The sequence below is a fragment of the Lygodium microphyllum genome, chromosome 16 (assembly GCF_053477565.2).
Source record: "Lygodium microphyllum isolate KBCC chromosome 16, Lygodium_microphyllum_v1.1.10, whole genome shotgun sequence".
Classification (NCBI taxonomy): Eukaryota; Viridiplantae; Streptophyta; class Polypodiopsida; order Schizaeales; family Lygodiaceae; genus Lygodium; species Lygodium microphyllum.
The window spans coordinates 61711773-61783861 of NC_141150.1; the positions used below are offsets into that span (position 1 = coordinate 61711773).

General features: G+C 40.1%; 1 protein-coding gene across 1 annotated transcript; it reads left to right on the top strand.

Annotated features, from left to right (window-relative positions):
- Nucleotides 1-23677: 23677 nt before the first annotated feature.
- LOC148022902 (dirigent protein 2-like) lies at nt 23678-24289 on the top strand. The gene has a single exon (XM_087695272.1). It carries the CDS (start codon nt 23678-23680, stop codon nt 24287-24289), a length of 612 nt encoding a protein of 203 aa, XP_087551398.1.
- Nucleotides 24290-72089: the final 47800 nt, after the last annotated feature.

A 72089-nucleotide genomic window follows, 5' to 3' on the forward strand; every position in this document is an offset into this window, starting at 1 on the left:
GCAAGGTAGGTGCTTCTACTGTGGCTATTCCTAATCTTTTTGCACAAGCTGGTGAGATAAAGGAATGTGTACTGCCACAATCAATCAAGTTTTTGAAACCTTTATCTTGATAGTCCGACGGTGTCTGAATCACCGAGAACTGGCGATTCCGCCCTTTCTTATGAAGAGTGGCATGAACTGTCGCCCTTTCAACTCTGCTTCCATGGTCGGATCTTCTTCTTCTTTGCACATTTTCCTGTTGGCAACACAGGTGGTTCTTCCTCTGCCTCAGGTAGCGGCTCCTTGACCACGGCCAAATCCTTGGAAAGGTGCTTGGCGATGTCCTCCTCCAAGCTTGGGACATTGCCTCTTGAAATGAGCGGGCTCATTGCAGTGGAAACATCGGAGGTTTAGGCCATTGCTTTGAGTAGGGACAAAGGTATTGACATTATTAGTCCTTGCTTTCTTTCTTTGTCCCTGATTCTGACCTTGAACTCTCTTCATTTGAGGTCTAAATGCTCCTCTGTTCGGGTCATTAAAAGACCAAGTTTTATTACCCCTTGGCCTAACCTGCACCTCCTGAATTATAGGCGCAGCTCGAATGAGTGTGTCCTGAAGATCTGATGGGCGCATAGATTCGAGACGGATATTCACACTGGTGGATTTAAACCAGCACAAAATTTTGACACCTGCTGTGTCATGTCCATCTGTGGTGCATACTTAAGAAGTGAGAGGAATTTAGAGTAGTATGCGTCAAGAGTGAGTCCCAACTGTTTTAGCTGGTAGAACTCATTCATTTTCTGCGTGCGATACGCAGGTGGTAAGTATCTTCCCTGCACGGCTTTCTTCAGCTTCTCCCAGGTAACAGATCCTTCCGCGATCCCTTGATCTCTACACCATTGCTTCCATCAAAGCCTGGCTTCACCGATGAGCTTTAGCTTGGCGAGCATAGCCTGGTTGGCAGGTGCAGTACCGGCTGCTTCAAAGTAATCCTCCATGGATTCAATCCAAATTTCAGCATCTTCTTGGACTGATGCCAGGAGGCATATTCCACGGTGGATTCCGTGCCACAGTGGATTCCGTGAGGTTTTACGGTGGATTCCGTAAACTTAGATGATCGAGGCTCATACACAAAGAGGATTCTTTGTGCGAGAAGTTGATGGGGACACCTGTCATCTAAGTTTACGGAATCCACCGTAAAACCTCACGGAATCCACCATGGCACGGAATCCACCGTGGAATATGCCTCCTGGCATCATGGACGGACCTGGCTCTCTTGTAAAATTCGGGCAGCTTAATCTGCTTGAGAAGAAACTTCTTCTCCTGGATTACAACAGTACTTGATGTAGGAGGCGAACTGGGATTCTGTACCTGGGGTTGTGCCTAGATAAAGGTTTCTTAACATTATTACTCGATTACTCGTTATGATTTATATTTCATCTCCATTTTAGCTATCAATCAAGAATCCTAGCCACTTAACTTTTTATCAATTCTCATCGACAAAATAGACATTGATAAAAAGAAGTCTTATTACATTCATATGGGCATAGCTCTTTTTGAAGTACAACATTTCTTTGGATGATAGGGCAACTGTTTACATTTAGTTTGGGGAGAATAATGTTGTATTACATTTATCTACAGGTGCTGGATAATAGTATGGTTTCAGGTCATGGATCTTCAGGAATTGGTAAGTCATCGGAAGATCAGTGTATCCTTTTCTTTGGAACCCATTCTTCTCGTAGCATCCCAACACTTTGATCTTGTCGGGGGGGATTACACGGGTCACTTCCTCATATACATATGAGGTCAGCTCAACCCTCCGACCTCGAATATGTAAAGTTGAGTTTACCTGAGCCTCCAAAAAAATGAACAGCTTCACAACTTTCAGGTCTTCCAACCACTTGATCCTCTTTAGGTTGGTTTGAAGGTATGCAAACCGGTGGGTAGCTATGTAGTAGATTCCTAAGGCACCCGTCCATCTTCGTTCCACGTACAAAGGTGATGGATTATAGATACACTCCAGGATGTTCATCATCGCAACCCTTTGTTGATAATCCGGGGAATGCATCGTAGTCATAAACATGACTCGGAATACTAAGAACTTGTTCCATGCTTCATAATTCTGCAAGATAGCATCGAAAGTAAGGAAATGTTTGGAACATCAATATTTGCTTTACTTCATCTTATTCATATTTCTTAAAACAAATTCTTCGTTGGTTGGCTCTGATACCAACTGTAACGTGTCCACCTGTTATCATTAGGACACGTCTTAGCAGTCCATGGGGAAAGATGTCTAGAAAGCTCCGCCCGGCACTCCCATGGAGTGTCACGGGGTTTGCGATCTAGGACTTTCCACGTCTGCCACATAGCGAAAGTATTCTGGCCGTTCCCACTTAGGACCGACCTGAATCAGGGTTTTTCCTAATGGTCATTTCCTAAACGGCAACTAGTGTCAAACCCAAGCGAACTACTTTACGAAGAAACGCCAGGTCTGAAGCTGATTCACGCTGCACTTGGTTCAAGGAGAATGGGAAACGCGAGGGATGCAAGGCTCGACCTCTTTGCCATAAGGCATAGTCCCATTCTGTTCCCCTTAAACAGTGTAAATCAGGATTATTATAACTTAGACTTTAGGTCAGCACCCTTACTGTTCGTGTCCTTTGTAAACGATCTTCTTGCTGTTCATCGTGATTGAGAAAAGTTCCCGACCAACCGGGACCACCCATCCGTAGGACGAACCCATGGCCTCGTCCACCCCACTTTCCTTAGGTTATTTTAGTTATCTAATTACCTACCACATTTAGTTGGACATGCATCAAACAGCTTCCTTAATTAGTCCGTTAGGCATCGGTTCCTTCATGTAATCATAGCACTTGACATAGAAAAACAATGTCAAACAAGTTCCTTTTCAATAGCTTATCATATTATCTTTGAAATACATTTATAAAGTCCAGCCCGTAGGCTAATCCATAATCCGCCTGAAGGCTATCCAGTAATCCATAGGGATTACTAATCCAAGATTCCGCTTGTAGACTAGTATGCGGGCCTCGAGATCCGATCCTAAGTCACGTTGGCCTCTTGTGCAGGGCCCGAAAGGCGAGGGATTTACAACCAGAGCCCCCTCTGGCACCCAAGCGTCCTCTTGCTCCAAGTAGTGCTCAACGGAGAGACCTCTCGCGGCGGGTTTGGTCCACCTTCCCAACACGGTTAACAACCCCCTTGGTTAGGGTCACGCAGGCAGTCGAGGGTAACTGAAGCTTTCTCTCCCTTCAGGCTTTCAACCTGAAGCATTTAGATATCTTTTCATCCTTTAATTTTTTGAGCAAACAAAGAAAACAATGCTTTCTAAACTGTTACAAACACAATCATTTCGAGTGGTCGTTACTTTTGGCCAATTGCTAAGGAGTGAATCCTTCTTTTCGAATGCATCCAGCACTCGATCGGGGATCAATTGCGACTTGGCAAGATCCCTAAGGGTTTGTTTGTTAACCCTTATATCCTTGGGTTAGGGCCGTACCCTATTAACCCAACTTAATCAAAACCTTAAGTTCTATTAGCAGTAAATATGTTATTCCAATTTACTGATTAGTCTTTTGCTTCCAAGCAAATATCTAATCCCCGTATCTTGGTCACTTTACCCAAGAAAGGTACTATATCAGGATGATTATTTATCCTCTTGCAAGATAAAATTGTGTAAGAATCTGCCAATCTCATTCCGAGGAATTGGCCATTCCCTTGTGATCAAATCACAAGATCATGCGACTCTGCAGCTTGTTGCACAAGTGTCGCATCAAAACTATGGGACTATTTACCCATCAAATGGAGATTTATAATCATGATATCATGATTAGATATAACAATCCGTTCCTGATTCCATTAGGCCAACATTATCAGTCCTAGGGTTCCAAGTTCAAACCGAGTTTCATCTTTTTAGCGAGAGATCCTTAGGGTAAAAACCCTAGATCATTTCTTGCAAGTATATCCTACTGTCTCTACATTCCGTGAATGTGGGCAAGTCTTTAGGGTATAGGAGTTTCAGCTTTGGCAATAAGAGCGACTAGGTCACGTCCTCAACGTGTTAAATCCTAGTTAGCTCTTTGGGATATGTTGCATTGAATTAATCCTTCCTAAACGAGTTCCTCGCGATTTTTAGGTGTTTAGGTTTAAACCAATTTACTTGTCTATTCTTGAAGATATTTACGATACCATTTTCGTAACCACATGATGTATTGTCTATGTATGAGTAGTTTTACAATCCCTAACATTTTCGACTAAGATCAAAGCGTAAGTTAAGTTATGGCATAATTCCAATTGATCCTTTTATAACATGCATTTAAGATTCATGCTACTAAGCTTTAGGGTTTTATGTGAACCATGCAACTTTTGTATCTTCATTTCTAAATGATATATTCGTATGCTAAATGAGCATTGCACAACCTTTCGTAACTATTTACGTAGTTGATTGAGGTTTAAGCTAATTGACTAGAGTTTAATCTACTTCATGCAGTTCAAGAATCATTTCCATGCCTTGCAAATTCCTACGGATTATTGGCAACCTTCTTTAAAGAATCATTTCGAAGAAAAGATGTTCAATAATGCGACATGTGATTTATTCCTTCCATGCATAATCGAAGTATACTATCATTGTTTTGACTTGTAAAGATGGGCATTGGTTAGTCTAAATTCGTTACTTTGCAATGCTTAAAAACCACTTGCTAGGAATGCATAGAGATCTTATGCTCTTTTTTTTCATTCGTTGAATACAAATAACTGATTCCTTGATCGAAGTTTATTTACTTTAATTTAGTCAAAGTATTTCAATCGAAAAAAAGTGCATCCTAATTTTTGTAAATGAACCATGCACAATTGAAATATTACGACGTAAAACAAAACTAGTAAGAAAACCTGGACTTGTGGTGAAATATCCACATGGATATTAGGAGATGATCCTCCTGCGGTTGCGCCTTGTGCCTTCCTAGGAGCCATCTCGAATTCGACATTTTCGCCTTGGATGCAGATTTATGATCTTGGGCGTCTCCTTCACACGCGAAACTTCCTTTGTGATTTGGCTTCCTTGATTAATTTGTTCGTCTTTTGGGACCGGATTTAGAAGGCTTTATAGGTTTCCTCCTTAAACTTCAAGGAAGAAGGGTTGTAAAAGATTGCTTTGGGGAGGCAATTAAAAGGGGATTTTAAAAGATCCGGGGATATCAAGAATTCGCTTGAGAGGGCGATAGGGAAGGGGTTTTAGAACCTTGGCTAATGGAATGACAAAATAAACAGGGGGGAAAAGGGGCTTATTCTCAGGGGGGTTATATATAAACCATAGTTTCATTAAATCATAGTTTCGGTTCTACCAATGGAGATTATGATACATCGTATTTTAAATTTGCACCGTCCGTGACCCAATGTCGGCATTGTCTTTTTCCCGAGAATTTACACGGCTTCGTAATATATTTTCAGCAGAAATATTACACATTAGACCTGACTTGAGCTATTCAATTGGGTTGATTCGCTAGTTTATGCAATAGTAGCCAAGGAAACCTCATCTAGATGCTATGAGAAGGATCTTGAGATATATTAAGGGTACATTACCTTGTTCAATGAGCATGGTAAGCCTGTTGAGATTACAAGTTATAGTGATGTAGATTGGGTTGGCTGTGTGTATGATAGAAGATCAACCAATGGATAGCATTTGGTCTTGGAAGTAGCATGGTCAATTGGAGTAGTAAGAAACAAATTACTATCGCTCTTTCTCAAGTACGAAAGTAGAATACAGGGGTGCAACATTAGCTACATGTGAGGCTGCTTGATTGGTTAAGTTGAAGGATGACTTGGGGATTTATGTGGATAAACTAGTCAAGATATATTGTGATAACATGAGCAGTGTGCTCTTGGAAAGCAATCCAGTTTATCATGCTAGATCAAAGAACATAGAGGTACATTGTACTCTCGTGGAAGTTACTTTATGTATATCTTCTACATCACGTGCCTTCAAGGCCTATTTATGCATATCTATGAATTATTTGCTGAATAAAACATAATCCTTTTCTATTGAATCTGTAAATAATCCCTTTATATTATACCCTTATGTATATAAAAAATGTATAAAAATGGTATTTTAAAACTATCTTATTTTGAACCCGCGTGATGCATACATATTCATGAGTAACTTACCCGAGATGGTACTTGAGGTAGGATAGACCTCATTCATGTGAAGATGGAAGACCAAGTGGCAGACATCTTTACCAAATCACTTGGTAAAGATAAGTTCACTCATTTTAGATCGTTGCTTGGGATACATGATGTAACTTAAACTTGAGGGGGAGTGTTGACAGCTATGCAAGCTCTAAGTTGGGTTTACAAGCTAACTATAGTTAGAACGCATGGTCACTCTAGACATAGTTCAGTTGTACTTTGACTTAGTGTGTGTAATGAATAATGAAGACAAGAAGAGAGTATACCACTCTCTTTGAGCTTATGGTCCCTATGTCTATCTGTCTCTCTATCTGAACATAATCTTCATGAGATAGACCTTTTCAAGCCTAAAAGATAATATTTATATGTGGGTAATGTTGAAAAGTGCTCTTATCTGAGAAATAGAAGGCAAAGTGTTTTGAAACACAACTCTTGATTTTTTCTTCAAAGTGCCTAAAGTGTCAAAAGCCTTGAAAGGACATGCTTTCATTTGACTATTTACCTATTAAGAGTAAGCTACAACTTTTAGTAAAAATTCAAAGCTTTTGTCATGGGTTTTTACAAATGTGGTGCAACATAGACAAATGGCTTGGGCAAGCCATTTCTATGTATCCAAATTTTTCCTTTGAATTTTGGGATGGATCAAAATGTCGTAAGGTTTAGCACTTCTAGAATCCAGATGTTGAATACGAGCTACCTATGATTTTCCCAAAATCATTGTGCAATATTGTGTACTCCGCCTTTCCAAAGAAATAAAAAATACTTTAATAGGGATGGAATGAATCTAGCAAGAAATAAAAATTATATGCAATAAGTGTTGTACTAAGAATAAACACTATCAACGATTATGCAAGGTAAATATATTTCACAACTATCTCCAATAAATTGTTTTTTTGTTGGGGGATCCTCAAAACTTTACTATTCTTCTGCATTGGGAAGGGTTTCAAGCTTCTTAAAAAACTCCAAAAGATTGTTGTGCAATAGAAATTATGATCTTAAATGGGGGTAAAAGGTAGACTAGGGTTGGGATTCTTCCTATGCAATTTTCGCTACTAAGTAGCAGGAAGCTGATTCATAACTCAAGTTCTACCTTTGGAATCTTTTTGAGACCGTTGATAAAGAAGGTTCAACAACTCTTCATCGAGGGAGTATTTGAAAATCCACTTCAACAAATGCAATTTTGCAAGATATGTCCTATATTAATAATGGCCACATGTGACCACCTAGCCTAATGGAAACTTGAAATGTTTAAAAATGGAGAATAGTCTTTTTGTTGAAGGGATAAGCTCAAGATGTCCTAAATAATAATAACTCATCATTTCAAGGTCACTATGTTTTTTATGGAAATAGATATCAAGCTCGACATCCTTAATAAAAAAATAGCATAGAAGAATTGAAAGCAACAATTTTACAATCTAAGAGAGAATTCACACATGCTAAATGAGAAGATATACTCAAGAAAGAAAGATTATCAAGAGAGTTTGTATTGTGGAGATTGTATGATATGTATGACTTTAATTTTTTCTTTGGATTTGGTTTATGATTCAATGGATATCTTTTCATTGAATATATTCAAAAATACATAAGTGCTCTTATGCAAGGTACATCAAATGAGACAAAGAGAGATATAAATACTTGTGTTGAAGAAGTATCTACACTTGCTCCACAATCCATTCAATATGGTCATTGGCCATCCACTCCAAGAAATAATCATGATATTTTTAAGGCAGAGGAGAATCAAAAGTTTATCCAATGGCGTTTACCATATATCTTATTGTGAATCACTAACTTGCATATGGAAATTTATCACTTAACACGATATTGGGGAATTTGGGAATTTCTCATAAGTTTGGGATATGTGGTCAAATCTTTGGATTTGTCATAACTTGAACACTATAACTCCAAATCAAGCGCTCTATAGCTCAATAGATTCCATTTTTCAAGCGCTTTTCAATGATAGGTCACATCATATGGATTTGAGAAACTTATGCACCAAGTAGGGATCTTTTTTTATTTATAGGGTTTAAAGAAATATTGGATGATGTTTCTAGGCATGGAATGAATGATATCTACCCCAGTACATGGTAGTCCCTTTGAATTGATAACTTTTAAGCTCACCATGTAGCCAAATTCAACATTAAAAGGCGTTTCTAGAAGTCATTGTTTGATTCTAAATTAATATAAAATGGTTAGATATTAACATAAATAATTTTAATGGCATGGGTAATTTGTAAGGATACATTATTTTGTCAAAGAATCTAACAAATGGAAATTGAACCTTGCTATGGGTGAGTTGACCGGTTTGCACATTGCTTGGGATGAACTACTTGGCCTATGCCCGAGTGCAAGTTTTCTAGGTAAATTGGATCCCATGTAGTGTAAAACTGGGAGGATTCCATTAGTGCTATTTTAGGGGAAGATATTTAAACCACCTATTGTGAAGTCAAAACATCATCAAAACTCCATGGGGTAAACTAGATTGAGATGATTTGTACATGTAGTTTTGACTTGTATGTGTTGTGGCTTTGAAATGTATAGTATGATTTGGCTACACAAGCATCAAATCAAAATAATTTGCTTTAGAAAAAGGGATTTCAAAAGGCACGAAACATCTTTGATACACAAAGTATAAGTACATTATCACATAAATCTACGGGATAAATATTTAGCATGGAAGCATGGAAAAGTATCCTTACACACTTTATATCATTTATACATATTTTTGTAGATATTTATGGAGTGCATCCATTCAAGGCTGTATTCCTTTGTTGATTTTTCAATCAATTTTAGATGTATTTAAGAGCAAGTGAAGACACCCTAGGGACATCCAAGAAACAACACTTCCATGAGAGTAAAGACACAGCCAGAGGCGGACTTCCTATTGTCTACATGTCGTGTATAGTCAGAGTTAGTGTAACCCACAATTGTAGTATCATGGCCACCATAGCAAATACTCATATCTATGATGCCTTCTAGGTTCCTCATGATACCCTTCACACCATCCCAATGTCAGCAACCAAGTGTAAGAATATAGCATGCCACAACTCCCACACTACAAGTTCAACCACACATTTCTTATTACAAATTGTTTTGTATAGTACATGTTATTATATACCCATGATCCTTGTGTAGAGGGGATTGATAACTTTGATAGAGCTAGAAAGCTCCCCGATCGAAGCTCGCATTGGAGGGTTACAACCACTTTTGTGTGCAGTGGTCCTGTGGGATATGTTGCAATCCCCTTTTGTACAGCCATAGAAAATTGTTCACAACAAATTTTGAATATTTTTTTTGTAAAAATTTTTGCACACACTCGTAGAGGGCACTCTCCCCTAAATTTTGATTTAGAAAGTTCCCTGATTGAGCTCCCTAGCCAAAGTTAGCTCAGATTTTGTGACTAGGGGTCTATGTGGACGGTATGCCTTCAATGGTAGGGGACAAGGGTAAAAGAAATATTAGTTGACCAAGAATGTAGAGATTTGCTCCACACTTCACAGTGGCTTGATGCAAGGGATGCAGAAAGGCATAAGGACTTGATGGATAAAATGCACCAACAAAGAGACAATAGTATAAAACAAAGTAGTCATGGCTCATAGTACCAATTCGTTTTCTCACTCTTGGTATCCCCATATGAATGCATTGCATGCTACTCTATGGTGACAAGAAACTTTTTCGGATGAAAGCCACAATTAACTACTTGATCAACATAGTTAGTTCATGTCTAAGATGGACCGAGTGATGTCAACCATCTCAATCACCAACACAGAAGCCAAGTCAATCAATGACAAACTTGTAGCCCTTACGACTAAAGGTGCTCAAATGGCTACAATTCAAAGGACAGCTCAACATGATTAAGAGCATCAGCATGGGAATTCTCATCAAAATTATGAGTACCATGACCACTATCCATGGGTTCGATGCAGAAAGGCAGCAACATGTGCCTACTTATAGTTAGCATCATGCATATGATGATTGTGCATATTTTGAGCAGCAGTATGCATTTGATGACTATGTATGTTCTTATGAGCTACATTCTAGTCACATACATGGACAACCATCTAGACAACCTTATGTACATGGGCAACATCATGCCAATGGAGTGCTCAATATCATCAGCCACTTGATCATTACTATGAGAAGCATGTGCATCTTTATGTGCAACATGATACTTCTCACAAATGATGCCATGATGAGAGCATCTCACTGCAGCTTCATGAGCAAGTGCCCTATCAACCCAAGGCCCTTAACTTTAAATACCCAGTAGCCATGAATGTGGGGCTCATGGATATGCAATGCCCAAGGGTTGATACAATGATTGCAGTAGTGATTACAACCTCATCTGCTCCAGTTCTACATGGCATAGTGGCTCCTAATGAGTTTATGGACAAGTCCGTGCATGCTATCGTGTGGGTCATTGAGGATCTTGTGCCACCACTAGTGCTTGAAGATGACACCATAAATCACTTCTATGCTACATCGAATGCATTGGATCAAATTATCCTTTTGATCTCGATGATAGTACGGTGATCCATGCTTGCATGGGTGACACTTATGTTCTTGATGCTTATTATGTAGGTTATCTATTAAATCTCAAGGAAAAGAATGGTTTTAGAAAAGCCCTACCTCGATCAACATTTCACTAGTGTAGCCCTCCTTCTACTTCAAGGGTGCAATTTTGATTGAGGATTAGCTAACTTTGCCCTAACCTACATTGCAGACAACTTGCAAATAGCACACTATTTTAGAATAGTTTTTACCTTGCATTAATGAGAATAAAGTGTCACCTATATAGGCTGAAAATATGCTTCATGAGATTTTTTTTGACATGTCACATGACTCAATTGGAGCTACCTATAGGAAGTTATGACCAGTTTTCTCCAGTAAGCCAATCCTAGAAAACATGTTGTCCATTGTTTATTAGCCCCTAATTGTCAAGAATTGGTGGCCAAACTCACACATTATCAACTTGCACATTTTGTATGCATCACTTACACACTTTTATGCCCAAATTCCACATGAGATTGTACTTTCCCATACTTATATTCTCCTTTGCAATTCTGAACAGAGTAGTACTCAACAATCCCCCTTTCCCTGTGAGCCACACAAATAAGTCCTCTTTTTTGTTCTTGAGGGAATAAACCCTTGGGGTCAAGATGGAATGTAAAAGAGTGGGGATAGATTTCTAGGACATACTATCACTTGGAATTTGCACGGGGGTTCATGAAAGTCACTCGTTGCAGGGACACTTTGTGATGGGAGAATTCAATGAAACAAAACTTATCTAGAAGAATTTTTGAATGGGAAAAAAAATTCTTGATTAACAATATAGTCAAGTTAGAGGTTCATAGGACTTTCGGATTAGATCAAAAGAGTTACGGGAAAGACAAGGATAAATTCTCAATCTGAAAGAGAACGAGAAGAAGGTGAGATATCAGATTTTGTGGGAAAAATTTCAAGGAAGGCGAGGAGCATCAAGAAACTCTCGTAGAATTGATAATGAGAATTTCAAAGAGGGCAAGGACCTCATAGCTTGACTTGAAAGAAACTTTGTGGATCTTGATGAAGACCTTCAAAAGTTGGCAAGAAGCTTAAATCTGAACTCAAACCACCTTCATAAACAACTCACGACGGAAACTTGAATGTAGGTGAGGGGATGAAAGCTCGACCTCAAGCCTTCTCTCCCAAATTTGATGGTAAGATCTTGAAGAGGGTGAGGGATACAAGATCCACCTCTAGCCTCTCTCACTTCATTTGATGGCCCTTCAATGAGGCGAGGAGCTCAAGCTCACATTCAAGCCAATCTTCATACATGACTCACGACAAAAACTTCAATGTAGTCGAGGGGCTTATAATTGGACCTCAAGCCATCTCTCTCGAATTTCATGACAATCTTCGAAGAAGACGAGGGATACAACCTCTAGCCTCTCTCACTTGATTTGATGGCGTCCCAAGCTCTCCTAGTCCTCCTTTTATAGTTTTTCCTCCTCTTTCTCTCACGTTATGCTTTTAGATTTTTTATAAAAGCCTAAGGATTTTAAAGCCTTAGATTTTCCTTAAGGCTAAAACTCAAGTGTAAAAGGCCATAATCAAATAGCTTTTCCACCTAATTTATGTCGTCGGCTCTCATTATCCCAGCCCTTAATCAACACAATCTTAGAATGGTCATTGACTGAATTTCTTGGTTTTGCAATTTGGCCAATTGCAATAGGCCATAATTCACCAAGTACATGAAACAAAGAGCCTTTTCCAGCCCGATTACTTGTAAGCATTTCCATAGCAGCTTGCCATGCGAGCATCCCATGACATAGTGCTGCGGCCCCTAATTGTGACCACCACGTCCCTACTATCGCATCTCAACCCAATGCCATGCTGTATTATGATAACAACTCCTTTTTGCCACCATCACTTGGCTTGCCACCACACATGCGTGCCATCCTTCTTCTCATCAGGTCGAATTGCATGCGCACCGTCACCAGGCAGTTGATGTGCTACAAGATCGCCACCAGTTGAATGGGCACTGATATGCTAGAACATTCCGGCCATCAAATAATTTTCACTCACTAACCACAGCCTTGATCGCTTTGGTCGCACCATGCATATGATCTTATTCTTGATGCAACCATCATTGTTGATTCAATAGCTAATGATGTAACTACTACTGTTGTTGCATAGATAACTGCATCTATTGATTGTGCATCATAAAGACTAAAGAAAGATTTTGTAATAAAGTCTTCATCCCATCAGTTGGAAGAAACGATCGATGATGTAGGTGGATTAGTCGAAGAGTATCCCATCTCAATGATCACAAGCGACTCTTTCATGTTGGGTTTACTAGATGTCACATGGAATTTGTGTGAGGGTTCGTGAAAGTTCCTCGCGGTAGGGACGCTTTGTGATGGGAGAATTCAATGAAGTAAAACTTATCTAGAAGAATTTTTGAATGAGAAAAAAAATTCTTGATTAACAATATAGGCAAGTTACAGGTTCATAAGACTTTTGGATTAGATCAAAAGAGTTATGGGAAAGACAAGGATGAATTTTCAATCTCAAAGAGAAAGAGAAGAAGGTTGGATGTTAGATTTTATGGGAAACATTTCAAGGAAGGCGAGGAGCATCATGCGCGAACTCAAGCCACTCTTGTAGAATTCATGATGATAATTTCGAAGAGGGCAAGGAGCTCATAGCTCGACTTGAAAGCCACTCTGCGGATCTTGATGATGACCTTCAAAAGTAGGTGAGAAGCTTAAAGCTCAACTCAAACCACCTTCATAAATGACTTGCAACAATGTAGGCGAGGGGCTTAAAGCTCGACCTCAAGCCTTCTCGCTTGAATTTGATGGTAAGATCTTTGAACAGGGCGAGGGATACAAGCTCCACCTCTAGCCTCTCTCACTTGATTTGATGGCCCTTCAATGAGGCAAGGAGCTCAAGCTCAAAATCATCATAAACAACTCGTGCGACGGAAACTTTAGTGTAAGCAAGGGGCTTAAAGCTCGACCTCAAGCCTTCTCTTCCGAACTCGATGACAATCTTCGAAGACGGCGAGGGATACAAGCTCCACCTTTAGCCTCTCTCACTTGATTTGATGGCCTCCCAAGCTCTCCTAGTCCCTCCTTTTATAGTTTTTCCTCCTCTTCCTCTCACATTGTGCTTTTAGCTTTTTTATAAAACCCTAAGGCTTTTGAAGCCTTAGATTTTCCTTAAGGCTAGAACTCAAGTGTAAAAAGCCATAATCAAATAGCTTTTCCACCTGATTTATGCCCCCAGCTCTCATCATCCCAGCCCTTAATCAGCACCATCTTAGGATGATCGTTGTCTGAATTGCTTGGTTTTGCAATTCATCCAATTGGAATAGACCATAATTCACCAAGTACACGAATAGAAAAGCTTTTGCCAGCCCCATTACTTGTAAGAATTGCTGCAATAGTTCCTGCCCAACAATACTTTACTGCCCAATAGCTTGCCATGCCAGCATCCCGCGTCATAGTGCTGCAGTCCCCGCTTGTGACCACCACGTCCCTACTATAGCATCTCAGCCCAATGCCACACTGTATCATGATCACAGCTCAATTTTTTCCACCATCACTTGGAATGCCACCACACATGCGTGCCATCCTTCTCATTAGGTCGAATTGCATGCGTGCCATCACCAGGTGGTTGATGTGCTCTGAGATCACCACCAATTGAATGGGCACTGATGTCTTCATTCTTAACAACATCATTGTCTTCCCCAAGCTCCTCCTTTCATCCAACGAAGGTGCCAACATATCATACTGAGGCATACATTTCTCCTCAAACTGGAATATGGATTCCCCATCTGTTCTCTCTTGGATGCTCCCAACAAGATCCTTTTCCTCAAATATATGAGAATGTATACATGCTCCTGCTTTAGATTCTCTAGAAGTGTCTCAATTGCTGCCATGGTTTGGAATTTCCACACCTTTAAAGTAGACTTCCTTCATTCCTAAATATATTCGATTCTTCTCATCATCAGTCTTCAACACTGTTGTATGAAATTTATCATTAGTGTCATAATGTACTTCCAATTTTTTGATATATTTACTTAATATTTCTAAGATGTGACACAACCAACAATGGCATGATTATCAATAGAAATAAATATTCCAAATGATTCCACTCGTCAAACCACACCAGCTTAGATGGTGATCGAGATAAACAATAGGCAAAGAGTTAAGGGTAGTTGGTCGAACTTTGATCTGGTGAAAGATAGAATGACGATGTCTTTGGAGGAGTCTTGCCCAGGAAGGTAATCTATTTGGCCTAATTCGACCATATTATGAATCTTCCCTAGTAGGCCAACAAATATTTCCTTTATAATCGGGCTGTTAATGCCCTCTCAGACCCCTGTCTCACGGGTGTGATCCCCGTGAGACCCCCTAGCCAAGGGCTGCTTGCCTTCGGGTCCCAAAATAGGGGTCCATGGTGATAACTTTCATATCCAGTAGCTCAATGCATTGTTCTTTGAGTTGTTACTAGCATAGTTAGTCTATTCAACCCAAAGACTAGATTCATAAAGATAACATTTTTGTCATCTAATCACATAGACCACATCTAACATACAAGTCAAGACCCAACCAATGTCTATGCTCACACATGGCGTGTGCTCATAATACGGGCCTTATAGCTTATAGTAGCATGGATCGTATGTAGCACCTTACGAGGGTGGCGTATTAAGTATATCCTCGGCCCAACACCGAGTCTCTAAAGATGAACTCAAAGGAGATCCTTTGTAAGAGATTTGATAAAGATATCTACTTCATTCTCCTCTATTGGATAGTAGATGAGCTCTACTATCCCATCCTCAATCAAATCATGGATATAGTGATACTAGATCTCAATGTGTTTGGTGTGTGCATGAAAAACTAGATTTTTGGCAATGGCGATACAACTTTGATTGTCACATCTTAGCACTATTAGATCTTTATCCTGTACTCCATATATCATAGGATTCTCCTTAACCATACTGCTTCACATGTGGCAAAGCAAGCTACGTTGTACTTTGCTTTGGTAGAAGACAATGCCACAATTGATTGCTTCTTAATGATCCAAGAGAAGATTCCAAAATCTTAAGAGAAATAAAAATTGATTTTCTAGAATCATTATCACCTACCCAATTTGAGATACAATTCCCCATAAGAGCACTTCCAAATTTATATGTGATGCCATAGTCAAGAGTTCCTTTCAAGTATTTGAATATCCGCATTCCAGCTTTCCAATGACTTTCTCATGGTTTGTTTGAGAACCTACTCAAAATACCAATAGCAAAACTAACATCTGGCTTCGTATTACACAAGTAGATGAGGCTGCTAATGAACCTCATATACCTGCCCATGTCTGCTAGTGTTGATGTATCCTTGATGGATAACTTCACATTGATGTCCATAGGTGTAGCTATGTCCTTACACTCGGTAATGCCAAATGCTTTTAAGATCTCCTATGTATACTTTCTTTGAAATGTGAATACAAGCTCTTGCTAGAATTCAATCTCTAAACAATAGTGCAACAAGCCCAAGTTGTCATTTCAAACTCAAATCTCAAAGCCTTTCGAGTCTGATGGATCATATCTTCATAATCACTTGTAATAAGAAGGTTTTCCGCATATAGAACAATCACTATAGGCTTTTCACCATCCTTGTAAACATACAAGCTAAGATCTAAGGTACAACTTTTGAAATTCAAGCCTAAAAATAATTTATCCATCCATTGGTACCATGCTTTAGGGAATTTTTTTAGCCCATACAATATCTTCTTCAACTTATAAACTTTGCTCTCAAAATGGCGGGACCTAAAACCCTAGTGGATGAGCCATATACACCTCCTCCTTGAGGTCTCCATTCAAAAATATTGATTTAACATCCATTTTGTAAACTAGACACTAGTTATGAGCGCCTCCTACAAGTACTATATGACTAGTGGTCATTCTAGCAATTGGAGCAAATGATTCTTAAAAATCAAATCCTTCAACTTGTGAAAATCCTTATGCAACTAATCTACCTTTGTACTTTTCTAAGCTACCATCAATCTTGTACTTTACCTTCTAGACCTACTTGATGCCAATAATCTTCCTCTTTTTTGGTCGATCCACTAGCTCCCAAGTATCTTTCTTCATTATGCTATCATACTTAGCTTACATAGCTACTCTCCATACTAGATCAACAAGTGCTTCTTCCAAGTCTTTTGGCTACTTTACTTCTCTCATAATCTCAACCAACAAGGCCATATTGACTATGTGAGTATAAGCCTTTCTTTGCTCCTCTATTCTTAGAGGCCTCCTTGATCCATTTGTCTTTTCCTCAATTGTGATAGGTATAAGTTGGTGAACTTCTTCCTCATCATCCAAAGATGATGCTTCCTTCTCCTTGAGAGTATGGACAGCTCTTGGGATAGGTTCATAGTGGACTACTTCAATTGGATGATAAAGTGGAAGAAATTCTCCTCCTCCATTGCATGTGGTTGCTCCTTGAATACTACATCATGGCTTGCTATGATCTTCTTTGCCTCTTGTTTATACCATTTGTAAGCCTTTTTTCATTACTATAATCCAAGAAGATATATTTTATGGTTTTTGGATTTAACTTTTTTCTTATCCTTTGAAACATATGCATAACATTCACATCCAAAAGTTCAAAAATATGAGATAGATGATTTCTTACTAGAATAGGCCTCATGAGGAGTTTTGTCCTTAAGAGCCTTTATATAACTCCGATTGAGAATATAGATTGCAGTATTAACAACTTCAACTCCCTTTCCCTTAAGCATGCACCTTGCTATTTCCATAATGGTGCAAATTTGGTGTTTAAAATCGCCATTCGATTGAGGTGTATATGGCATCATCAATTGATGCTAAAATTCCTTGCCTCTTACAAAAGTCTTCATTGAACTCACCACTGCCATCTGTTCTAAACTTTTTCACACTTTGTTTCATTATCAACAAGATTTACTCATTCTTTAAACTTACCAAAAGCTTGAGCCTTATCGTGAAGGAATTACACCCACATCTTCGTACTGTTGTAGTTGTTAATGATCAACATAAAATAAAAAGATCCTCCCAAGTCCTGTGTAGGCATTTTACTACACAAGTTAGTATGTACCAACTCTAGAGGAGCCGTGGGTTTTTATGTGTAAATGCATTTGTGTGTTGCTTATGTTGGAGCTATATATAGCTTACTCTATCTAGACTAAGTCTCACCCATATGTATGTATCGATTGTGATCAATATGAAATAGTCTTTGGGAGTATACATGATGTGTCTCTTCTGTCCCTCTCTCTCTCATCTCTCTATATTTCACAGCTATCATGATTGACTACAACCAATACCTTGAAGAAGACAATCAAGAAGTATACCTATGTAGTGTCTCTTTAATTCTTGATTCATGTTCTTTTCATGCTTAAATTTGATGTATTGTGTATGTTATGAGTATCTTATGTTATGAATTTTAAGCATCGAAGAAGTTTACTTGATTATCGTTTAGATTGTAAATATGTTAAATTGTAGATATGCCTTGCTTGGACACCCTAAAAGTTTCTATTTGGAAAACTCTTAAGGAAATGTCTTTCTCAAGAACCAAATTTTGTGATGTGCTAGGACTCACATGCTTTCTTCCTAGCAAATCCATGCTCAATTTGGAGTTCTATGTCAAGAGTTATATCAGCTTAGGTAAATTGGACTTGAAACATGAAAATAAACAAGAGAACCGCTTTTCCTATATACTTCTACGACACAGCTTTCATCACGATTACTCACTTTTGAACTTCCACTAAAATTAACCAAATCATTATCTATTCTCTTAGCCAAAAAGTAAAGTGATAACGTTTTGATCGTTGCTCATATTTATCATCTGCTTTGGGCCGATTTATTCTTGTACATGTTTAATCTATTTTGGATTGCTTTACTCTTGCCCATGCAGTTTTGTCTATTTTAGACGGCTTTATTCTTGCCCTTGTTTCATCTATCATGTGCCACTTTATTTTAGCATATGATTTTTGAATAAAACATCTTTCTTTACAATAAAGCTTCTGCTGCATACGACTTGTTGTCCTCCACTTTCATCATCGTTTAGCACATGATGTGCAAATTTTATCATCTCATATTATACATATTCTCTCAGCTAGATATGTTAAATTTTATGATCGTCAATGGATTTCCTTCTAGACTACGTTCTACCCCTCACTTTAAAGGACAAGGATTCCTTAGATGGAAAGTAAAGATGTTGCTAATTCTTGAAGGCGATATCTTGCATGATATTGTTCTTGGTAATTATGAATGTCTACCTCAACTAATTGATCCGGCTCATGATAACACCCTTGTAATTGAAAGACCTATCTTTGAATAATGGCAAAATTCTTATAATAAGTGGGTTGGATGTAAAACAATAGCTCGTTAGTATATTTTTTCTGCTCTTCAAAAATCTCTTATGCTGGATGTATGTGATCTTTCAATCTCACAAGCTATATGGGAGTTTTAATAGCGAAATTTGAGAAGAAATCTATTACGTCGGATAGAATCTGTAATATAAATAACCAGATATTAATCCATAATACATAATGAATCACAAAAAAACTAATAATTGAAAATAGGAAATATGTATGACTTATGGGCTATCATGCACATGTAATCTATCGATGAGTGCAATGAGACCATGTCTCTCTACATATTATATCTCCAAACATGTATTGTTGCTATTTATGATTGAGTGCTCCAAGAAAAATAAAGTAGCATTGCTAGAAATGAGGTTATTAGTACATGTAGTATACAAAATAAGAAAGTGGTCGGAACTAAAATAAAACTTACAAAATCCTCCAAATAAGTTTATTCTACCACTCCTGAGATGATGCACGCCATCCATGCTCTCATTGCCTGTCACTATTGACATCATCGTCCTGGAGAGTCCATGGCCTCCTTGGTGAGTCTATGCCAATCCTTTCTATCCAATCAGTAAGGCTTTGTAGCACCACTCTTGATTGCTTTGCACGCATCTCATCATCTATGCGACATGTATGTACGCATACAATACATCTTACATCTTGTGGAAAATCGATGTACCACTATAGGTATAGGAACTCCTCATGAAAGGATGCTGCCAATATATAGTCCTTTCTTCCCTTTGGTATATTTTTTCAAGGGTGTAGAATATTGTGCCTAAATATTTTTGGCACAACTCTCTCATGCATGCCATCGCCCTTTGTCTCTCATCATTTGTGAGCATATCATAGGTTTTCTCATCCTCTAGGTATCCGTATCCTAGTGGGGTACATCTAAAGTGCGCCCTCTCTTACCTACAACTATGTTTCTAGGGATAACCAGGAGACCCATGTTCATTTAGCATATCTATAAGGGTGGTATCTCTCAGAATAGGACCCATAGGGCTACCACACCTAGGGACGACTAAGCAAAATTTAGAGTCAAGGCAGTAGGTGTTCCTACAGGTATAGCAACCTTGGAGGTGATAAGTGTCCACTCAATTGACGAGATGGAAACAATGTATCAATGTCTCCACAACACCCACTTGAGCCACCCTCTCTAGAATCAGTACAGAAGTAGGGAGTATAAATTAGTTATGGAGTCACAACATCTACATCTCTATAGCATCCCCCATGGAACCACCCCTACAATGACAAGGAGAGAAAGTTTGTGACTCTCCAAGGCATCTACCCCAACCACTCTCTTCGCCAATCAAGAAAGGTGCCCCTGAGCCTCTCTCCGCGTCTAGTCTAGAAGAGTGTCTACTCTGTCTATTGCAGATCGATGCATTGGAGCATACTGAGGTAGAATGTACAAAATGTCAAGATGATGACTAAGAGAACTCCTGGTTAGCCATATCTTTGAAGCGTGCCATCTAATCTGAAGATATACATGTGCAGAAGATATCCAATAGCTCCTTATCTGTAATCACTCGACTCATTGTGCTCTCTTCTGTAGATCATCAATAATAACCTACATAATTAGAAAATTGCAACATGACTAGTCACAATTGGATAAAGATAAAAATAAAATGGATAGAAGAGAGACGCTAGTAGGAAAACAGAAAAATAAATCTGTATTAGAGTTTGAAGGAAACAAAGAAGTAATAGATAGCACAATCGGAAATTGCACTCCGATGCAGAGTTCGAACCTCCTGCCCACCCCCGAGCTAACTTCTTATATACATGATAGAATCAAAATCTCACTCTCAATTGCACTTTAGCTCACAATCTCAATCGCAATCACAATTGCAGTCACACTTATAGTCTCAATCTTGAGTTTTTAAAATAAGAGAATGATGAAGATAACTTTTTTTTAAACTTTTCTACCGAAACAACTTTACGCATTCAGAATAGGCTTTTTCCAAGAATGGTGTGTTTTCCAAGAAAAGCATGTTAAAATTGATGCAATCATCCAAATCATCACTTACGTCATGTGACCTATCAAAAATGAAAAGAAAGCACTTATGAGACGATATAATATTCTCCTACCAAAAATGAAAAGAAAGCACAAAAATGCGACCAAGCCTATGAGACAATATAGTGTTCTTCTCAATCTCCTCTTTCAACTCTGTAAGAACAACTTTGAGCAAATTTTGCTCAGTTTGACAACAAATTTACCATCACTACAATTTATCAAAACATTTAAATTGACCTAAAAATCATTTTCAAATACTATCTACACACATGTAAAAAAAAAGTTCAATGATATGACTTTATTAGGATAGATCATAAAAATGATTAGCGATATCAATATAAGGCTGAAGATACAACACAATAACATAACTTTACAAAAAATGATGTTAGTTAAAAAGCATATATTAAAATACTAGTAAAAGTAAATTATCAACGGATTTGACAAGCGATGCAAATATGACCAGTCTTACGACTCCATGTGAAGCTTTTGGCATAGCTCAATGTATACTAGAAGGTCTATGCATAGGTCTCCAAAAAAAGAGGAGTCCACTTTATTCTCGAAAAAATCTTATATTCTTGTCTCTTCGTCTACATTGCTCGTGTTAGTCTCCTTTGCATGCTCCAAGCCCTCCTCGTCCTCCACCCCCCATAACATTGACTGCTCTACCTACATACTCTCCTTGTCCACGTTAGGGATATTACTTTCATCATACAGCCAAGCGCTTTGAGATATTGATAGTACAACATACATTTCTTTCTTTCTCAATAAATTTTTTTGAAGGTCTTAGATTGCACTATCCTAAGGTTTGAATTCGAAAGTAGGAAGTCAACATAGAGTAGAAAGCTATGCATCTATTTTGATTGTATTCATTTCTTAACTATAATTCAAACATTTCTTTAAATGTGAAGAAAATGATATCAGTGTGGGAAAGAAAAATATCTGGAGAACATCAAATGGAGTGCATTAGGCACTCTACCCAAAAGAATTGGTCAATTTCATAAACAACATGAACTTGACATTATGCCCATAGCCAGGTAGAATTGGCAAGACCTCTTTCATAGCTTGATCAAGGACAAAGATCTAACCCAATCATGATTTCTTTATTCAGAGCAACTCTCTTCCTATTTTTCCTAATCGTTCTAAATGGCTTGAATAACACCTCAAAGCTCAAAGTATACTCTTACTAGGGTAATGGGGCCAATTTAGTGCCACCTAGCAAAACCCTCGTCAACAATCACACAAGTAGAAGATTTTCTATCAGATTGTACAGCATTGAGATCATATGGATGAGGAAACCCTTTATAAAAAGTTGTAACACTTGATTCTTCACATAGAACTTGCGCGATGCTTGCAAATAATTCCTCTATTGTGTTTTTCACATGTTGTTTTGTGTTTTTCACCTGTTGCACGAGGCAAGTAATTCAAAGTTTGTCAAAAAAGAGGAGACAAGTAATTTTTGCCTGTTGTTTTATTTTTTTCACCCCCTTAACCAGGCTGTAATCCCTAGTTTTGCTATTGATCCATACATACATAGAACCCCGTTTCACTCTAGATAAACCTTAACAATTCATTGAAGTGCTGCCTTTCCTTTCAGATAACCCTACTACGATGACTAGTTTTTCCCCACAATAGTTTATTTAGGCAAGCCATTGTGATTTCGTCAGCGGGTTTATCAATATTATTGTATTGTATAAATATTATTGTACACGACTACATGCATCCTAGGGCCTTGCAGCCGGCCTTTTCCGATCGATTACCATGCATAAGATGCTCGGTCGGGTTCCCGAAAGGCAACATATAGTTAACGAACAACTTGCAAAAGAAAAGGGCTAAATGACCTCTTCACAGTCAAATCCGATTGAACAAAACCTTCTGCTCGACAATGACATCGTAGAAAAACTTGTGTTAGTTTAAGCAATACAGTTATAATATTGTGATGCGATAACGTAAGTGCACAGACTGACGATAATTAATCGCTACATCGATGATGACCAGGTCCCATCCTCAGTTGAAGATGGCACTGCAAAGTCGGAAGTTGGAACGAGTGATAATTCGCTACGTGGCAAATACAGAGATCGCCACCGGATGCAATGCTCAATATCAGTCTGCAGCGCAGGTCAGGTTTGTAAATGACTCGGGCTCCGCTTACACCATCAGATCATCAGCACTGCCATAAGAAGTCTACCGCGTGGCCGCTTTATTATACACACACGCGCACAACCTAGAAATGCGTGCTTATCGCTCACGGTGAGATTAAAACTTAGATTAGTTAAGCACTGGTCGTCGATGCAAATTACAGAAGAATAAGTCGCGGCGAGGGAGGGAGCTTGTCGATTAAAGACGATTTCCGCATAGGATCCTGCGTATAAATATGTAGGCGCTCCTGGCCACTACCAAGAACTGATATCGATCGAAGGTGCAGCGATTGCTCTCTCTCTAGGTGTCTCGGGTTCTGATTCTCTCTCTCTCTCTCTCTCTCTCTCTCTCTCTCTTCGTAATCCTCGCTCTCTCTCTCTCTCTCTCTCTCTCTCTCTCTTTTCGTGATCCTCTCTCTCTGTCTGTCTGGATCTCTATCAGCTAGATCTCGATCTCTGTTCTTACATGGCCGCGGCAGCTGGCCGTCTCAAAGGCGGCACTGATCCGTCGGCGGTCGTTGGGCGGCTGAAATCACAGCGGAATACGACCTCATTCGTCATTGTAACTCTATTACTGTCGATGGCTGTCGACAGTAGCGTGGCGCGGTCGTCCAAGGATCTGTGTAGTAGTTATAGGTTGAAACCCAGGTTCCCTCCTAGCCTGGAGTTCTATGTCCACGCCCTGACCAGCTCGGCTACCTACACGACGAGCCCCTCCAACCCTTCCCTCACGGGCACCTTCGGCCAGACGGCTATCTTCGACTACAACATCACCTCAGGACTGGACGCGGCGTCTTCCCGGCAGCTGGGTTCCATCCGGGGCTTTGAAGCATACAACGGCCTCGACCCGGCCTTCGCCACCATCTTGGTCCTTAATACCATCACCTACGACGACGGCACTTACAACGGCACCTTCTGCCTCCATGGCCAGGCCAACATCAACCTCAGCTCCTACGACATCCCCGTCGTCGGCGGCACCGGCTCCTTCGTTGGTGCCTCCGGCTACTCGCACGTGACTAACCTGCGCACCCCCGGCGACGACCACGTCTTCCAGCACGTCCTCCACTTCTTCGTTTAGCCTGTTCTCTCTTGAACTCGCAACCTCAAATTGATATTCTGATACCATCCAGTAGGTGCTGTATTTCACAGAAACCATTTATCAATAAGAAAGTAAAGCTTTTCTACCTTCTTCTGCATGAAACTGCATAAGAGCAGTACGCTGAGTACTGGTTTTCTGTTAGCCATCAGGCAATACGCCCGTCTCTCTCTCTCTATCTGTCAGCGTTCGGGCAATACGTCATATACACGATGCCTCACCAATGGGCTCGTGGCATAGTGGTTTGGGAGTGGGCGTGCATCCATTCGCTTTTCAATACATATCGACGCCTCTCTCTATATAAAAAATTGAATATTCTATGTGAATCAATACATATCGACGCCTCTCTCTCTATATAAAAAATTGAATATTCTATGTGAATTTATCGGTCTCTCAATAATAATAGTGTCTACTATTTGAAAAGTCCTACATGCCAAGGCTTATTGTGCTAAAATAATTATGTTACTTGTCTTTGATGAAGAGTTGCATTGTTAGATAAGAAACATACATGCAACTCTAAGTTATGAACATTAGTTCTACTAGCTACAATGGAAAGTTAAACATAGATAATTCTGACTATGAAGGGCAAAGTCTCATTCACTCTATGTTGACCACTTACACATGATTGTTTGCTTTACATGTTTATGCATCCCGACATTAGAATTTACAATGCACATTTATGGGTCCCCCACAAACAAGGGTATGCTTGTAAAAGATCAAATGTTCTGACATAGGATTTAGCATATAACTACTCTATTAAATAGAGCAATAAATAGATCTCAAGATATGAAAAAAATGAAAGACATGATGATAACAAGCTTTCAATTGGTGTATGATTGTATTGCCCCCCTAAGCTTGGACAGAAGAGTAGAGCATCTAACATCTAAGGGGTTGAACTAATTTGTGTGGGAAAATAGAGACTGAGAGAATACTTGAGGAAAAGTTAAATGATTGATAAATGAGTGAAGACTGATTGATGTGGTATTCACATGTATGTTTTATATACAAATGCCCTATTAGGAGGTCAATGTGATAGATGAGAAAACTATCCACTAGCTAGGACAAAAAGGTGGAAAAGAAGATAAGAATATCTAGAAATGAGGAGGTGGAAGAAGAAAGTAAGATGCATAAAAGAGATTGACATTTCAAGCTCATACATGACAACATTAAATGCTTTCCAACATCCCCTCTGAAGCTGAGATGGGTCAACAAATAAAAATGACAATTGAATGAGGTTGGTAAGACTAGATCTCCCGTCTAACAAAGAACTGGGTGCAACTATCTCAATAATATTATGAGGTTTAAAAACAATTAGGCTAATATAATTTAAAAAAAGATTCTTAGAAGATATGATCCTTGTGAGAAAGCCAACCAAGTTATTCAAGATGGATACATGTTCCGAATCTAGAAACCCTTCTTAATACAACTCTTCTTTAAAATAATAGTGAAGACTTGTATGCTTGTGCTTGTCAATAAGAAAATCACCTAAGGCAATGATAGTAATACAGGATTGATTATCACAATATAGAGTGAATGAAGAGTTGGTGGTGTAAAAGCCAACCTCTTACATCATTTAAAGTATTCAATTGTAGTCTTTATTGGCAAGGGATGCAAGCATATATTTGGTATTTGTTGTAAACAAAGCTATAAAGTTCTACTTCTTTCTACTCCAATAAATAGGAGTTCCTCCTATGAGTAGGATGTAGCCAATATTAGACCTTTGAGTGGGGATGCCACCCCTAATCAACATCACAATATGCTTTAAGAGAATCTATAGAATGATAATGATACTTAAGACTGATATGATTTGTAATACTTTTTATATAGTAGATTTGTCTTGCTAAGGTCTTCTAATGATCTTAGCTTGTATGATGCAAAGTATTTAGAGAGGATATGACCCATAAAGCAAAGATGGGGAAAGTGCAAGTAATAGGTTATTGGATGTGATCCAGGGTTTGAGCATGAAGTTCTTATGAAAGAAGGAGTACACTGGAATACTTGAAGCAGTAATAAGAGGGGCATTAGTAGAAGAACAACATTAAAAAAAAATTTGATGTAGAAATAAATTGATTTACCTTTCTTGATGTATTCTAGCATAATGACGGCTGCTGTATTTCACTTGGACATAAGAAAGATAAGAACTTTCCATATTGAAATGTGTGGCACTAATAAATTATTTGGTATAGAGAGAAGCTTGTTCATAAGAAGTTGTAATAGAGATATCATCCACACAACACCCCAAAATGATGAGGAAGTAATTTTTGTTAATTATATATAGAGACTATAATTAGTCCAAACATAGTGGAAATTGTTTTCTTTAAGATAGTGGTGAATCTTATAGTATCACTGCCTTAGGTTTTATTTCAAGCCATAGAGAGCTTTGTGAGCTTAAGGTCCCAATGAATAAAGGCCATATCAATATGAGGAGAAGATTAGGTTCAATAAAGCAATTGTGATAGAAGGAAGTAATGTTGAGAGTACAAGAATATGCATTTGCATAATCAATACCATGTGTGTGTGACAAAAACCTCAAGTGACAAGTTGAGTCTTCAACTCTTTCATAATACCATTTGGATTGACGTAGTTTTTATGTAGAATCTATTTGCTAGACTTGACATTCTTGTCAAAGGTAACAAAACCGAGTACCATGTATTTTTATGGTGGAGGACATACATTTTCTCATGCATTGCGAGATGCTAGTCCTCATGGTGTGGTGCTTCTAGAACTTGATAGATATTTGGACTATCATCATCTTCGAGGAGAGATGGTAACTCAACATCCAGGCTTTCTAGGCATGTGTATAAACTGACTGACAAGGCCAATGGCATAACTTAAATCTGACCTTATGATAGTCATATAAATCAGACTTCCTATTGTTCTCTTGAACATGGTAGGTCTTCTATATGATTCCCAATATCAGCACTCAACTTCACATTTTCATCCAATGGCACTGAAAGAGGCTTATATGCTATCATACCATACTTGGACAACATATTCGAGCTATACGACCTTTGGGACAGCCATGTACGACTACTACAAGGATATAGGGGCATAGCGGCATGCAATTGCGATGTATATTAGCAGTGTCTCAAATGGGATGCAAATAGCGATTGTACTCAAACAAAAAAAAGACAGGAGCGTGAAATTTTGCAGGAAAGAGTGAAAGAGATCGTGCCTTTGGGAGAGGGGGAGGGAGAGGAAGAGAGAAAGAGAGAGAAGGAGAGCTTCTAATTGCTGTCGCCGCTATGGCTGCCATTTGCGAAGAAGAGGAGGAAGTGGATGAAGGAAGAAGAGGGGCCATCACAAAGAGGAGATGAAGAATGCATCCTCGAGCGTTTGCAGTGAGTACATTGCCCCCTCTTGGTTTGTTCTTGTTCTTTCCTATTTCTTTTGCTTGTTTTTGTTGAGAATGAGGTGCATTGAGGGGGAAAGAGAAGAAATGAGAGAGAGAGAAGAAGAAAGGAAAAGGAAGAGAGAGAGAGAGAGAGAGAGAGAGAGACAAAGAGAGAGAATAAACATAAAAAGATAGAGAAAGAGAGAAATAGAGAGAGAGGGAAGGAGAGAGGAGAATGAGTGAGAAAACATGAGGGGGTGGAGAGAAACAAAGAGAGAGTTTGTCGCAAAGAGGAGACGAACAATCCATCCTCCTCTTATTGGTTTGTTCTTGGTTTTTTTCTTGAAAATGAGGTGTATTGAGGGAGAAAGAGACAAAATGAGAGAGGGATAAGAAGAAAGGAAAAAGAAGAGAGAACAAGAGAGAGAGAATATGCATGAAAGATAACAAAGAGAGAGAGAGAGAGAGAGAGAGAGAGAGAGGGAGGGAGGGAGAGAGGAGAATGAGTAAGAAACATGAGGGTGTGGAGAGAAACAAAAAGAGGGTTTGCCGCAAAGAGAGAGAATAAACATGAAAGATAACCAAGAAATGGAGAGAGAGAGAGAGAGAGAGAGAGAGAATGAGTGAGAAAACACGAGGGGGTGGAAAGAAACAAAGATAGGGTTTATCTCGAAGAGGAGACGAACAGACCATTCTCCTCTTATCGGTTTATTCTTGTTCTTTCTTTTTCTTTAGAATGAAATGCATTGAGAGAGAGAGAGAAAATAGAGGGAGAAGAAAAAAGAAAAAGGAAGAGAGAACGAGAGAGAGAGAGAGAATAAACATGAAAGATAACAAAGAAAGAGAGAAAGAGAGAGAGAGGGAGGGAGAGAGAAGAATGAGTGAGAAAAAACAAGGGGGTGGAGAGAAACAAAAAGAGGATTTGTTGCGAAGAGAGAAGAAACAAAAAGAGGGTTTGTCGTGAAGAGAGAGAATAAACATGAAAGATAACCAAGAAATGGAAAAATAGAGAAGGAGAGGGAGAGGAGAATGAGTGAGAAAAGACGAGGGGTGGAGCAAAACAAAGAGAGAGGCAACAAAGAAAAAGAGAGAGAGAAAGAAAGAGAAGGGGGAGACAACATAAAATGACAAGCTGTGCAAAGAAATATGCAAAGAAAGAGGGAGAAACAAAGAAAGGGGGAGAAAACCAAGACTTTTGTTGGCGTTAATTTTGTTGATCAGTTGCAAGAGAGGAAATCCCTTCTCAAACAAATTAAGAAAGAAAAAGAGAATGAGAACAAAAACCAATTGTTTGTCATAACGTAGAAAAAATGGAAAGCGATGATGGTGATGATGTTCAAGATCGTGAGGCATATCTTAATCAGCGTGTCCCGTGTCCTTCCTCTCAATGCAAGCTAGAATTAGACAAAAGCATCCCTTGTCTATAGAACACATTATCGTAACACTGCACGTCTACCACTGCAATCTTGAGGGTGGAGTTTTTTACCAAGATTTTGAATTCTTTAGTCAGCTTCATTATGAGTTTATTTTCCATTGTGTGTATCTTTTGTGTTTGCATTTGCATGACGCATGAGCACATGTAGTTATTCTAGGCACGATTTCTTCAATGCATTCATAATTTTTTGTGTGGGAGCATTGCTTGATTGATTGCATAGCATGGACTCCAACTTGCAAAGTGCATGGTGATTGGGCAAGAGGTTCTTTTTAAAAGCATGTTCTTGATAAAGCACAAAGCATGGAAAATCAGTCCACATGAAGGTTTCTGTTTTGAAGACTCGTGGAATTGAGGAAAAAAAAGTAATTCAGATGTTGCGAGTGCAGATGATATGGCTCTTCATAAGCAAAATTGGATCAATATTTTAGCAGTTTTTGAAAGCTAAAGTTATCCACTCATTTCATGGATATTTAAGATACAAGATATCTTGAAAAAAGATTGGTTTTGGCTAAAGAGATAATGTGTGCATTGATAATGTCATGTAAACAACTTCCAGCATTGTAAAAATTTATATTCAGTTTTGACAAAACTTATTGGGATTATACATACTTGAACAAAGGTCTCTTTTGGTATTAATTGAAATACGAAGAAAGAGACGTTTGAATTTCCACCAAAAGACATGTTGTTGCATTTCGTGTAATGGAAAGGTGTTTAATACCCATGGATAATTTAAAGACAAATACTAAGATGTTATACCTACAAAAGTGTCTTGAAATGTGACTAAACATGTCAGCCCTTAGGAAAACAATCTTGATTGTTAGCAAGCTAAAAGCTTAGATAGAAATGAGTATGATTAGTAATATTGAAAGCTACTTCAACCAAAGAATAATCTGATGGGAAAAAGTGTTGCTGACCAAGTTGATGCTGGACTGACATAATCAATGATGTCAGAATAGCAATGTCTAAAGAAGCATGATAAAAACACAAAAAGATTTGAGAAAAGCCGAGAAAGAAAAGCTACGTGAAAATTAGATATGGCAAAGGTTATAAAAGCATAAAAAAGATCATCGATGCGAAAAGAGGGTAACAGAGGATGAGGACGAGGAGGAGACGACGTGGAGACCATTGCCATCACCATGGACAAGGCAACACTCATCAAAGAGAGTGAGGGACTTACTGTCTGACAGTAGGAAGAGAATAAAGAAGAACAGAGCTCACCACATATAATGGCTGACTCTTCTACTCCATTGAAATATGTTGTCCCAAGTACATCCTCGGCCACCATCGGCCTCTGATTTGGTTCTAAATTTTCAGAAAATCTCACAACCAGTACTCCGTTTGGTGGTGAGCTTCTCGGAATTACAACATACAGGCCATCAATATCTCACGCCTTATTCATCTATTATATATCATCATAACATCTCTAGTGCTATTGGCATATTTTATAAGATAAAGCCCTAGCAGAAACACCGGTAACCTTGTAGATTCTTGTAATGTTGCAAGACAGTATCTCCATCGCTAAATCTATCAAGTTTGCAGTGCTTGCCATTGCCAAATCCTCGTGATGATGTGTGGAATGGGATGCTTGCTTGCCAACAACTGTGTTGGCATACTCAGCCTAAGCGGGATCAAGTTGCTTAGCAAGCTAGTGTTTATGTTGTTCTTACCATGCCTCATATTCATTGCCCTTGGATCAGCTACTATCACATTGGATAAGATGTTGGATTGACACCTTCCTCAACAAGCTTCTGCGCTTAATTGTTAAGATAAGGGACAAAATTTTTGATAAAGCTTCTAAAGATCTATACATTGGAGTCTGAAAATTCAATATGCTCTTTTACTATGAGGTAAAATCTTTTTGACTGTCACCTTCGCGGAGATAAACAAAGGACATGAAGATGACATAAGGCCACAACAAGACCAAGGCTTTAGCAAGTTCACAACTTTCCACTACAACAAAAAGGCTCCATAGACGCACTTGTAGACGTAATATTTGAACTGTGTTAAAAAATGTCGGGCGCATTTATTACTGCGTCTACTGCCACGTCTAAAATTTCGCGTCTAAAAGCGCGCTTATAGTGAAACCTACATGCGCATATAGATGCACCTATTGATGCACTCTGTAAATATATAATTATATTTATAAAAAAGTAGATATATTCATATCTTGCATCTATACACGCGTGTAACTGTGCGTCTACAAAGGCATGTACTCTGCAAATTTTTGACGATAATAGACACGCATTTTTCCTGCAATTTGGACGCGTTGATAGACGCGCAAAAAAGAGGTATGAAAAAAAAACCCAGAGGTTTTTTTCCCCCCATCAACATCAAATTGTATGCTTAGGGAAAACAGAGAAAGATTATTTCGAAGATTTTTGTATTGAAAACAAAACAACATATGTAGAACACGAAATTTCATATATATAGATGAAACATTTTTACATAATGAGTTCTAGTGCTTGTGACCTCAAGCATGGTCATGGTCGCAAGCACTATAGCTGAAAGTAATACATATCAAAAATGAAAACTACAAGCCAAGGGGAGGCATGCATGCATGGGGCTCCTCTACATCTCCTCAGAAGAGGCATCATCGTCGCTACCACCACCGCTGCCAGTGCCACTACCGCTGCCGCCACCGCTATTGCTAGTCCCCCCTTCGCTATCCTCAACTGAATCAGGGTTCGCCTACACAAAGGATTAAGGTATATAAATACCATTACAAACAATAAATTAGAGTTACCTATACTTTTAAGGACAAAAATTAGGCATATATTTTTCAGACTGCATATAAATAATCCAACAGTGAGGCTCATAGCTTAGTTTAGCTCTAAATCTTGTTTGCTGTTATAAATCCACACTATATAAATCTTTTTGCTAAAATATTTCGGCAAATAACACTTTTTGTTGAAAATAACAGCAATCTCGCAATTCATTGCTAGAGAGTTGACCTGTGAGACATATGACAGTTCTTGATTTTCAATTTTCAGCAATGTTGAAAGATCCTCCATAGTGTCCAAGAATGATAGCCTATCATAAAGACCATCGGTAACCTTCTTATCAGAATAAATCTCCTCACTCTTCTTCAAGTTTGTACTCGTCAAGCAGTTGAAGTCCAGGTTCCTTTTCCAGCTTTGAATCCTTTGTCTTTGGGGCTTTTCGATATTTCTGTATTTTCTGCTTTTGAACATCAGCCATACTTTGCTCCAGTTCTGAAGAAGAAGGCTTGAAAACTGGATCATCATCTCTTTTTTGCTTCTCCTCACCAAGTGCTTCGACTCCTTGAGATTTCACCATAATGGAAAAATTTACAGGGGTAGATGAAATTGGGGCTGAAACTTGAGCTAGTTATTGTCCCTTCTAGTCCTCTTGTTTTGTAGGTCTTTTAAGTTCTTTTAATTCTCCACCATCATATCTTTGATAGTGGGTATTGCAGATGGTTTGTCAACTGCAACATGAATAGGCATAGGCATAGACACATGATGAGAAATAGAAGAAGTAGTGGATGCTGCAACACAAGAAGTAGGAGAAGTCGAGGTAGGAGAAGACATCGTTGATGGTGACTGCATCCTGTTCTGCAAGTGAGCCTTCCATCTTCGCCTCTTTTTTAGAGTAGAAATTGCATCAATAGCATCCTGCCAATTCGTCTTCAATCCCATAGGCTGTGTACCGTTTCAAGAAGCTCTCCCAACTCATTCTAAAGTGCAGGATCAACCACCTACAAGAATAACTCCACTTTCTCCAAGTTCAGAGCTCTTTGTTCTAGTGTGTCCAACTAGTCCTTTGTTGGGCTGATAGACCCACTTTCTGAATGTCTTTCACGTAGCAATACCATAATCCTCCACAAAATATTCATATCTGAATGTATTTCATGTAGCAATACCATAATCCTCCAAAAAATATTCATCTTTGAATGTCTTTTGCGTAGCAATACCATAATCCTCCAGAAAATATTCATCTTTGAGTGTTTTCTTGAAAACATTCCAGTTAGAGTCTTGCACAAATAAATCTGTCACTCTAACCCGCATAGCAAGCATGACAAGGTGTAATGAAATAATTGCTCAAGTTGGTCGAAACTGTGAAGAAGCACATTTGGCTTTCAAAGGCTTTAATATATGCTAGAACATTCTGTCCGTCAAATAATTTTCATTCACTAACCACAGCCTTGATCACTTTGGTCACACCATGCATATGATCTTATTCTTGATGCAACCGTCATTGTTGATCCAATAGCTACTGATGTAACTACTACTGCTGTTGCATAGATAACTACATCTATTGATTGTGCATCATAAAGACTGAAGAAAGATTTTGTCATAAAGTCTTTATCCCATCATTTGAAAAGGAAGAAACGATCGATGACATAGGTGGATTAGTCAAAGAGTCTCCCATCTCAATGATCAAAAGCGACTCTTTCATGTTGGGTTTACTAGATGTCACACAGAATTTGTGCGAGGGTTCGTGAAAGTTGCTCGTGGTAGGGACGCTTTGTGATGGGAGAATTGAATGAAGTAAAACTTATCTAGAAGAATTTTTGAATGAGACAAAAAAATCTTGATTAACATTATAGGAAAGTTACAGGCTCATAAGACTTTTGGATTAGATCAAAAGAGTTATGGAAAAGACAAGGATGAATTCTCAATCTCAAAGAGAAAGAGAAGAAGGTTGGATTTCAGATTTTATGGGAAACATTTCAAGGAAGGCGAGGAGCATCATGCACGAACTCAAGTCACTCTTGTGGAATTCATGATGATAATTTCGAAGAGGGCAAGGAGCTCATAGCTCGACTTGAAAGCCACTTTGCGAATCTTGATGATGACCTTCAAAAGTAGGTGAGAAGCTTAAAGCTCAACTCAAAGCACCTTCATAAATGACTTGCAACAGAAGCTTCAATGTAGGCGAGGGGCTTAAAGCTCGATCTCAAACCTTCTCGCCTGAATTTGATGGTAAGATCTTTGAACAGGGCGAGGGATACAAGCTCCACCTCTAGCCTCTCTCACTTGATTTGATGGCCCTTCAATGAGGCAAGGAGCTCAAGCTCAAAATCATCATAAACAGATCCTGTGACGGAAACTTTAGTGCAGGCGAGGGGCTTAAAGCTCGACCTCAAGCCTTCTCTCCCGAATTCAATGACAATCTTCAAAGACGGCGAGGGATACAAGCTCCACCTTTAGCCTCTCTCACGTGATTTGATGGCCTTCCAAGCTTTCCTAGTCCCTCCTTTTATAGTTTTTCCTCCTCTTCCTCTCACATTGTGCTTTTAGCTTTTTTATAAAAGCCTAAGGCTTTTAAAGCCTTAGATTTTCCTTAAGGCTAAAAATCAAGTGTAAAAAGCTATAATGAAATAGCTTTTCCACCTGATTTATGCCGCCAGCTCTCATCATCCCAGCCCTTAATCAACACCATCTTAGAATGGTCATTGTCTGAATTGCTTGGTTTTGCAATTCAGCCAATTGGAATAGGCCATAATTCACCAAGTACACGAATAAAAAAGTTTTTTCTAGCCCCATTACTTGTAAGAATTGCTGCAATAGTTTTTGCCCGACAATACCTTATTGCCCAATAGCTTGCAATGCCAGCATCCCACGGCATAGTGCTGTGGCCCCGGCTTGTGACCACCACGTCCCTACTATAGCATCTCAGCCCAATGCCACACTGTATCATGATCACAGCTCAATTTTTTCCACCATCACTTGGAATGCCACCACACATGCGTGCCATCCTTCTCATTAGGTCGAATTGCATGCATGCCATCACCAGGTGGGTGATGTGCTATGAGATCACCACCAATTGAATGTGCACTGATGTCTTCTGTCTTAACAACATCATTGTCTTCCCCAAGCTCCTCGTTTCATCCAAGGAAGGTGCCAACATATCATACTGAGGCATACATTTCTCCTGAAACTGGAATATGGATTCCCCATCTCTTCTCTCTTGGATGCTCCCAACAAGATCCTTTGCCTCAAATATATGAGGATGTATACATGCTCCTGATTTAGATTCTCTAGAAGTGTCTCAATTGCTGCCATGGTTTGGAATTACCACACCTTTAAAGTAGACTTCCTTCATTCCTAAATATATTCGATTCTTCTCATCATCAGTCTTCAACACTTTTGCATGAACTTTATCATCAGTGTCATAATGTACTTTCAATTTTTTGATATATTTATTTAATATTTCTAAGATGTGACACAACCAACAATGGCACGATTATCAATAGAAATAAATATTCCAAATGATTCCACTCGTCAAACCACACCGGCTATGGAATCCCCAATATTCATGTCATTCAACAATAAGGATTTTGAGTCCTCTATCCTTCCGTTGTAGATATTTAAGTGACACGTCCATTCGGCCAACATTTGGGTCAAGATCCACAACCCTTCCTTTCATAAGCTTCCTGGGAGGAAAGTAGCCAGTTGGATCCTCTATGAAGGTGTCAGAACTCTTGCATCAATATGCAATGAAAGGGTTATGAAGCAACCTTTCTTTCTCAAATTCTTGGCAAAGCCTTGCACTTCCATCTCCACCCTCAAATCTTCTAGCTTCTTCAATGCTAAAACTGAATCATTGGACCTTGTCAGATTGGAATTCTGATTAAGTTTTCCATTGATTTGAGATTGAAGAACAACATCGTATAGATGAATAATGTGCACTCTTCTAAATAGACCTGGACAAAGCTGTACTTTGAATCCACTGGATCCTAATAGCACCTTTGATACTCTTCCCCCAACTATATCACCCTTTTTCATCTCAATTGCATCATCCTTCTACTCCACTAATTGCGCTCATCTCCAAACCACACAAAGACAGATCTAGAGCCTCTTTCTCATGGTCAATTTTCATCACTCTATATTTTACACCTTGTCCAATCTGGAAACGGTTTGTAAAGTTTGCAAGGGTCATCAGAAGAGTCCATAGTAACTTTGCAATGGTGGACACGCAACGTCACAACGACGTATTAGCATGGGAATATCCAGTTATGCTATTTCGGTATTTAAGGTGTTGAGAGACCTAATTAGGGTATCACTTATCAATAATGAAGTCTCTTTTACTCTTCCTTCCAGCTTTCATGGCTTCCCTTCTCTTTCTCCCTTTTCCAATCTTTCTCTCTCTTTTGCTAGTATTTCTCTCTCTTATTCTCTCATCTTCTCAATCATTCTCTCTCCTCTCTGTAGTATCTCCCCTCTATCCTCTCTCATATGTCTCCTTCATTACAATATACAAGGAGTTGAGGCCTTAATAAGAAAATATCATGGCACCAAAGAGATAGATCATGTGTGGGATGAGAAGTAGTACATTGAAACAATATCCCTATCCCAGCAAGTCAAACTTAGATGCCATTTCTTATACACTTAAGGATACCTTTGATATGATGGAAAATAGTTGTGATTGTCTTGAAAGGATAAAAATAAATCCATTACATGGTTTAGATTAAGACATACAATGGAAACTAATTGCTATTCTTCCATGGTTTAAAACAACCATTGGATATATCTTTAGATTCACTAAGGTTGATTGACTTGCAAGATGCATGTATATGAGCCCTATCCTTGATCAAGTCAAATGGAGAATAACTTGTTGAAGGTAACTACCTCATAGAAAACATCGATGAAAACTATTATGACTCAAATGACTAAGGAAGTATCATGAGTGCGGTGAGATAGGCCACATTCAAAAGAGATACCCCAATCGTTGATGCTTCCTTTGCAAAATGAGCTAGCATATATCCAAGTGAACTCCCTTGAGTTGGATTAAGAAGAGGAGGAACTAGAAAGGAAGAAAAGTTTCACAACTTAAGTATTTGGCTTTCCTCAAAAATCAAATAATGGTAAAGACCTAGAGCCCATTGAGACCTTGAAGTTGATTAGAAATCATAAGATCTTCATCATATGTAATAAGCCTTATATTGAATCTCACTTTTGCAATAGCGATGGAACCATCATATATTGCAATAAACTAACTTTTGATTTCATTATGTTGCTTCATTACAACTTACATAGGATCATGATCGACTTGTAGATTGACATGTTTAATCAATACAAGCGTTGCAATCATTTGGCAAGTCAAACGTGCATGTGGTTTATGGACATTATATTGTGGTTAGTAATCAAAATACTATTTTTGAAAATTTAGGCTCTGTCTCATGGCTACTATTTTTGAAAATTTAGGCTCTGTCTCATGGCTGCTTGCACCTTGTGTGCTACATACTTCTTGCATTTAATAAGAGTTGGGTATTCTGTCTATTAAAACACCTGGTGTGCAGAATGCACAAGAGGATACTAAATCACTTGGTAGCAATTGAGGTCCACATAGATCAAGTAGAGTAAGAAAGCCAATGCAACAATTGACATATAATAGCTATGCAGCTCATCATTATGCATACATAGCTAAGATTGTGCAGCATGTGGAATCCACTTGTTTTGAGGATGTAGTAGGTAATGAGTATTAGGTATGTGCTATGGATGAAGAAATGGTTGCACTTATGGATAATGATACATGAAAGTTGGTGCCTTTACTTGAAGGCAAGAAAGGTACTGGCTACAAATGGGGTTTACAAGGTCAACAAGCATAAGTCAAAGCATAAGTCAGATGGATCTATTGAGTATTATAACGCACGATTGTTTGCCAAAGTATATGCACAGACCCATGGTATTGATTATAAGGAGACATTTTCTCCAATGGCTAAAATAGCCACTATAAGGGGTATCATAGGAGTGGTTGCATCAAGGGTTTGGATCATGTATCAAATGGATGCAAAACATGACTTCTTATGTGGGGAGCTGCAAGAGGAAGTTTATGTGGAGTAGCCACCTGGTTATATAAATGAGAGCCATCCAGACTATGTATGCAGGCTCTGTAAGGCCTTGTATGGGCTGAAGCAAGCACTTAGGGTATGGCATGACAAGATTGCAAAATACCTTATCAACATTCGTTTTTTTGGAGCACAAGTTGATCACTGACTCTATGTATGTGAGAGTGATGCATGTATGGGAGTCATTACTATATATGTGAATGATTTGATCATTATGGGTGATAATGAGATAGAGATTGACCAAGTGAAGAGTCTCCTCAAGAATAAATCTAAGATAAATGATTTGGGAGAGTTTTGCTATTTCCTTGGCATAGAGATAATCAAGACTTCATAGGGTATATGGTTATGACAGAGATAGTATGCATTAGACATATTAAAGAAGTATGGTATGGTTGATTGCAAGCCTATTTTTATACATTTGAATATTAATGCTAAGCTTAGTGTACATGAGGGTTACTTGATTGAAGATGTCACTATGTATCAAAAGATTGTGGGTAGCCTTATCTATTTGATAGATACTAGGCTAGTCTTAAACTACACAGTTGATTTTGAGATTTAGTTTATGCATCTTCCACGAAAGCTACATATGGATGCATTGTGGCATACATTATGATATGTCAAGTCCACATCAAACTATGTGTTATTCTATGGTGTAGTATACTATTAGACTTGCATGGTTTCACAGATGCATATTGGACTGGTAGTATTTCAGACATGAGATCTACTAGTGGTTTTATATTTTCCTTTGGGTGTGTGGCTCTTACTTGGAGTAGCAATAAATAGTCAACAGTTGCCGTGTCTAGTACAGAGGCAGAGTATAGAGGTGTTGCAATTGTAGCATGTGAGGTAGCTTTGTTATGCATGCTACTTTATGATTTGGGAATACAAATGTGTAAATTATATTGTACACTAGATAGAATCTGATCAACAATGAGTAAAGAATACACTATAAATATGAGAGGAATAGAAATTGCTTTAATTTCAAACCAGCTAGTACAAAGATGGCTCTATCCACTCCTATACTTCCATTGTGAAGCTTAGATGGCGATCCAAATAAATAATAGGCAAAGAGCTTAAGGGTAGTTGGCAGAACTTTGATTGGGTGAAAGATAGAATGACGATGTCTTTGGAGGAGTCTTGCCCAAGAAGGTAATCTATTTGGCCTAATTCAACCATATTATGAATCTTCCCTAGTAGGCCAACAAATATTTCCTTTATAATCGGGCTGTTAATGCCCTCTCTAACCCCTGTCTCACGGGTGTGATCCCAGTGAGACCCCCTAGCCAAGGGCTACTTGCCCTCGTGTTTGTCTTAATGTCAGACTGCAACTTATATCTTGGCTGCTTGCTCTTCTTTTTTCCCTCTTGTTTGTTATCTTGTTTTTGCTCCTGACTGACCTCTTCCATAACATGCTCGAGAGGTGGTTGATTTGCAGCTTTAGGCTATTCCACACTTCTTCTTGTCATTCTTTTAGATGCCCCTGCATTATCTTCATCTCTTTTTTGTTTTACTTCCATAAGTGCATCTGTGTTTTGTACCTTTTCTAAATATGCATACATTGAATATGCATCTACTGGTGATTCCCAACCAGTTATGCCACGAATGTCCTGCCCAGCATGAGACATTTCACTATCAGTGACCTTTCTCTTTTCAGCTGCTTGTAAAGCATGTGTCCATATTTCATCCTTTGGACCAACCATCACTTGGTCATGCATTCTATCCAACATTAGACCAAAAGTAGAAGCATGTACAACCGCATAAGCATTTCGAATTGCCAAGTCTTCCAACAACTTTTACATACCTCCCTTTTCAAAATTTGAAGCAAGAGGCAATCATGTTTCTTCTGCATGGATCTTGCCATCTTTCCAAAAGATGAGTTGTCGTGCCAAGGCCTCCTGATAGGCAGCACAATCCTTTCTCTCATGATACAAACTATCACATCACATACATCTTTTTCGTGGCTTAAGGTTGACTGCCCGTCCCATTTCCTCTTGTCCTTTTTCATCCAAATTTGCAACCTTCAATTGAAGATCCGGCATGCCTTTGAACAATTTATCTAAGACATCATCCCTAATAGAGGGAACAATAGTAGGTACAACCATAGGGTTAGCCACAGATGTAGGTGGCTTACTGGATAAATCAACTGTCTTGCTCGTAATAGTGAGCAAGCTAGAGACACGTAATCTTTGTCTTCTTCTATGCTTCTTCACAAGTGCAGTAACAAATTCCTTGACATGTCTCCACTCTTTTTTGAGATGTGTCTCTGTAGTCTGATCCTCTAGAAAATCATCAAGCTTCTCTTGAAGCTCAGGATCAACTGCATGTAGAAACAATTCAATTTTCCGACTTGCAAGAGCTTGTTGTTTTGCAAGATCCAATTGCTCAAATCGACTTTCAAATTCTCTTAACAATTTTTTAGCCACAAGACCCTTATTGGGTTGTAAAACCCACTCCTGAAAAGTCTTGCGCATAATCAAACTGGTATCTTTAATATAAAATTCTTCCTTAAGTGTCTTCTTGAAGGCTAACCAGCTAGCATCCTGCATGTAAAATTCAGTAATTCGCACTTTCAGTTCATGTACAGTAACATGTACAAAATACTGGCTCCATGCAAGTTGAGCCACCCCAAAGAATTTCATCTTCTAAGCATAGGTATGTACATATGCATATACATTCTTGCCATTGAATAACTTCATCTCATGCTCAACTGCTTGCAGAGCATTCATCACAACACTTTCTTTTTGAGCAAAAACCTGCATCACCTGTTGTTGTTGTTGTACCTACATAAGCATATTCATATTTTGCACCAACTGTTGCAAAAAATCACTGGAGATTGTGTTCGAAGGTTCCCCCATCTTGTCTTTCCTTTTGACGGCCTTTCACGTCAAGTTCACCAATGTCAGAGGGGTTTTTGTTGAAAGGTCGTATCCCCTGGGGATCAAAGATGGAAGGAAGAAGTAGAGATAGGAGATCGAAGAGAAGAGAAGAATAGACAAGAGCTAAACACGGTAAAGAAAAAGAACAATGAATTGAATCAATAAATATTAACAACACCTAGAATCCCTTGTCTGGCTCTACTGTAATATTTCCACTTAAAAATATTACTAGAACCGACTTCCCGCATACCGCGTGAAACTCATGCAAAGGTTATTTTCAGTATTGGAATTACCGGCAGTGTAACCTATAAACCACATGTGAGGAATCAAGGCCTCCGCATTGGCAAACTGAGACCGGGGTTCAAAACCGCATAAACCGCGGGGAAATTCCCTCTTGGGAGGAGGTTAAGAGGATAAGGTGCAAATAATTGCAAATTTTTTTACTAAATTTTCCCCAACCGATGCATGGCTTAGGGAAGGGGATGTGCTTAGTGAGATGTGGACTACATGAGGAGGGGGGGGATGCCATGCAGTGGCCATGTAGTGGAGGCCCCTCTCCCCCCCTTGGCCTATATAAACCCACCCCCTTAGTGGGTGGAAAGGGGAGGCTGCAGGAGACGTTGTGCTGAAGGAGTTGCCACCGCTGAAGGAGCCGTTAGGCGCTGGACTGGGGAAACACTACCGCCTGTGGTGTCGAGAGATGCCGCCAGCCTCTCGCCATCCTTCCTCTTCCACGACACGTTCATATTGGCCCTCCCTCTTCCAAGTGGTGTTCTGCCCAACCAGAAGCTTCTAAGGGGGCTTTCCTAAGCCCCCTTCACACTAGATCCCCCATAAGTCCATTCCTACCTCCCCTGCCCCCCCGGATTTTAAGAGAAGAAGAAGAAGCTCTCAAAGCCTCCATTCCCGCAAGCCCGTTCACAGGAGCCCTTTTTGAGAACCCCCTTGTAAGGCTTCAATTTCCAAAATTCCATTCATAGAAGCCCCATTCCCAAGAACTTTCTCTCCGGCAAAAGGCCCAAGCTCCAAACCCTAAGACCTTCCATAAGTCAAATCCCGCAAGCTGGTATTTCTTCAAGGATCTGTACTTCAAAGGGGATCTCCGCATATGAGGGAGACGGGAAAAGATCTTAAGGCTGCGTATCAAGGCAAGTAAATTCGTAAACCGCGAAGGCAAACTAAAAGCCGAAGTCACGTCTACGATGGCCCCTAAAAAGTCACAAGGCGCGCGTGCAGGAGGATCATCTCCTAGTATTCATGTGGATATTTCACCGAGCCCACAAGTCCAGGTTTTCTTTCTATTTTGATTTCAGGTAGAAGTATTGCATTATGCACGATATTCGCTTGGACTAGGATGCACTTACACATGTCAAATCCACCTAGCTAAATGCAATTGAAATAAAATGGCTATTTAGAAATTACTAGAATTAACTCATGATACGAAATTGATCATTGGTACTTTCAATGGAATGAACGAAGAAAAAAAAACATAAGGTGTCTATGCATTTTAAGACCTTATTAGCAAGTTTCCCTTTGTGCATTTCAAAGTGACGGTCTAGAACGCCTATTGCCTATCTTTACAAGGTCGAAATTATTAAAGTGCACCTTTGATTAGGCATGGAAAGTTTAATGGCATGTTGCATGTTTAGACAAATTTTCTTTGTAATGATTCATTAAGGAAGTCGTTATCAACCGTAGGAAATAGCAAAGCATGGAAAAGGTTGCATGAAATAGGTTAACTCTAGCTTCAATTGGCATGAATCTCATTTAACTACGTAGTAGTTAGGAAAAGGTTGCATGTTGCACATTCATTGTACAAAAAAATTCATTCATCAGGAGTCATATTTAGGGAAAGACTGCATGGTTCATTTAAGCGTAAAATCTTAAAAGCTTAGTGGCATGATTCGTGAATGCAAGTCCTAGTAGGATCAATGGAAATTATGCCGTAATTTAACAAGAAAAGTTAGGGACTGTGAATCTAGTCGTATGTAGAGGCAATGAATCACATGCTTACATGAATTGTGACGTAATGGAACTAGTTTTCCCCTTTTAGATCAAATTAACATCCCTAGGATTGGTTCGTCCTTGTCGTAAGACAAGTAAACTGGATTACCTAAATCACCTAAACCGCAAAGGATTCGCATAGGATGGTTCAATCGATATAATAAATATCCCAAGTGCTAACTACGTTTTAGCATGATAAAGACTCGACTTAGTTTCACACTTATTGCCAAGTCGAAACCCTTATACCCAAAGGTCCTGGTCACATTCACAGAATGTAGGGACAATTGGACACACCTGCAAGAAAAGATCTAGGGTTTCTACCCTAAGGATCACTCGAACAAATGTTGAAACTCGGATTGAGTTGGAATCCTTAGGACCATTGTCGGCCTAGTGCAATTAGGAATGGGTTGGGTAAGATGACACCCTAAACCTTGTTTCTTATCTAATCATAATTCCTTGACCAGAAAACATCGTTCAATGGGTGAAAATGATCCTATGAAATAGATGCGACACTTATGCAACAAGCTGCAATGTCGCATGGCCTTGTGGTTTGATCACAAGAAAGTTGCCATTCCTTAGAATGAGGTTGGAAGGTTCTTCCACAAGTTTAACTTGCAAGAGGATGAGTAGTCATCCTGGTATATCACTTTTCTTGGGAAAAATTGCCAAGTTAAAGGAAATTAGGTATGTGCTTGGAAGCAAAGGACCAATCAATAATTTGGAGTGACAAGGTTGCTAGGATTTATTGTTAATGTATGAAACCTAAGGTATTGGTTAAGTTGGGTTAACAGGTATGGCCCTAACCCAAGGACAAAAGGCTTAACAAACAAACCCTTGGGGATCTTGCCAAGTCGCAATTGATCCCGGATCGAATGCTGGATGCATTCGAGAAAAAGGATTCACTCCTTAGTAGTTGGCCAAATAAACAACCACTGGAATTGATTGTGCTTGTAACAGTTTAGCAAGCACTGTTTGCATTGTTTGCTCAAAGGACTAAAGGATGGAAAGATATTTAATGCTTCAGGTTGAAGGCCTAAAGGGAGAGGCAGCTTCAATTACCCTCGACTGTCTGCCTGACCCTAACCAAGGGGATTGTTAGTCGCACCGGGAGTGTGGACCGAACCTGCCGCGTGAGGTCTCTCCGTTGAGCGCTACTTGGAGCAGGAGGATGCTTGGGTGCCAGGGGGGGCTCTGGCCATAAATTCCTTGCCTTCCAGGCCCTGCACAAGAGGCCAACATGACTCGAGATTGGATCTCGAGGCCCGCATACTAGTCTACGGGAAAAATCTTGGATTAGTAATCCCTGTGGATTGCTGGATAACCTTCGGGCGGATTATGGATAGCCTTCGGGCGAATTATGGATTAGCTTGCTGGTTGGACTTTATGGATGTATTCCAAAGATAAATAAGATAACCTACTGTAAAAGAACTCATTTGACACTGCTTTTCTATGTCAAGTACTAAGATTACATTGAAGGAACCAGTGTCTAAGGGTCTAATTAAGGAATCTGTTTGATGCATGTCCAACTAAATGTGGTAGATAATTAGACAACTAAAGCAACCTTGAGGAAAGTGCGGTGGATGTGGCCATGGGTCCGTCCTACGGATGGGTGGTCCTGATTGGTCGAGAACTTTTCTCAATCGTAATGGACAGTAAGGAGATCTTCTCAAAGGAAATGAATAGCAAGGGCGCTGACCTAGAGTCTAGGTTACAAAAATCCCAGTTTATGCTATTTTAGGGGAACGGAATGGGACTATGCCTTATGGGCAAAGAGGTCCAACCTTCTATCCCTCTCGTTTCCCATTCTCCTTGAACCAAGTGCAGCGTGAATCTGCTTTGACCCTGGCGTTTGTGCGTAAAGTAGTGCGCTTCGGGTTCGATGCTAGTTGTTGTTTAGGAAAATGACCATTAGGGAAGACCCTGATTCAGGTTGGTCCTAAGTGGGAACGGCCGAAATACTTCCGCTATGTGGCAGATGCCGAAAGTCCTAGATCGCAAACCCCATAACATTCCATGGGAGTGCCGGACAGAACTTTCTAGACTCTCTTTCCGATGGATTGCTAAGACGTGTCCTGAAAGGGAACATGTGGACACGTTACAGTAGGTATCAGAGCTTACCAATGAAGGAATTTATTTTTATAAGAAATCTTAATAAGAAGAAGTAAAGCAAATGTTGCTGTTAAGAACATTTCCTTACTTTCTATGCTGTCTTACAGAATTATGAAGCATGGAACAGGTTCTTAGTATTCCGAGTCATATTTATGACCACGATGCATTCCTCAGATTATCGATAAAGGACCTATATGATGAACATCCTAGACCGTATTTATAATCCATCGCCTTTGTACATCGAACGGAGATGGATGGGTGACTCAGGAATCTACTACATAACTGCCCACCGGTTTGCGTACCTTCGAACCAACCTCAAGAGGATCAAGTGGTTGGAGGACCTAAAGATCGTGAAGCTGTTCATTTTTGTTGAAGCTCATGTAAACACAACTTTACATGTCGAAGGTCGGAGGGTCGAGCTGAACTCATATGTATACGAGGAAGTGATCCGCATAATCCCCACCGACAAGATCAAGGTGTTGGGACTCTATGAGAAGAATGGGTACCAAAGGAAAGGATACCTTAACCTTCCGATGACTTATCGATTCCTGAAGATCCATGACCCGAAACCATACTATTATCCAGTTTCCATGGCTTAATGTAACACAACATTATTCTCCCCGAACTAATGTATCAGTTGCTCTATCATCCCGGGAAATATTGTACTCCGAAAGGGCTAGGCCCATTTAAATAAAATAAGACTTCTTTTTATCAATGTTTGTCTTGTCTATGAGAATTGATAAAAAGTTAAAAGGCTAGATTCTTGGCTGAAAGCTGAATTGGGTATGAAATATAATCATAACGATTAGTAGTTGTAACGTTAAAAATCCTCTATCCAGGCACAACCCCAGGTACAGATTCCCAGTCCGTCCCCTACATCAAGTACAGCTGTGATTCAAGAGAAGAAGTTTCTTCTCAAGCAGATCAAGCAGCCAGAATTTGACGAAAAAGGAAGGATGCTCCAAGTTGATGCTAAGATTTGGATAGATTCCATGGAAGATTACTTTGAAGCGGCCCGTACTACACCCGCCAACCAGGCTATGCTCGCCAAGCTGAAGCTCAGCGGCGAAGCCAGACTTTGGTGGAAGCAATGGTGCAGAGATCAAGGGATCTCTGAAGGATCCATTACTTGGGAAAAGCTGAAAAAAGCTATGCAAGGAACATACTTACCACCTGCGTATCACACGCAGAAAATGAATGAGTTCTATGAGCTGAAATAGCTAGGTCTCACTCTTGACGCATACTATTCAAAATTCGTCTCACTTCTGAAGTATGCGACACAGCAGGTGTCAAAATTTTGTGCCGGTTTAAACCCACCAGTGAATACCCGCCTCGAATCTATGCGCCCAACAGACCTACAGGATGCACTCATTTGAGTTGTGCCCATAGTTCAAGAGGTGCAAGCTAGGCCAAGAAGTAACAAGACTTGGTCCTATAATGATCAGAACAGAGGAGCATATAGGCCCTAAGCGAAGAGATTTCAAGGTCAAAACCAGGAACAAAGAAAGAAAGCAAGGATCAATAATGTCAACAACTTTGTCCCTACCCAAAGCAATGGCCGAAATCTCTATTGTTTCCACTGCAACGAGCCCGGTCATTTCAAAAGGCAATGTCCCAAGCTTGGCGGAGGACATCGTCAAGCTCCTTTCCAAGAAACTGCCCGTGGCCAAGGAGCCGCCACCCGAGGCAGAGGAAGAACCGCCTGTGTTACCAATAGGGAAATATGCGAAGAAGAAGATCCAACCATGGAAGTAGAGTTTGAGAGGGCAATAGTCCATGTTGCCCTTCACAAGAAAGGCCCGAATCGCTAGTTTTCAGTGATTCAGACACCATCAGACTATCAAGGTAAAGGCTTCAAAACCTTGATTGATTGTGGAAGTACACATTCCTTTATCTCACCAGCTTGTGCAAGAAGATTAGAAATAGCCACAGTAGAAGCACCTATCTTACTTGTGGAATTAGCAAATGGTCATGAAGTCACTTGTAGACTTCGGTCAAATTTAGAGTCATGAACTTAGGTATCCATGAGTGCCTACTCGGAATGGATTGGCTTAAACCTAATGATGCCCACATTTATTGTGGAAAGGGCCAAATTTCCTTCCGAAACTCTGAAGGAAAATTGGTCACAACTCAAAGGGAAGTTGGGAAGCCAAAACTTCAATTGGTCAAATCATCTCGGATTATAAAGGGAGTCAGAAAGGGACTACCTGTCTACTTGATTAAGCTCAACAAGTTAGATAAAAAATAGGAGTCTAGTGAAGGACCTTCTTGGCTAAAGGAATACACAGACATATTTCCTGAAGAGTTAACAGAAGTCCCGCCTCAAAGAGAAGTGGATCATGAGATCAAGCTAGTGCGAGGAGCTGCGCCAATTGCAAAGAGACCTTATAGAATGCCCATCCCGGAAGTAATTGAGTTGAAGGAGCAACTCAAGCAACTGTTAGATCAGGGCTACATCCATCCTAGCAACTGCTGTTCTAGAAGAAGAAAGATTGAATGCTTCAACTGTGTATTGATTACAGAGGGTTGAATCAATCAACTGTTAAGAACAAGTATCCTATTCATAGAATAGATGAGCTTCTTGACCGTCTTCAGGGTGCGAAGATTTTTTTCAAGATTGATCTCAGGTCTGGTTACTATCAGATAAGGATCAAGGAAGAAGATATCCCAAAGACGGCCTTCAACACAAGATATGGACACTTTGAATTCCTAGTTATGTCATTCGGGCTTACAAATACACCTACCACCTTCAACAGGTTAATGCAGGATATCTTTAGGCCATATCTTGATGATTCGTACTCATCTTCTTTGAGGATACCTTAGTCTATTCCAAACAGGAAGAAGATCATGAACCCCAGCTTCGGATTGTCCTTGAGACAATGAGGGCACACAAGCTCTATGCTAAGATGAAGAAGTGTGCATTCTTCAAACGTTAGATTGAATATCTAGGATTCATTGTATCAGCGAAAGGAATCTCAGTGGATCCGGCCAAAGTCAAAGATGTTCTAGAATGGCTAGTGCCAACAACTGTCAAAGAGATATGCAGTTTTATTGGATTGACAAGATGGTATAGGGTCTTTATCAAAGACCATGCCTTAATTGCAGCACCTGTGACGGATCTACTGAAGAAACAAACATCCATTTCATGGTCAACTGCCGAATAATCTAGCTTTGATAGATTAAAGCAAAGTTTAGTATCACCACCTATCCTGAAACTTCCGGACCTCAGTAATAAGGAGTTCGAAGTAGTAAATGATGCTAGCACGCTTGCCTTAGGATGTGTGCTCATGCAAGAAGGCCATCCTGTAGCATACTCTTCAAGAAAACTGAAGAGCCATGAGAAGAATTATACTACCCATGATCTAGAACTGTTAGCTGTCATCCATGCTCTGAAGCTTTGGAGACACTACCTGTTAGGTAACAAGTTTACTCTAGTGACGGATCATAAAAGTCTCAAGTGGATTTTACCCAGAACAAGCTCAATATGAGGCAATGTCGGTGGATTGAAGTGCTGGAGGAGTATGATTTTGAAATCAAATACCGACCTGGAAAGGAGAATGTAGTTGCTGATGCACTCAGCCGCAAGGCATTCCTTAATTCTCTAATCTTGCAAAATCCATCAACAGCTAGATCTCTAGCCACAGAGGTATCCATGCCAAACAACCCAATACTTGAACTTGCTAGAGAAGAAGCATGCCATGATCACACCTATCAGAAGGTGCTAAGGGAGATCCTTATCAAGGATCAAGACCCGAAGCAACATGCTAAGTATCATGAGTTCTCTATCAGTAGTAGACTTGTCTACTATAGAACAAGACTATGTATACCAGCAAGCCAGTCACTCAAGCAGAAGATACTGTGGGAAGCTCATGATTCCCCTTTCTCAGGATATCCTAGCTATGCCAAGTCTCTCAATGCAGTTAGGAAGAGCTACTATTAGGAGAGGCTTAAAGGTGACGTTCTCAAATATGTCATTGAGTGTTTGTATTGTCAACGTACACAACCCCAAACCTTGCAGGGATTAAATGGGGGATCAAACGACCTCCGAATGGAGATCCAAGACTTGCGTTGGATTCCTGACATCATTTTACATCTAGGAAAACTCTAGCTCGACCATCTGCCACCGTTTGATTTCCATGAAAATTAGCAGTAGCACTTTAGGGACTTACTGCTTAAAATTGTATTGATTTCCACCGCCGCCTTCAATGAAGTCTATTTTTCCCTTGATATTCGTAATTTTGGGCTATTTTTAAGCACTTCTTCGCATAAAAAATCATGTGTCATTGGCGACCATGGGATAGGGCGACTCAGTCCGTCGAATCCCACGAATGGATCTGCATGGAAACAATAAAAAGGAGCATCAAGCTGATACAAAAAATACACAACACAATACATCACAGCTCATACCCTACCCCCTAACAAAACCAAGGCATGAAATCCATGAGGAGTAGGCCTGATCTTTTTTTCTGGCAGGCTTCTCTAACTGCCTCACAACTAACAGGGACTCCTAGAACGGCTGCCTAGCAGGTCAATAAAACAAGGTCACTAAAAATCCCATCTAAAACAGGTCTTTCGATGCCTGACAATGCCTTGTAGGAGGCAATGGCTACTCAGACCTCCCCCAGACATACCTACCCTAAACCTGGGACTTCATGCCTTGAGTGCCGGTCCCCAACAAAAAAGAAAACCCTTACACACACATATATCATTAATTGCTTAAGGGAAAAAACTAGAAAAGGGGACGAAACCATCTGGAATGGCCATAAGAAGCTTCTTCGTAGTAAAGGTTCCCTCCAGCGACTTCGTCAACCTGTATGGCACAATCACTAAAACAACAAAGCATTAAACATACCTGCACCAAATAGAGATAGGGCCCTCGTGGCCTAAAGAAATAGCACATTTCATTGCATACTAACTCGCCCTTGTGGCCTAAAGAAATAGATTATTGAAACCTGAAAACAATTGGCCCTCTTGGCCTAAAGAACTTAGACATTAACTACTTAAAGCTACTGGCCCTCTTGGCCTAACGGAATCAAACAAAACATCTCATAGAGATCCCTCCTTGGAAGAAGAAAAATATACACAAATACACTCCATTTCAAGGGGAAAAATAGGGCTCTCATCCCTAAACTAAATGCATCAAATTATGGCCCATACCTCTTGCATATATAGCAAGAGGCGTACACATAACATGTCATCGGATCAACCTATGGGTCCAGGATAATAACGGTAGATGGGTCTCGGCCACTCTTTGCATTATCCATATCAACCATCGCCTGCCATATAACGCATGGTCTGATAACATTCCCCACAAGCAACCAGGTCTTGCCTCATTATCAATAACAACATCCAGACTAGGACCACAGTTGAAAAAGAGGTCCTCTTCATAAGCAAAATTAGCTAAGGAATCTGCAAACTGACTCCAATAACGTGGAATCAGCTGAAGAGATATGCTCTCAAATTCATCAAGTAGGGTTATAGCAGTGCGATGATATATATGAAGGAGAGGATTCTAGACTGTATATGTCCCCTTGAGTTGATTTAAGATCAGTTGGAAATGTCCTTTTATTAACAACCACCTAATGCCACCTTTCTTGGCAATATTCAGCCCCATAATCAGAGCTTTATACTCGACCATGTTGTTAGTGAATTCTACCCCGAGATAAGCAGCTAATTTCATTGTAACTCTACGTTGAGGATCTCGAATAATGACTCCAACACTTCCTTTTCTATTAGGGCCCCTAGATGCTCCATCAAAATATAATGTATATGTCCATAATGGGTTTACACAACTAGCCATCAAGAACTCCCCTATTCATAATTATGATAGTCAAAGTTCAACATATTTAGAGGATGAATTGACAGCTCCATCGCACCTTCTTCATTAAGCTCAACACAGATGCTTGTCAAGATTTGTAAACAGTGATGGCAGAAAACTTTAATTTCCCACACAAAGGTACCATCTTCTTGCTCAATCACTTTATATCCCTTGGTCCACCAGATAAGCCTCCCTGATGATATCTTTGCTAGAGATATGGGTGCTCCAAATAAGGAATTAACCGCCCCATCAACCAATTTAAGCTCTCCTGTGGGTCTCAAATCAGCCCCAGCATGGACCTTCAATGCATTTATCGCATTAGCATACTTAGAAATAATAAGATTTAATCTTATTAAGATTAACCTTATTCTTAAATTTCACTCCTTGTAGATCAACTAATAGAAATGTGGACTTATTTTTACCTATCAGAACTATCTTGTAAGGGCCATCCCATCGAGGTTCTAACTTTCCTGGAAATAGCTCCCTACGTGCATCGTAATATAGAACTAACTGCCCATTTTTAAAAGTATATTTCTTTGCTTTCAGATCATGCAATCGTCTCATCCGACATTTAGCTACCTCCTAGTGCAATAAACTCTGCAGTTTAAGTTCGTCCAAGTGGGCTATAGTCGTAAACCGCTCAAATAGGGCATCTTCATCACCCAGAGAATGATTGATTGCGAATCTTATGGTCAGTAACTCATTTTCTAAGGGCAAGAAACACTCCTCCCCATAAACTAATTTGAATGGGGTGTAGCCAGTGACTCGTTTAAACATTGTATTATACGCCCAAACCGCCACATATAATTTTGTATCCCAGTCCCGCTTCTTTTCAGAGACTATCTTGGATAGGATACCCACAAGTTGCTTATTGGTACTTTTGACTTGTCCATTTGATTGAGGATTATAAGGGGTCGTCTTGTTATGCTTGATTTTCCAAGCTTCAGTCAGGATTTTAATCACTTTATTAAAAAAATGAGTTTCACGGTTCGATACTATTTCTTTTGGCAGACCAAAATGGCAGATGATTTGCTCAAGTAGGAAACTGGTAGTCTCTTTTGCATTGTCCTACCTCATCGCCCATGCTTTTGACCATTTTGTAAAATAATCAGTTGCTAATATAATGTATCTCTTCTAAGTAGTAGACGGCGGGGTAATAGGACCCACAAAGTCAATGCCCCACTTCTCAAATGGAAGGATAGCCATGATCGACATAAGTGGACGCTTCCTATTCTCTCGACTGTCATGTCTTTGACATGTATCACATCTCTTAACATAGTCAAAGGAATCTTGGAAGATGGACGGCCACCAATATCCAGCTCTTAAAGCTTTTTGTGCTGTTAAACCGCCCAGCAAAGTGCCATCCATAAGTGGAGTCGTGGCACTCTTCCAAAATAAGGGGAACCTTGCCAGGCATCACACATCGGGATAAATATCATCAACACCCTGCCGATATAATGTGCCTACGATCAAGGAAAATTTCAATGCTTGCTGTTTAATTTTCCTCTTCTCCGATTTTGATAAAGTAGCTCCAGTCTCTCCCATAGAAAGATAGTCCGTTATAGCAGCATACCAGGAGGGAATAGATGCCGTATCAATCTTGAACAAAGTTTCCATGTCACTTCCTTCAACCACGACCTCTTTTGGCTCTCCGAAATCCACAAGAGACTCTACAATGCCCTGAAGCTTCAGTGGCTTGCTCTTAATCTCATAATCAAATTCTTGCAAAGTGACTAACCACTTTGCTAAATGATCAAGCGACTATAACTTATTCAACAACAATTGAAGCCATTCCGCCTTCATATAAAAAACCACCCTCTCATAAAGAATGTAGTGCCTGAACTTTTTGGTCACAAATACCATCGCAAGGCACAAATTCTCCATATAGGTGTAGTTAATTTCCGATATGCCCAACTTTCGATTGGTAAAAGCTATCGGATGGTACCACTTTTCCTCCCAAATTTGGGCCAAGCAACAGTTGATACTATAAATGGTTACTGTTGAAAATATATAGATCATTTTGCCCCTTTTTGGTGCTTTTAAAATAGGTGCTTTGGCAAGCTCCTGCTTCACATCATCAAAAGACACTTTGCAAGCATCACTCCATGAAAATTGACAATTAAAGGACAATAGGTTTGTCAATGGGAATGTTCTTTTTGCCAAGGAGTTTAATAAACCTCCAATAATACCCTACTGAGGACAGAAAGATATTCACTTCCTTTGGAGTATGTGGCGGACTCATCGCGACTATGACCTTGATCTTTTCAGGATCAGTCGCAATCCCTACAGAACTGACCACATGGCCTAAACAGAGCCCATAAGGGACTCTGAAGATGCATTTCCATGGGTTAAGAGCTATGCAAAATTGTCTGCAATGCTCAAAACACTTCCACAAAATGATCAACTGCCTATCCCTTACGGTGGCCGCCCCTAGGTCGTCAATGAATACTTTCAGCTCCTCTAGGGAGATGTCACCAAAGGTCTTGTCGGTTGTTCTTTGCCACGAATCAGATGCATTACACAACCCAAATGCCATCATATGGTACTCAAAGGTCCGAAGACTGTAATAAATGTCATTTTTAGCTTGTCGTGCTCAGCAATCCGCATTTGGTTATACCCTGCAAAGCAGTCCATAAACGAATAGATTTCCCTACCTGCTAGTTGATCCAAAATTTGGTCAATAAACGGCAATGGGTAGTAATCTTTAACAGTTTGCTTATTCAGCTCTCTAAAGTCTACACAAAGACGGATTTGATTATTATTATTCTTCCTGATCACTACTAGTGAACACCATTCTGTATATTGAACAGGGAAGATCAAACCTGCTTTTTGCAACTTCTGTAGTTCCTCGTACAACCCGTCCCTTAATTCAAAAGGCATATGCCTTACTTTTCGATATACAAGGCGGGTACCTTCCTCTACAGGAATAGTATGTACAGCTATATTGGGAGGAATACCCCGAAGTTTATAATAGCCCCAAGTAAAATTGTTGCGAAACTCTCGAATTAAGGACACATAATCTTCTCTTTCTTCCGAACTAAGCATGGATCCTAATTTAATTGGCCGTGAATCATTTAGTGTACCAAGATCCAACTCAATAATGTCCGCGTCTCTTATTCGATCATGAGCCTCTATCGGCTCATTCAAGGTTATCTGATAAATATCCTCTATAGTGGACCCTTTCTTAGATCCATCACTTGATGACGTCTCACTACCAGATGGATCATCTATTATTTCTAGTTCAGTGGAGGATAGTGGAGCTCTCTCACTCTGAGGGGACTCAGGGTAAGCATCCACTATTACACGATGGGCATCGCGACCTAAAATCACTCGACCAGCGGGTATATCGACTTGACAGTCTGTCCGTAGAATCCATGGCCTGCCTAGCAAAACTTGATAGCTAGGATGTCGTGCAAACCTTATCACCCTAAAGTCCAAATATCATTCCACGCTCGCAATTATAACATGGACCTTAGGAATGCAACCTTCTGGTTGTCTTAGACTATCATCAGCCATCCTAAGAAGTGTGGAACTGTCTTTTTAGATCTCTAGACCTAACCTCTCCATCAAGTCTGAACTTATGATATTGACAGAGGATCCAGTGTCCACGATAGCGTGCTCCACTAATATTCCATCCACATATACTGGAACCCTAGGGCAATGCTTTTCAGCATGATCGAACAAATCTTTCCCCACTCTAGCTATGCCCAAAGGTTCTACTATATACCCTATATATAGGATTTTCTTGAATTCCTTGTGTACTCTTGGAGAAAGTTTAATCAATTGCAGGAGATTCACGTCTAGTTTGACTTCGTAAAGGGAACTTGCTAGATCAAAGTCATGGTAATTAGCCAAAGTTTAATCAATTGTAGGAGATTCACGTCTGGTTTGACTTCGCAAAGGGAACTTGCTAGATCAAAGTCGTGGTAATTAGCCAAAGTTCTCTTCTCGCGCCAAACCATTCTCTCCTTTGGTCTTTCCATCGGCTTTTGTGCCTCTTTTTTAGCCTTTACCTTCTTTCTTGGCAATTGTTTATCCTCTTTAGGATCGACTTTACTGCGAACAGGTCTTAATGGTCCACCACCTTCCTTATTAGGATTCAGGACTCGCCTTTCCCTAGCATCTTGTTTAGGGCTTCCCTCGAGACAGGTTTTACAATTCCTTTGTCACCCTCTTTAATCTTTTGACCTCTTGTTACGGCTCGTAGATTAGAAGTTTCAACATCATTGACACGTACAGCCTCAATAAGGCTAACTCCACTGCCATGAGGTAACTCCTCTACAACAACCTTTCCTATTTGCAATATTTGCCTTGGTCCATGGTCTTGCGAGAGATTATTCCCTTGTGCGCGATGGTTAATTGGACCTGGTTGTTTACTCCCTTGTTGGAGAGAACTGATCTTACCCCAACAAGTAGCGGCTAAGTGGCTATACTTCACGCAAATATCACATTTAACATTCGGGCAATTCCTAGGGAAATGTTGGCCCCCACACCACTTACAGCTAAATCATGAGGGGCCACTCTCTTCAGGGCGTCAGATCACTATCAAATTCTGTTGCTTCTTAAGAAAATTGACATCCACAGCTATTTGTCGATACTATTCAGAGATCATATCGGTGTACTGCTTCATCATGTCCTTAACTTCACCAAGAACATGAGAAGCACTCGACTCATAGCGGCGATCGTCAGTCTGTTGTCCCATGGGCTAACCACTTGATTAGGAATTAGCCGCCCAGCTGGGACAACATTAGGATTCATTATTTGATTTCCACCACTATTTACTGAGGCCGCCTAACTAGCCATAGGCATAGTCATGCTAGGAGGAGCTGGTAACATAGACAAATTTAATATAATATTTCCTCTGCCACTCCTATTTAACATCGGGTCCCCTTGACTCCCATTGGTCAAGGCCAAATTATTACCATTCCAATTTATCATTGCTGCATAAGTGTAACGTGTCCACATATTCACTTGCAGGACACGTCTTAGCAGCCCATTGAAATGAGGGTCTAGAAAGCTCTGCCCGGCACTCCCATGGAATGTTACGGGGTTTGCGATCTAGGTCTTTAAGAGTCTTCCACGTAGCGAAAGTATTCCGGCCGTTCCCACTTAGGATCGACCTGAATCAGGGATTCCTCTAGTGGTCAATTCTTAGAGAGAGTGACTAGCGTCGAACTACTTTATGCAGAAACATCAGGGTCGAAGCAGATTCATGCTGCACTTGGTTCAAGGAGAATGGGAAACAAGAGGGATGCAAAGCTCGACCTCTTTGCCCATAAGGCATAGTCCCATTCTGTTCCCCTAAAACCAACATAAATAAGGTTTTAGTAACCTAGATTCTAGGTCAACGTTCCTTGTTGTTCATTTCCTTCGAGAGAAGTTCCCTGCTATCCAGTTCATTTGAGAAAAGTTCCCGGCCAACCGGGACCATCCATCCATAGGACGGACCCATGGCCACATCCACCGCACTTTCCTCAGGGTTGTTTTAGTTGTCTAATTACCTACCACATTTAGTTAGACACGCATAAAATAGTTTCCTTAATTAGCCAATTAGTCACTAGTTCCTTCACGTAATCTTAGCATTTGACATAGAAAAACACTGTCAAACAAGTTCCTTTACATCAATTGATCTTATTTATATTTGGAAAACATCATATAATCCATAATCTGCCTAAAGGAAATCCATAATCTTCCCAAAGGCAATCCATAATCCGCCTGAAGGAAATCCATAATCCACCCGAAGGCAATCCAGCAATCCATAGGGATTACTAATCCAAGATTTCACCCGTAGACTAGTATGCGGGCCTCGAGATCCAATCGCGAGTCACGTTGGCCTCTTGTGCAGGGCTCGCAAGGCAAGGGATTTACGGCCAGAGCCCCCCTGGCACCCAACAGTCCTCTTGCTCCAAGTAGTGCCCAACGGAGAGACCTCTCGCGGGGGGTTTGGTCCACGTTCCCGGCGTGGCTAACAGCCCCCTTGGTTAGGGTCAGGCAAACAGTCAGGGGTAACTGATGCTGCCTCTCCCTTCAGGCCTTCAACCTGAAGCATTAATTAACTTTCCATCTTTTAGTTCCTTGAGCAAACAATGCAAACAGTGCTCCTAAACTGTTACAAGCACAATTAATCCAATGGTCGTTTATTTGGCCAACTGCTAAGGAGTGAATCCTTCTCTCAGAATGCATCCAGCATTCGATCCTGGATCAATTGCGACTTGGCAAGATCCCCAAGGTTTTATTTGTTCACCCTTTTGTCCTTGGGTTAGGGCCATACCCTATTAACCCAACTTAACCAACACCTTAGGTTTCATAAATTAACAATAAATCCTGGCGACCATGTCGCTCTGACTTGATTGATCCTTTGCTTCCAAGCAAATACCTAACTTCCCTTAACTTGGAAAATCAACCCAAGAAAGGTGATGTAGCAAGATGACTACTCATCCTCTTGCAACTTAGACTTGCGCTAGAACCTGCCAACCTCATTCCAAGGAATGGCAAATCTATCTTGTGATTAAACCACAAAGCCGCGCGACGTTGCAAGTTATTGCACAAGTGTTGCACCTAACTCATGGGATCATTTCACCCATTGAAGGGCGTTTCTTGGTCAGGGAATTTTGTTTAGACAAGATGCAGGTTTAGGGTGTCTTCTTACCCAACCCAACCCTAATTGTACTAGGCCAACAACATTCAGTCCTAGGGTTTTCAAACTCAATCTAAGTTTTAGCATTAGGTCGAACGATCCTGAGGGTAGAAACCCTAGATCGTTGTTTGCATGAGCATCCAATTGACTCCAAACATTTCGTGAATGTGGGTAGGACCTTTGGGTTTGAGGGTTTCGACTTGGCGTCCAAGTATGATACTTGGCTGCATTTTTTAACGTGCCAAACCTTAGCTAGTACTTGAGGCATATATCATATTGATTAGTTATGCCTATACGAATCCCTAACGGTTATAATATTACAAGTGATTTGGGTAAATTGTTCTACTTGTCTTGTGACAAGGAGGATCCTTTCCTAGAGATGCTAAACTTGTTCTAAGGATGTAAATGGTTTCAAGACGTCACACTACATGTAAACATGCGATTCATTACTTCTACGTACCAAGAGGTTTGCAATAACCCTAACTTTTCTTGCTAAAGTCATTATGCATGATTATTTTTAGAGAATAACTTGCATGAAACCTACGAGGATTTTCATTAAGGAGTTATGCCTACAACCCTTTTGCCTAAGCCATTGAATTTCATGCTTTGATATGATATGCAATCTTTTCTAAATGCAACTCAATGAAATGAAATTTACGAATATGTAACATGCGACCCTTTTCTAAATACAACATTGTTAATGAAGTTCATGTGACATGCAACCTTTAATCTGTTCGACAAACATCTTTGCATGCAACGTGCAATGTCCATTGTTTCATTTTCATGCCATGCAATGGACGTTAACAATTCTTTCCATGCGAGTCATAACAAGAAAGTTATTGACTAAATGCAAGATACACTTGTTCTTTCATAGCTAATCAAGGATGCACTTAACAATTTCAACTTTTAACTCTAAGCAACATGTGCTTAGGCTTGTTAGTTTCGAAGTGCGCGAAAAAGAAACATGCAGCTAAGTTCCTAAGACGGACAAGTAGTTTATATTCACAACTTTTGGAAATGCAAACGATCCAATTTTCATGACATGCACCAACCCTTGTCCATCGTTCAAAGAGATAATTTATCAAATGTACTTTTATCACTACCACATGAATTAACGATAAGCGTAAAATGCATTCTCCCTATGGAATTAAGCATGCTTAAGGATTTCTTATACGTGGGATTAAAATCATAAAACCTAGGCTTGTGGATCCGTGCGGATGTCCACGTGTATGTTCAAGGAAGAACCTCCTGGGGGTGCGCCTTGCATTTTCTTGGGAGCCATCGTAGACGTGATTATGGACTCGAAGTTTGCCTTCACTCTTATGCGGTCTTCCAAGCTTGATAAACAGCCTCAAAACTGTCCGCTTCTCCCTTACACAAAAGTAGTCTTTACAAGGTGTGGGTTTTTAGGACCCGCGTAAGGACCGCATGCACAAGGCTTAAGGCCCTTGCCTTTAGAAGCTTCTAAGAAGCTTCTAAAGAGCTTCTGGCTCCCAGAACCACATGGGAGAATGGTCAATGATTGGAAAGGGAGATTTCAACGACGAAGGGGAAGATTGACTTGATGGTGGCAACCGTGGAGCTAAGGCGGCAGTAGAGCTACAACGGCAGAGCAGGCCACAGATCTGGACATGGCGGGGTGGTCCTCACGGCGGCTTGGTGGCAGATAGCGTGGCATTAGCGGCAGGATTTCCTTCTCTCCACGGCAGCGTTCCCTTGTTCTGTCTGATCCTTCCTTGTGCCACACTAAGGGAAGTGTTTATATAGTGCTTAGGGGGTGATCTCATGATCAACTTTCCTTTGAGGCGGAAGTTCTGTCAGCTCCTTAGGAAATACGTATGGGTACTCCTTTAGCCATGAAGGTTCTTCACTAGACTCCTAGCTTCTTAAGCTCAATCAAGTAGACAGGTAGCCCCTTTCTAACTCCCTTTATAATCCGAGATGCTTTGGCCAATTGAATTTTCGGCTTTCCAGCCTCTCCTTGAGTTGTGACCAATTCCCCTTCAGAGTTTCGAAAGGAAACTTGGCCCTTTCCATAATGAATGTGGGCGTCATTAGGTTTAAGCCAATCCATTGCAAGCAAACACTCATGGATACCTAGGTTCATGACCCTGAATCTGACCGAAGTCGACTTTCCTCCCAGAAAGAATTCCACCTTAGGAGTTTGCCTGGTATCAGTGACCTCACGACCATTTGCTAATTCCACAAGCAAGGTAGGTGCTTCTGTATTGGCTATTCCTAATCTTCTTGCACAAGCTAGTGAGATAAAGGAATGCGTACTACCACAATCAATCAAGGTTTTGAAGCCTTTACCTTGATAATCCGATGGTGTCTGAATCACCGAAAACTTGTGATTCGGGCCTTTCTTGTGAAGGGCAGCATGAACTGTTGCCCTCTCAAAGTTTGCTTCCATGGTCGGGTCTTCTTCATCGCAAATTTCCCTATTGGCAACACAGACGGTTCTTCCTCTGCCTCAGGTGGTGGCTCCTTGGCCACGAGCGGTTCCTTGGAATGGTCCTTGACGTTGTCCTCTGCCAAGTTTGGGACATTGCCTTTTGAAATGACCGGGCTCATTGCAGTGGAAGCAACGAAGGTTGCGGCCATTATCTTGGGTAGGAACAAAGTTATTGACATTGTTGGTCCTTCCTTTCTTCCTTTGTCCCTGGTTTTGTCCTTGAACTCTCTTTTCTTGGGACCTATATACTCCTTTGTTCTGATCATTATAAGACCAAATCTTATTATTTCTTGGCCTGGTCTGCACCTCCTGAATTATGGGCGCAGCTCAAATGAGTGCATCCTAAAGGTGTGTTGGGTGCATTGATTTGAGGCGGGTATTTACAGGTGGATTTAATCTGGCACGAAACTTCGATACCTGTTGTGTCATATCCGTTCGTGGCGCTGTCAAGTGTTTTTCTAAAAACTGAAAACCCCTAGTCTAACTGTAGTTAGGATTGATTTTTGCTAGCTTAGTTATTTGTGTGACAGTTTGTTTTGTTATTTCGTAGTTGGATTTCTTGTGTTTTTCTAGCTTAGGATTTAATTCTATCATTTTGTTTGATTTGTTGAGTGTAAAACTTAATAGCCTTGGTCGAGCTTGGTATTTTTTTGGACAAGTTGAAGTTGGTGTTTGCTATTAGCTACCGGACATTGAGGAGCTAGGTATGTATTCTTGTCGAGACTTTTGCACATCACAAGGGATAATGGGTTCACGAGCACTTCGCGTTGCACTTGTTGATACACTACACTCGGGGGTCGTCTCCTGTTCCTATCAAATACTTCCATACCATGGGTTGGGATTATGCACATTTTGCACCATCATTGAGCACTAGCACGACATGAGGTCCGCTGCAATGCATGCGCATATGAGAGAGCACCTGTCATTGAGCACGCATGTTTCTTGCACGCACCATTTGGGATGTTCATCACAAAGTTAGGAACCTCTGGTTGAGAGTGTAAGGTAGTTGGGAGAGTTCAAGGGTCGTGAAGGACGCCATCAATAGTGAGAAGGGTTGTTTATATTTGGTCAACATCTTGAGGACCATCATTTTCTAGAGTGATTGTGAGATTTTTGGATGGGTGGAGCGGAGTATGTCATATCTTTTTTATGAGAGTTGAGAGGTGAGGATAAGGAATTTTAAATTAACAAGGAATTTTGTTTGCATTTTGCATGACGCACTAACACATTTAGATAGGCTAGGTACAATTCTTCTAGTGCATCCATATTTTTTGTGTATAGCATCGATTGATTGGTTGCATATCATGGATCCAACATTGCATGTTTTCTCAAATCATGTATGGTTGTGCACGGAGTTTCTTTTTCAAAGCATATTTTTGCTAGGGCACAATGCATTAAAAAAACAAGTTCATATCCAGAGAATATTTATTTTGAAGACTCAAGGATCAAAGGAAAATATCTTACGTTTTACATCGTCAGCGAGTATTTCTTGAAGGAACAGAGGACATGTGTGGTGAACATGTGTGCAATTACAAGAATAATAGGCCAAGGAAGAGAATAAGTCGTCTAAGATAAAAGATGGAGAAAAAAGATGTAATTTACAAAAATCAATATTTTTGCCCAATTTTGATGGATTTTCGTAATTTTGTCCGCATTAGCTTGTCAATCAGATGTGTTCTGATCGTTTTGAGTTCCCGAACAACTATATTCGGAGTTTAAATGACGATGTTATAATCCAAACAAGTTGCAAACAGGCATAAAGCAGAAAAAACGAAAATAGTGAAAAGCAGTAGAAAAGCAAAAGCCAAAAGCTGAAAGCAAAAAGCCTAATGTGTGTGAGTGTGGATAGAAAACTATATAAGGAGATGAGAATGGAGAGTTAAGGGCCTTCCCCCTCTTGTAAAATTGTATTTGTGAGAGAGGAGAGAGGAGGGTCGCATGCTAGAGTGAGCTCTTGTCATGCTAATTTGAAAGTTGGAGCTTTTGGGTGTCAAAGTGCCGAGCATCGGCTCAAGGTTATTAAGGTACGAGAATATATTTCTCTTAGTTTGTTTTTGAATTATTGGTATTTCCATTGTGTGGTTCTGTGATGCTCTACCCGCATACGGGTTTTAAATTTTTTGTGAGCTATAAGAGGCATTGTTTTTAGTCTTGTTTTGTGGTGTTTTATCGAATATCTGAATTTTTCAAATTGAGTTGTGCATTTGACAAAGTCAATTACCCCAACCAGCACTCCTTAACATCTCGTTATCGGGTTGTGAGTGAGACTTGCTCTCGATCACCGCTCGCGTAACATCTCTTTTTTGGTGCCTCCACAGAGGAGTGCTGAAATTGACATTGTTGTTATTTTGAATGTGAGTTTGTTTTGATTTCTTGTGATTGTTGAAAATGGTTGATAATTTTCCTGAGTACCATGGTAATCATACTGAAGATCCCGAAAGATTTTTAGAAAAAATAGAGCTGTGTTGTTTGATAGGGAGAGTGACCAATCCTGAGGATAAACTCCAAATTCTTAGGTATCAATTGCAGGGAGAAGCACGAAATTGGTTGCTTGACTTTGAGATAAGCCTGAAATTTAAGAGACAAAATTTGGACTACGAGACCATTAAAAATGTTTTTTTATCTAGGTTAAAAAAAAGAGAAATTCAATGTGAGTTATGGGCCAAAATAGGAACTTGTGTTCAAAAAGATGATCAGTGTGTTGAGGACTTTGCTAGGGAGTTTGAAAGATTGTGGAATCAATGGAGTTTAACATTGTTAGAAGGTGAGATAGCCCCAGTTATGTTGAAGATAATGTATTTTGTAAATGGGTTGAAATTAGAAGATTGGAGAGTGAAATTAGAGGTAAAAAACCCTAAGACTTTTGAGGAAGTGGTGAAGATAGCTCAATATTAAGAGAGGAAGACCAAAAGAAAAAAAGAGTTAGGGTTTGATGAACCAAGGGAAAAGTTGAGTTCAAGGCAAGTTGAGAGAAAAGTTTTTAAGGAGAAGAGACTTAGTTATGTCTATCCTGAGAGAGGTACACTATATTCTCTATTTAGGAGAGATAAGTTGACTTGTGAGAAATCAATTGAAGTATGTGAGGAGAAACTCCCTAGGGTGGTTGAGGAGAAAAATACTTGTTTGACTGATTGGAGTGAAGAGTCTAGGAGTGTGAATTCATATCCATTGACCACGGATACTTCTAGTCCAGTGATTAGTGATTTACCTAAAGAAGAGGGATCAACTGATGATACTTTGGAGCCTAAGGACTTTAGAGATGAGCTAGAGATGGATCTGAGTTGTCAAGAAGAAAATGAGAGACCATATTGTTTTAGGGACCAAGAGATTTCATGTTCTTTGGGAGAGGATGAGAGTCAAGAAATTTTTTATATTTCTGATGAGGGAAGGTGTGATGAAAATTTTGATAGTCATGGTAGTGTTGCAGAGAGTAAAGACAATTTAGAAAGTGAGTTTGTTTGCCTTGGTGATAGTATAGATGGATCTGATTGTTTGAAAGATGGCTTGCAAGATGAACAGAGAATAGAGGATGAATTTTTGAGTTTATTAGAAGACCATGAGAGGGAGGGCTTAGAAACTGTAAGTTTTCAAGATGAAGGGTTCGAATTTGTTGCCTAATGAGTTTGTGGAGATTTGTTGTGAGTTTGGTTATGAGTTTGTTGATCAAGAGAGTATGGAGGTTTTAGGTTGTGACTCATGTTGTGATTTTGGTGTTGGTGTTGTTGACTCAGTTGAGTCTTGTGAGTTCTTTGGTGATGGTTTGAGAAGCCCTGGAGAGGCTTTTGTTTGTGGTGTTGATGATGTGGTTTTGAGTAGACCTAATCTCTTCCTCCTTGATAGTTGTGATGATGATTGTTTGGTTGATTTAGGCATCAATGACGAAGAGAAAACTTCATTTGATAGTCTTTTAGTTTCTTTGAGTTCTCCTAAAGGTTTTGATGAAGTTTGTGATGATTCTGATTAGGGTTTTGAGGATATTGAGAGTGACATTGATGGGGATGTGAGAGAAAATTTGAATAAGGCTTTAAAAAGGATAGAGAACTTGAGGGAAGAGCGGTTTAAAATCAAGAAAATAGAGTTGGAAGAGGTTTGTGAGGAGGTAGTTGGGGATTTGGTAGTTAATGCGTCTTTGGTTAAGGTTTTAGGCCCAAAATTTTTGTATTGTGAAGATGTTATTTGTGATGATGTAGAGGTGAAATTTTCTTCAGTTTCTTGTGAGGTTTCTTGTAAGGATACTATGGAAGGTGTTTACCACTCTTTGTGTGTGAAAGACTCGAGGGAGTCTTGTATTGTTGATGATGAAGTGACCCCATTTGTGGATGTTGTTGGTTCCTGTGGTGTTATGAGTCCAGAGTTGACTCCTTTTGATGTTGTGTTTGATTTGGATATTGAGTTGGGAAATCCTTGCATAGTATCTTTAGGAGAAGTTGTAGATGAATCTGTGGATGAATTTGAGATTGGAAACAAAGAAAGGGTCAAAACTTTATTTAGACACTCTGAAAGTAACATGGTTTTTCCTAGGGAGGATGGGTGGGATATGAAGATTTTGGATTATGGTTGGGATTTGTGGAATTTGAACATTTTTTAGTGTGGTTATGATTTCAGGGATCTGAAGAATTTGGAGGATGATGTATTTTCCTTAGATGGAGAGGATTGTCTCGAGGATTTTGATGAGAATTTCGTGGATGAGTTTTGTCTACTTGTAAAGGCGTTGTTTGAGAGAAATGTGCCATTTGTGTTTGTGGAGAAGATTGTGGATAGATCGTTGAATTTGATTTTTGATTGGCTCATAAATGTTGCATCATTTTATGAAAACAACTGCTGCACATGAATGTTTGCAGACTAGGGGGAGGGCTAAATATGTCAAGTGTTTTTCTGAAAACTGAAAACCCCTAGTCTAATGGTAGTTGGGATTGATTTTTGCTAGCTTAGTTATTCGCGTGATAGTTTGTTTTGTTATTTCGTTGTCGTGTAGTTCATGCAAAAGCTGCTAAACACGGGGTTCAAGATGCTGCAAGGAAAGAGGCTAACAAGAAGAACTCAAATTTTTGATGCCAAAGATCACTATATTGCTTGTCAAGTGAATTACAACAAAGATACTGTCAACAAACAAATTTTGTTCAAGTCCTTTTTATCTCAGCATATAGCTTTTTGGACAAAGGTTTTGTAGCTTCATCAGTTCATTATATGCTGTCATGAATAGTTTTGATACAACACCTTGCTGGTATCTCAACAAGTGAACCACACCTTGGTAACCAAAGATTTGCCAATTGGAGAAACCTTGTCAAAACTTTTCTGAATAATCACAGTATGAAAGCTTTACCCTTCTTCTTTATTTTTGCATCCCTGTCTCCACTGTTCTTTAGGTGTTAATAGAGATTAGGGTGATCTGTAAGCAAGCTGGGCAGAATGTGTCTCCTTCTACAAGCTCTAGTACATCCTCATCATCAACTGCAGCCCTTTACCGCAATACATTTGAGCAGAATTGGAGATGGATTTCATATGACTCAGCAGAACGTAGCACATCCAGTTCCTCAAAAACAATAGATGGCCAAAAGCAGCAGCTATGAATATCAAACTCCCTGGGCAAGTTGATTATGTCCGACAAACAAGGTTTCCATAGTCAATCCTTAAGTGAATATTGGCAAGACGGCTCTCACAAGAACATCTTCCTCTCATCTTGGATAATGCCATGTTGTTGAAGGTCTATGGTGCAGCAGCTGGAGAAGGTGGACCCGAGCGGGATGACACACAAAGAGAAGCTAGCATTCTGGATCAACGTTCACAACGCCCTTATGATGCTTGTAAGGCACTGAGCCTCCGTGACAAAACCTGTTTCTTGCGCCATGTGCAGCATCACAAAGCTTTGAAGCACTTGTTTGCAGGCATATCTTGCGTATGGGATTCCCCGGAACCATCTCAAACGTGTAGCTTTGCTGCCTCAATTGCTCCTATTGCTGTATACATAGAGCAGGAAGAAAGCATGTAGGTAGCAGGGCTTATCTTTACATTGCTCAAAATGATTTGTACAGCTGGTCTGTGACAATCTCCATGCGGTGCTTACACACCATGTTAGTGAAGAATCCGACTAGCTCTTTAGCGGAGGTGTCCACGATCTGCGGAGACGGGTCAATCTTGTGGGCCTTGAAGGGGATTACGATCTCGACATAGAAGGGGATACAATCGACAAAGAGGTGTCTACACGAGAGGCTTTAGTCTGACGGACCAGAAACAATCGTTCCGATGGAGAATTGAAGATGAATGCGTTTCTTGTCCGCTAAACATGCCATAAAACCTAGCAATGGAACAAACGAGATACACAGTATATGCCCTTGCTCCCTTTGTCCACTCACTAATAGAATCTCAATTCCTTGATCCGTCTACGCCCAGGAAGAATAGGCCAGAGTGCAACAGCAGTATGGGAGGCGAAACGAGACGGGCCGCCGTCAAGCATGGCGCAGTCCACAGATAGTAGCGGTACAAGAACAGGGGCGAGGACACTTCAGATCAAGCTCCATCGCTCTCTCTCCCCATTCTTCTTCTATCACCATTACTTTAAGTCATCGCCTCCTTTGACTTCACAGTTTCTTCTTCATCGTTGTCTATCTTCACTTCTACTGTGTTCCAAAATTCAATCATTGCCTCTGATGCCGTCCGCTTTGTCGATAGTTTTCTCCCCGTTCTCGTCTGTAGCTTCCACTTTCCTCTTTCGTTTTCCTCCCCGGTAGAGCGCAAAAAAGCTCCACTTTGACCAAAATAGGCTAGCCCCCAAAAAGGCCCAACAAATTTAGTTGCTCCTATTAGCAAGGGCCTATCCTTTGACTCAGACCAAGTTTTATTAATGATGGAAGAAGCCGCTGAGCCTGAGTAGGGAAGTATCTGATAACATTAGGAGTGTTTCCACGCCACAAGGATATAAAACCTTCCTCCTGGATGGTTCTTAAAAAAAACATTTTGCAATCCCCTTGTAAGGTTCCTGAAGCCTTCCTGCCTTGATCATCTCATCTTGATTTTGGATAAGAAGCTTGACACGTTCTATGGGGGCAGCTGCAGTCTTTGAGACAGCTGTAGAGACTCCTCCCATCAAAAAGACTACGGCAAAGGCATATGGACCCTTCTTCTCCATGGCATGTAGTGCTAATGTATCTTCTTCAAAAATGCTTTGTCCCGCATATTACGTTGGCCTTTTTCACGTGCAACCTTTATCTTCATAGCTTAAATGTCGGCTTCTACAAAGCTTCCTTTGATTCCACGGTTTCCTGCACTTTTCTTGGAATTCATCATTGAAATTGACAGCATAATAATATTCTTTGGCATCAGTTTTTCATATTTTTCTGACACACACACAACATGCACACAAACAGAAATACACACAAACACAAACACACAAGTGGAATATGTACATTGGATGCGGGTAGTGAAAAAGACGGAAAGATAATGCAGCAATCAAACACAATGAAACACACGCAAAAAGATAACACAGATGCACAACAAAAATGGAGGTGTTTGCGGCTCGGATGCGCAGCAGCATGACATCCACCCCCTCTAAACCTGTGCATCCTCCAGATGAGCCAACTATCCATGATCATCTAAGTCCACAAACAGGTCCAGTCCTTCATCAGTTTCCAGTAGACCTGTTTCTCCATCAGGTTCATCATCCATATTCTCTACTTCTTCTGCTAGAATTTCTTCTGACTGCTCTTCTTCTGCCAATGCTTCAAGTGCATACTCTTCATCTTCTCTTCTCTTAAAAATCTTGACTCGTTTTCCAGTAATGGGCACCCTCAATACCGTCCCATCCAACTCAGCCAACTCATAGGTAGCATTGTCAAAAACTTGTTTCACCTCATATGGTCCAAACCATCTTTGAACCATTTTTCTCATGCTACTAGGCTAATTCTCTAGGCTACTGTCGTAGACTAGAACCCAATCTCCCTCTTTTATGGCTCTAGGCTGCAAGTGATGCCTCAAATCAAACCTGTCCTTATTTCTGAGTCCGGCTGCCTTCAAACAATCAACTGCTAGAGCTGCACATCTTCTGTCCTTCTCATTGACGAATCCGAAGAGCTAGAAGCTCCTCCCTTGATAAATTCTTATGCCATGGAAGATCACTCCACATGAGAGCACAAATTTCAGTAGGCATGACAGGTTTTTGCCCATACATCAACTCTGCAGGCATATATCCAGTCGTCACGCTATGTGTAGAGCGATCTGCCCACAATGCAAAAGGTAGTAATCTCGGAAAATCTCCAATCCGACCTCTACAAGCTTTTGCCAATGCCTTAACTATCGGCGGATGTCCTCTTTCGCTCTTGCCATTCCCCTCTGGATTATAGGCAGTAGTAAGAGCCAACTTAATCCCAAGCTGTGAGAAAAATTCTCTAGCTTCATCTGCATCTAGCTCTCCACGATCAACAGTAATCTTGCCTATATATCCATACCTGCAAAATATTTCTTCCAACAAGAATTTACATACTGTAGTAGTGGTCTTCGTCCGCAAAGATCTGCCTTCAACATAGTTTGTAAGATCCTCCCTGGATAAGACAAGATATCTCATCTGCCAAAGTCCCACTGGCAAAGTAACCAAGTCTACCACCCACTTATAATGCATACATAGCGGATAGGTCAGATGCAACTCATCACGATGCCGCACTAAAGAGTAGAGCTGACAGTCCCTGCAAGTCTCCACAAAGTGGGAAACATCTTTATACATCCCTTTCCACCAGTATCTTTCTTTGATTTTCTCATAGGTAGCCCACACATCTCTATGTCCAGCCCAAGAACTCTCATGAAACTCTCGCATAATCTGTATCTGCATCGCTGCCTCACAAACTACTCTCAAGGGTAGGCCGCCTCTCTTCTTTGGGTGCTTCCAAAGAAAACCATCTTTCAAGAAATATCCATAAGCCTTTCTTCTGATTTTCTTGAATACATCATGTGTCCAATCAGCTCTTCGAGTTAATGAACTCAGATACTGTCCAATTTACAGCCACTCGTCAACATAGAGTTCTTCAGTAAAGGCTTCAACAGTAGATACATGACAATCATGAACAAGGACAGAAGCTGCAAACTCTGTCTCATCATCTTCTGCAAGCATTGACTCCTCATCCTCATATCTCACTCTAGACAGCATGTCAGCAACTGGATTATCTTTTCCTGCTATGTGTCAAAATTCTGGATTCAATGATTTGATGTAGGCAATCCACCGAAGCATCGCTATATCTGGAGTCGAACAGCTACTAATCATGCCAAGCAAAGGCAAGCAATTTGTTTCCACAACAACTGAAGCACCAATAAAATACCCTTTATCACACTTCAGTGCAGTGACTACTCCCCACAACTCTCTTTTAATCTGTGGATATCTCCTCTGCCGCTCATTAAGAACTTTAGCTCCAAAGCGGATTGCATATCTGTTTCCATCAACATCATCATGTCCCACTACCCATCCTATGCCAATAGGGCTGGTATCAATTGTCAACATGATTGGCCGTCCACACTGATAATCCGCCTTGCGAAGAGTAGGAACTGACTGCAACAGCTTCTTGAGTTTACGCATGGCTTTCGAATGCTTCTCATCCCAATGAAATTTCTGCCCCTTTCGAAGCAGCTGATAGAGAACATCTGCTATGTGAGCAAAATGAGAAATCCAAATCATGTAAAATACACAAGCTTCCACAAATCTCCGCACTTCTGAAGTAGTCAGCAATACTCTATAATCCTGCTTATGGCATCCACCTTTGCAGGTGAAGGCTTCCTGCCATAATAACCAACCATATGCCCAACTATGATGACTTTATTAACACCAAAGACAGATTTTAGCCCTGAAAGAGTCAAATTCACCTCCTCTAATCGTGTCAATATTTGCTCACAAGCAACCAAATGTTCAGCCACAAACTGTCTACATCCTCGCAAATCAAGACTCTCATTCTTTTCTTCTTCTACACAACCCTTAATAGGCACATCATCTAAGAAAGGCATGGTATACTGCGGAATATAGTTTTGCAGAACTCTATGCATAGCATTCATTATATGAGCAACTGAGTTGGTGGCACCTTGAGGCAAGGTACACATCCTCATAAGACCAATAGGTGTCCGCATAGTGGTAATATCCCTGCTTTCCAAGGCAAGCTGGAACTGGTCATAACCGGAATACAAGTCACCTAGGGAATAGATGGCTCGTCTTGCAAAAGCCTCGGAAAACTCATCCACAACTGGACCTGTTCCCACATTCCTGATTGTCACTTTATTCACGGGCTGCATATCCTGAATAAATCTCAAGGTTCCATTCTTCTTTGGTACAGTAAACCACCTGTTAGAATAGGGCGCAGAAGAGGGTTCCAAAATTCCCATCTTAATCTTCTCATTCAGCAACTCTATTAGCTTTGGCAAGTGTGCTCTAGGCACAAGTATAGGACGTATATTCCATGGCACATGAGGGACAGTGAAGATGACCATAGGCGCAACCAATTCGGGACTAATGCAGCCAATTTCATGAGGAAAGAAAGCAAATGCCTTACCATGTCATCCAAGCATCTCTCTAAAACATTCTTTTTCCACTGGAAGCAAGAAATCATCATTTCCAATCTTCAATTCTGTAAGAGTTTCAACTGTAAATTTATGTCCAATATTTGCAGGATCTCTCAATATATGCTGCTTCATAGCTTTTTCTATCTGCTCATCACTATCAGGAGGAAGCGGCCCTGCAACCGGCTTAACCTTCTTATCAACTGTTTTATACTTCATGTCAACCTTGGCATCAGTTAGGCACTCTCTTCTTTGCTGTAATTTCTGCAATTTTTCAGCAACTCTCAACTCTGTTGGCTAAAAGATTTCAGCCCTTTGCTCTATGGACTGCATGGGTGTAGCCTGAAACTCTATATGCTGAAATTTTTCAGCATTAAACTCTATTGGCTGAATGGTTTCAGCCCTCTGCTCTGTGGACTGCCATGATGCAGCCTCATACTCTATGTGCTGAATTTTTCCAGCATTTAACTCTACTGGCTGAAAGGTTTCAGCCCTCTGCAACTCTAAAAGCTGATCAAGTTCAGCCATAGATTCGGCTTGCTGAGTTTTCTCAGCCTCTAACTCTGTTTTCAGCATAAAATCAGAAATTTCCTGATACATATCCAAGGTTTGCACAGGTATGATCTTTGAACCCTTACATACATCAGTTTTCAGCATATTTCCCATCTCAAACAATGTATCTGCATAAGACATTCCTTCATACAGCCCATCCACATGCTCTTCTGCTTGCAAAATACCTGCAGTCTTCAACTCTTTCTCCTTACGACCAATGTACTGCCTGGCAGCTCTAGATAAATCTGAAATTTTCTGATAACTCGCTGAACTATCTGAAGAAAAACCAACAAAATTAGTGGAGAAAGACTGGATGCCAGGAGGCGAGATCTCCTCTTTTCTCTGCTCCGTACCACTGGCGTCTCGCAAGACAACGGTACCTAATGAAAATCCAACTCCTTCGTAGGTAGTGGTGCCTCACGCAAGGAGTCCTTGTTTCTCGGATGATTTACTCCAACAGTCATAAACTGAACAGCTCGCATACCATCTTTACTGTGTATCCGTGCATAGGCTGAACCATCATCCATCACTTTCGTCTCCATTCTTGCTTCTGTAATGAAAGGCTGTCCAAGAATAATCGGATAAGAGCAAGAATCCTGAGCAAAGCAATGATAATCTTCTTCAACATTGCCAATAGAAATTATGATATTCGGACAAGCAGCATACATATCACCAGAAGTATTATTGGTTGCTCTCATGTGCCAGCCATGCTCTGCATCCGTAGGCCACTTGCCACTCTCATAAACACCTCGAGCAATAAGATTAATCTCGGAACCATGATCGACTAAAGCGACCAAAGGAATCTGTTTCTCTCCAATCCTTACCACCATCTCAGTGGTTGCTCTAGCCCAATGACTGCGTGAAAAATGGCTACGAGGAATGAGGATAGGGGTATCATCATCTTCATACTGCATAGGCTGAACTATTTTCTCCAACTGCAGATTGACAGAAGCATTCTCAACCATCACTGCATCATCATGCTCTTCCCCAAGAGCTCCATGCCATAACCCCTGTAAAGCAGGTTCTTCCATTGCATGTCGTTTCCTCCGCAAAAGATCCTGCATCCGATCCTGTATTTCTCTTCTAGCAATCCCAAGAGCTTCACCAACAATAAAATTCACTTCACTATTTAAAATTCTTTCATGGAAAATATTACTCATATCTGTCTGCATATCAAGGTCTGACAAGAGCTTGAATCCTGGCTCCTTTCTTGGTTGTCTCTT

Bases quoted from the DNA above. Each gene is read 5' to 3' on its own strand.
- LOC148022902 (XM_087695272.1), top strand. From the start codon at position 23,678: ATGGCCGCGGCAGCTGGCCGTCTCAAAGGCGGCACTGATCCGTCGGCG.